General features: G+C 43.7%; 2 protein-coding genes across 8 annotated transcripts in view; one reads left to right on the top strand and one right to left on the bottom strand.

The window, feature by feature from the left end:
* Window positions 1–8,254, bottom strand: part of Mcmbp (minichromosome maintenance complex binding protein) — a 49,749-nt gene extending 41,495 nt beyond the window's left edge. For all 4 annotated transcript variants that reach the window (XM_029560742.1, XM_008827301.3, XM_008827302.3 and 1 more), the window contains exon 1: window positions 7,887–8,254. Coding sequence is in view for 3 of the 4 variants with exons in the window: in XM_008827301.3 (XP_008825523.1) it covers window positions 7,887–7,944 (58 nt within the window). In the remaining variant the exon portion in view is untranslated. The remainder of the gene's footprint in view (window positions 1–7,886) is intronic.
* A 2,612-nt stretch (window positions 8,255–10,866) lies between these two features.
* Sec23ip (SEC23 interacting protein) lies at window positions 10,867–66,791 on the top strand. 4 transcript variants are annotated; one of them, XM_008827296.3, is made up of 19 exons: window positions 10,867–11,122; window positions 18,283–18,812; window positions 19,784–19,994; window positions 22,203–22,396; window positions 29,074–29,163; window positions 32,487–32,607; window positions 35,681–35,770; window positions 36,804–36,945; window positions 38,241–38,449; window positions 38,975–39,087; window positions 40,755–40,907; window positions 42,922–43,017; window positions 48,722–48,916; window positions 51,237–51,392; window positions 52,132–52,234; window positions 56,869–57,054; window positions 57,712–57,874; window positions 58,636–58,737; window positions 65,343–66,791. In XM_008827296.3, the coding sequence occupies exons 1-18, from the start codon at window positions 10,966–10,968 to the stop codon at window positions 58,715–58,717; spliced, it is 2,991 nt and encodes a 996-aa protein (XP_008825518.1). In that variant the 5' UTR covers window positions 10,867–10,965; the 3' UTR covers window positions 58,718–58,737; window positions 65,343–66,791. The 4 variants fall into 4 exon arrangements, with proteins under 4 accessions (XP_008825518.1, XP_008825517.1, XP_017652176.1 ...); XM_008827295.3 differs by having other exon boundaries at window positions 18,280–18,812; window positions 57,715–57,874; XM_017796687.2 differs by having other exon boundaries at window positions 10,868–11,122; window positions 18,280–18,812; window positions 19,877–19,994.
* The last annotated feature ends 4,456 nt before the right edge of the window (window positions 66,792–71,247 follow it).

Below are 71,247 nucleotides of genomic sequence, written 5' to 3'. Positions count from 1 at the left end.
AGTGTTGTTACCCATTTCTCAAAACCTACTGATCAGCACTAGGCATGGTGTCACATGCCTTCATCTCACAACTCCAGAGGTAGAGGAAAGCGGATCTACTTGAGTTCCAGGCCAGTTTGATTACATAGGGAGTTCTAGGCCTGCTAGGGCCAAGGAGTGACACCTGTCTCAAAAACAAAAACAACCCATGTAGGTTTGTAGGTTTCTCTCTCTCTCTCTCTCTCTCTCTCTCTCTCTCTCCCCCTCCCTCCCTCCCTCCCTCCCCCCCCTTTGGTCTTTTTGAGACAGGGTCTCCCTGTAGCCCCAGCTGTCTGGAACTCACTATGTAGACCAGGGTGGCCTTGAGCTCACAGAGATCCACCTGCCTCTGCCTCCCAAGTGCTGGTAGGTCTCTTTTTTATTATTATTTTAAAAATATTTTAGTCTTTTTGAGTCAGGGTCTCCCTGTAGTCCCAGCTGACGTGACCAGGCCGGCCTTGAACTCACAAAGATCTGCTTGCCTCTGCCTCCCAAGTGCTGGGACTAAAGGATATTCATTATTTTTATTTTATGTGTATGCATGTATTGCCTGCGGATATGTAGATGTACCCATGTTGTGCAATGTCCAAGAAGGTCATAAAAGGGCATTGGACTCCCTGGAACTGGAGTTACGGACAGTTAACTGCCATGTGGGTGTTAGGAATCGAACCTGGGTCCTCTGCAGGAGCAGCCAGTGCTCTTAACTGAGCCAGCTCTCCAGCCCCAGTTTCTTAACTGTGACAAATACACAATTCTGGTAGGGGATGTTGGCATTTGGGGAGGGGATGGTATTATGTACAAAATCTCTATCTTTCACTCAATTTTCCAGGGAACTTAGAACAGTTCTAAATAATATAATAAAAGTTCTCAAAAACACATGTGAGCAAAAAAACCTACGATGGATAGAAAACAGACTTAAATGTAAAAGCAGGCATTGTTCAGAATGAACAGTATTCTGCCTCCCACTCCTTCCCTGAGACTGAATTTAGGGCCTCAAACATGATGGGCAACTGCTCTATCACTAAGCTATAGTCCCAGCCTCCAGCCACCACTCAATCTTTTATTTACTTATTTTAATTTTTTGAAATTAAAAATGTAGCCCAGACTGGCCTTGAACTCACAAACCTCCTGTCTCCATCTCTAGCTTCTAGGTTTCCAGGTGTGTATCATCACACTCACCTAACAGACTTTTGTGTAGGGAGGCGAGTGGACAACCTCAGGTGTGGGTCCTTGGGAACTGCCCACACTGTTTCTCATGACAGGGTCTCTTACCAACCTGGAGCTCACTAAGGAGGCCAGGCTGGCTGCCTATTGAGCATCAGGGATCTGTCCATCTCTGCCATGCCAGTACCGGGACTGGAAGCATGTACACTGCTCCTGACGTTTTTACGTGGTTCTGGGATTAAACGAGGTCCTTGGGCGTGCACAGCAGCATGACACGACACTACCCTCAGTGGTAGCTCATGAACTTTTAATGCCAGACACCATTATAGGCATTTTATATGTATTACCTCACTTAATCCTTATAACAGGGCTAATAAATGGATTGTCTTACTATTCCCATTTAACACATAGTAAAATGGAGGACAAAAAATGAATTAGCATGATAGACAGAAAGTGAAAGGGACCAAGTACCAGCCACTGAAGGAGTAGTGGGAGGCAGAAATAGAACAAGTGTTTGGCTCAATGGGAGGACATACTTTTACTTATTTAACAGATTAATATTTTTGTTTTCTCTTTTAATTTTTGAGACAGGGTCACCTATGTAGCCCTGGCCAGCTTGAAACTAAGATTTGCCTGCCTGCCTGCCTGTCTCTGCCTCCTGAGCACTGAAATTAAAGGTATATGCCACCATGCCTGGGCCCTGTGCTGGCTTTTCCCCCCGTGTTAGTTATTATTTATAATTTTAAAACATGCGCATTTTGGCATGCCTGCTCAAGTCACTCTTCTCTAAGAAGACCCCCGTGGTCAAAGTATGGGCCTCAACAGCCACGACTGTCCTACATAACTCTCACAGCCATCACAGCTGACCAATCAGGACTTGATACCGGAATCTATGCTGGGCCAGATTTTCTATCCCTGGACTTTGGGGTGAATGTAAAGATACTAGCTCATGTCGAATGTAACTGACATGTGCATTTGGGAGCCATGGAGTAGAAACCTGCAAAGCTGAATGGTGCCTTGCTAGGATTTCCTCCAGCTTCCTGGGTCCTGTTTCTATCAGGGAATACCCAAACCCCTCCCAGTGGCCTTTGGCCTCCAGTCTAACCATAAATTACTTTTCAGTGCCTAAAAGGGCAGGGTAGTAAAAGCAATCCAAGTGGTTCAGACAGCAAGGGCATGAACTGCCTGGATTCCATGGTGATAATAAAAAAAAAAAAACCAGGCCAACTTTTAGTGGATCTTATTACTGCTTTGAATTCTCTAAAATGCTAGTGATTAAAAACTCAAGTTTGCCCTCCTCCACATCTACAACATGCTTATGGGAGCCAGCCTGTTAGATATAACCAATGAACCTTAAATACAACCAAAACGACAGATCTGCAAACACTAAAAAAAGCAAAAGCAGCCAATTATAAGCATTCCTACTTCCAAAATTAAAAAGTTATTGGACTAGTGAGATGAGATGGCTCAGCTGGTAACAGCACCTGCCGCCAAGTCTGATGACCCACGTTCAATCCTCACATGGTAGAAAGAGAAAACACTCCCACAGCTGCCTCTCATCTTCACTTGTGTGTACCACACAATTTTTTTTAAAGCAGTGATGGGTAGGGTTGGTGACCCATGCCTGTACTCCTAGTTACTTAGAGATTGAAGGAGGATCACCTGAGCCCAGGAGTTGTAGACCAGCCTGAGCAGCAAAACAAGATCCAAAATCCAGTTTCAAAGTAAATAAATGAATAGTTAAGTAAAAACATTTCCTCCTTTAAATGGGAAAAAATGACTAGGCATGCATACAATCTTAGCACTTGGGAGACGGGGGCAGAAGATCCATGAATTTAAAGCCATCCTTGGCTATTTAGTAAGTTGGAGGCCAACCTGGGCTACATCAGACATTGCCCCTCTCCCCCCCAAACCACAAGAAAATAAAATGAAACGATGATTAAAAGAAAAAAATGTTTCTTTCTCTGATAGGGTCTCCACTCTTGATCCTCCTGTTCAGCCCCCAGAATGCTGGGATGTCGCTAATGAACCATCACAGTAAGGACCAAGCCATCAGCAACGTATGCGTAACAGAGCCCAATAAACACCCGCAGAAACACATTCCTAAATCTTAAGCCATGGACCCCAATATCATGTATAAAGAAATCAGTTTCTAACTAGAACTCCAATGAGGCATTCTATAAAGGCTCAGGGTATTTACATATGAATAACTAGAACATGGCAGATATAAATTCAAAGCAAAGACTGGCTCTCAATGAATTACGATTCACATGGTTATGATGGTCACCCACAGAATCTCAACTTTCTTATCTGAACCAAAAAAGATCAGGATTTACATGTGAACGTAACGCTGGCATGATGAGATTCTGAACCAACATGAGGCCCATCAGAACTGTCACAGTAACTACCCCAATTTGCACCATTAATCAGCCTTTCCACAGCCTCTGTTGAGTAACAGTCTACTGAACATTTTCAAAGTATCAGGCATAGAACAGTGACATGACAGGAACAGGTCCTGAGCTCCACAAAGAATCCAAGAAACAATTTCAACCATGTGCTGTTTCCAGCTAATTTTCAGAGAAGAATAATAATAAAATTTAAAAAAACAAATAGGGGCTGGAGAGATGGCTCAGGGGCTAAGAGCACTGACTGCTCTTGCGGAGGGCACAGGTTCGATTCCCAGCACCCACATGGCAGCTACGAACCGTCCTTAACTCCAGTTCCAGGGGAATATGATGCCCTCTTCTGACCTCCGAGGAATTGCATGACACGGGTGCACTCATACATGCAGGCTCATACACTCATACACATAAAATAAAAATAATAAATAAAATATATTTTGAACAAACAAAACCACTTTAAATGCTGGGCACAAAGGTGCATACCTGTAAATCCCAGGAATCGGGAGACTGAGGCAGGAAGATGGCTTTGAATTTAAGACAACCCTGGCCTACACATTGAGCTTGAGGTCAGTTTGGGCTATACAGTGAGACTCTGTCTCAAAAAAACTAAACACCTTGGTGAAATGTTTAGCAGTTAAGAACTTGTACTGCTCTGACAGAGGACCACAGTTTGGTTCCCAATACCCAAATTGGGCTGTTCACAACCACCTACACTCCAGCTCCAGGGGATCCAATGCCCTCTTCTGGCATCCATAGGTACCCACCCTCACATGCACATATGCATAATGAAATAAAAAAGCAACAAGCAAAACATCAAAAAAAAGAAGAAAAAAAATCAACAAAAACAAAACAACTCCAAAGGTGTGTGGCTAAATGCCAGATTTGCGGTGTCTGCCTATAACCCCAGCACTCGGAAGGCCGAGGCAGGAGGATTGCAGCAAGTCTGAGGCCAGCCTGAGCTATACAGTAAGCACCCAAGGGGTCATAAGATACCAAGATCAACAGAAATTTAGCGTGGTGGCACGCACTTGTGATCTCAGCACCTAGGAGAGTGCAGAAAGGAGAATTCAAGGCCAGTCTGGGACTACCTAGTAAAACCAAAACCCAAGGAAAAAACAAAACATCTCTAAGAGCAACTGGAAGTCACTGAAAGTCTTGGTTCTACTGTAGAGGGTACTTGAGAGAAAGAAAACTACAAACAAGGGAGGTGGCTGTCCTAGTCTTCCAAAAAGGGACCACATGATCCTGAGCTATGGCAGCAATCTTGATTTCTGTATAGATCAAGAGAACTTTAATAACTAAAGTTGTTAAGATATATTGACAAGCTGGGTGTTGACAACACATGCCTCTTAAATACCAGCATTTTAAGACCAGCCTGGGGCTAGTAAGTTCAAGGCCAGCCTGAAGTACACAGCAAGAAAAAGAGACTTAGTAAGTAGGAGGTTATCAAAAAAAGCTAGCACAAGCCTGGCATGGTGGCACACACCTTTAATCCCAGCACTCAGGAGGCAGAGGCAGGCGGATCTCTGTGAATTCAAGGCCAGCCTGGAGGACAGCTGGGGCTACAGGGAGACCCTGTCTCAAAAAGAACAACAACAACAAAAAAGCTAGCACCACATACTAATATTTGAGATCTGTGCTGTGCACAACTTCCCGCAGAATAGTCTAGGCTGCAAAGGGAGACACTATTTCAAGAAAACCCCAAGGCTAGATACAGCTCAGTGGTAGAGCCCTCTTACAGCAAGTCTGAGTTTCCTAGGTGGTGTTCCAGCACAGCATCAAACTCCTGTAAATGTATGTAAAGAAAATGAATCAAGGGCTAGAGATACAGCTCAGTGGTAGTGCTTGGCTAGCACACTGAAGGCCCTAGCTTCAATCCCAAAACAGCAAAATTGATAAAGTGGACAGCTATAAACTGAACGGTGGTTATTCTGAACATGAAAGATTAGAGGCCTTTTGTATTTTTTATGTTACTTAGCAGCACCCGCCCTCTCCCCTAGACACACACTAAAACAGACAAGCACTATTATCTTTTTTATCTGGAGAAAAAAACCCGAACTAGCGTTGATTCCCTGGTATAGCTTCAAAGTGAGTGTGCTTTCTGCTTTCTCTAGCTTCAATCCCCAGCACCTAAACCCAAATCAAACACAGACCAAAAACTGTCTACAAGCTTAAGTCATACAACATACCTGCAATGCTGTTACTATAAAGGTGTTCAAACAGCAAGAAGAAACTACAACAGAAATACAAACCTCAGAGCAGTTTCCATAGCTCCTCTACCCTACACCAACTAAATAGGAACAAGACATTCTGGGGGGGGCAACATTCATGTCCCCAAAACAATCCACAAGATGTATAAATTACTGCATAGCAGTACTTAAAAATTAAATTATACTTTTTCTGTCCCATGATGAGATGTGCTCCAAGGGAAAAAAGTTTGACACAAATATATTCAAATCTGTATCATATTTAGAACCACCTCATTGATACAGCAACCCCAGGGTGTTGGGATATTTTTTCAAATGAATGTTCTAGTGGAGCAAGGCAGTACATGCCTGTAATCCTAGCACTTCACAGGCTGAGGCAGGAGGTTCCAGGCCTAGAGACCTTATCTCAGAAAATGAGGACAAAAGGTCTAACATCAGTAACTGGAACTTAACCTTTTATACACCAACTTTTAACTTCAGATTTTTCCTATAATGCATCTGTGCACTTGTTAAGCCAAACCTGAATTAATTCTTTGCTTGACATTTTGGAGTCATTATTCTGAGCACCAATTATTGGGCCCAACACTTGGACCACCAATTTCCACGATTTAGAAAAGGAAAACAGGCCCGTTTCTTTTATCAGTTTTTTTTTTTTGGACAGGTCTCATTAAGTAACCCAGGCTAGTCCCAAAATAGCTGCAACCCTACCTCAGTCTTCCAGGGGCTAGATCACAGGCAAGCCACTGTACCTGTCTCCTAGACCCTTTCCAAACCGCTCTCTTGCTATATAGTGAACTTGCTTCCCTCCTACTCGCACTGTACCCAGACCCTTCGGCACACTGGGCATGCACTCTACCACTGAGCTATACTCCAAGCCCATGGTTTGTTTTTAAATATCTGTTTCTTTTTTATCAGGCTGTGGGTGTTCACTGGCTACAATCCGGATGCCTACCCAGGCCTTCAATTCCAAATTGCTGCCTGGGAAACATGACTAATTGGAATTCTAAGTAAAATAAATAGCTGCCGTCCGAGCATTGAAGAAGGCTCTACTACAAGAAATACATTTCATTTCTGGGAGCAGTGGCTGTGCCTGTAATCCCAGCATTGGGAGGCTGAGGTGAGAGGCTGCTGTGAGTTCAAGGCCAGCCTGGGTTTGAGTCCCATCAGCCTGACATAAGTCTGTGACCCTGACTGGGAAAACAAAAATAAATACAAAATACATTTCAAGGCACAGCTTTTGGAGTTAGTGAGGACACCGGCTTCTTAGTGATCTCTCCCTAGCATGCGACGTGTGATTATATGTGCGTGTATACAGACACACTTCACTAGGGATTGAACCCAGAGCCTTGCACATGCGAAGCACGGGCTCTACCATTGGCTTACACCTTCAGCCCCTCGCTAGGTTTTAAATAGGGTGAAGGAACTCTGCAACTCTTAACTCCACGACCGTCAGGTGCTGCGATCTAACAGTGGTTTCTAATCATCTGACCCCCATCATCACTAAGCGCAGCGACACCGGGGATGGGAGTGGGGATCAAGGTCCAGCTCATTAACTGCAGGCAGAAAGCTCAGCTAAAATGTCTTAATTGTACGTGCAACACCCAGCAGCTGCCATGCAGAAAACTCATGCAAGTAAGTTCAACATTTCCAGCTTGCGCAGGAGCAGGGAACGGAAGACGGAAAGTCAAGCCAGCAGAAAACAGGCTGAGAGTCGCTGCGATCGCAAGGAGGGGGTGTGTTGCGGCCGGGCCGAGAACTTGGACGCAGGAGCCCGCACTCCCTCCGCACACCGGAAGTTTAGAAATACCCCGCAGGCTCGCACCGACGGGGCGGCTCCCCTTTGCCGGGGATCGGGCACCTCCCGAGCTCCACCACCGGCGGAGAGCCAGGCCCTCAATCACGGTCGGCTCCCGGGCCGCACCCCGCCGCCGGCGGGCCTCGGGGCCGGGCAGGTGGCTGCACCTGCAGCCGAGGCTCCGCGAACCGCCGTCGGCGGGGTCTGCAGGCCGCGCGGGGTCCCTCGGGCTGCCATCTCTCGTGCGGCCGCACGCCGCCACCCCCCGTAGCCCGCCGGGCCTGCGCCCGCGCTGCTCACCGAAGAAGCCCTGCACGATCCCGAGCGGGTGGCTCAGCCAATCCTCCCCACACGGCATGTCGCCGAGGGCCGGGGCCCGCCGACCGAGCGCGCGCGGCGCCCGGCTTCTCCTCAGGGGCTCGGCCGGTCCTCGTTCGCGCCCTCCCACGCGCGCGGGGTGGCGACCTGCGGGCCTCCCCGCGCCTCAGGGAGCGGCGTCTGCGGCGCTGGGTGCCCTCGACCTACTGGCCACAGAGGGGAGCGGCACGGGGGGCGCAGCCTCCACTCCGCACAATGGCGGGAAACAGCCGCCACGGACCGCGCTGCCGGGGACCTGGGTGGAGCTCGAGCGGGAGCGGCGGCGGGAGCGCGCGGCGAGGCCCCAGAGGGAGGGGATGGGGCCGGCGTGCTGGGGGCGGGGCGAGACGGCCATCTTGGAGATGGGCAGAGGTAGGGCAGCAGACGCCGACTGGTGTATTTAGTTGACTCAGTCAGTACGCATCCTTGCGTCAGGACTAGAAAGCTCAGTCAGTTCTGAGCAAAGCGGCTGGGAAAACTGCACTTGCTGTCCTCCCACCCGCCCTCCGTGCCTTTTCTGTTTACGGTGATAGAACCTTCTATAAGGATTTTCCCCAAATCCTACATAAGATGTAAGAACACTCACCTGGGCTGGAGACAGGGCTCAACCAGTTATGAGCACTGGCTGTTCGTGCTGAGGACCCGGGTTCGATTCCCAGCACCCACATGGCAGCTAACAGCCGCCCTTAATTCCAGTTCCAGGGGAGCCAAGACCCTTTTCTGACCTCCGCGGCCATTGCATAACATGGGTGCACTTACATGCAGGCAATACACTCATACACATAAAAATTATTAATAATTTTTTAAGAAGAACTCTCAGCTGAATACGTTCTTCGTGAACGAGATATATGCATTTAAATCAAGGAGACGTTACACTTTTGCAAGCATTCTCCTGACGAGGAGACAGATTCCTAATGGAGAAGTAAACATCCACAAACTCAACCTGGGCCCAGCCCTGGGCCTCTGACTAGGATACCCTCAGGAGGAAGATTGAGAAGGGCAACGCCAAAACTTGCGTAGGAAACAGGAAATGTCTGTTTTCGTAAAGAAACTTTGTTTTCCCTGCACAAGGGATGAGCCTCAGAACGCTCCCCCACTCCATCCCCTGTATCAGCTGAACAAGTGGAATAGTGATTTGAATGGACTCTAGGAAGTGGGCAGCTGAAGAGCAACTGCTTAGTGGTAGAGCATATGCCTGGCATGCAGCAAACCTTGGGCTCTATTCCCACCAAGCTGTCTGTGATGGTGGGAACAAATGAACCAATTCAACAACTGGTATTTTGTGTGCGTATGAGTGTTTTACCTGTATGCATGAAAATCATCCACATGGTTGGAGTGCCTACAGAAGCCAGAAGAGGGTGTCTGAGCCCCTGGGACTGGAATTATGGCTGTTATCATGTGGGTGTTGGAAACCTAACCCTGTGTCCTCTACAAAAATAACAAGCTGAGCCATCTCCCCAGCCCCTGAGGGACTTGATCCTGACTTCTTACCATTTTTTTCTCTCTGAAATTATTTAGTTTTTTTTCTTCCTGATGTCTAAAATCCAAAATTCGTATGTTGAATAGCTCACAAAGTGATGGTTGGAATTCGGGCTTTTCCGAGGTGACCACATTTGGGGGTAGCTGGCAAGAAAAGGATTCCTGTATTTATAAAGAGGCTCGAAGAGTTGCTTTTCAGATCTCCGCTTTAATTTTTCTTTTTCCTAAAAGCCTTTTATATTACTTCAAACTGGCTAGGTTCTTTGTCAATGGTGTGATGCCTCAAGACTTTATACTCTTCTCTCATAAGGTTTCTATCTTCTTCCCCTGACGTCAGTGTTTTCCAAACACACTTTGGGAAAGCCTGCAGTATATCAGCATATAATTTAGCACACTTCACACTGTTGTTGTGTGTTAGGTGATTGTTTTCACTGACTGTAAATTTCAAAAAAGAAGGATTCTGTATCAGTTTCATACATCACTGTACCCCTGATGCACCACTTAGGATAACGACAGATTCTCCTTGGCCAACCTCTAGCTTCTAGCAGTTTGAGACCATGTTATTTAGAAATGATACACCTAGGGCCGGGTGTGGTGGCACACGCCTTTAATCCCAGCACTTGTGACGCAGAGGCAGGCGGATCTTTGTGAGTTAGAGGCCAGCCTGGTCTACATAGTGAGTTCCAGGACAGCTGGGGCTACAAAAAAAAGACAAAAGACAAAAAAAAAGATGCACCTAAAGGCCACCCTCCAACCCCCCCTCCCCCCAGTTAAAATGCCTGTCTGAGGAAGCTCAACACTGCCAGCAGGATTTACTGCTTCTTCCAGCCAAAGGATGGTAACAAGCACATACGTCCCTGAACCCTAGATTACAGACAGGAGTTACTTTAGAAAACCTGCAATTATAAACCTTTCCTCTGCCCTTTGAGGTGTAGATGTGATACTCTCCAGAACTGCCTTCCCAAAGACACTTTCAACGTATACATTCTTTCTCGGTTCCCGTGAGCGCCTTCACGAAACATGCCGTGCTGCTTGACGTGAAGATTTGTGCTTGCGGTGATGCACGCCTGCAGTCTCAGCACTGGAGGACTAAGGTCAGCCTGGGCTCCACAGCAAGATCCTGCTGCACAAGTAAACAAGGAAATAAAACTAATAAAAACAGATATCCCCTGGTACTTCAGGAAGCCTAGCGCGCCGTCCATGACTTTCAGGGTAAATATTTGCTGGGATTCAGAACTGCGCTGCCACAGCCCTGCGCTCGGGTTCCACCGTCCCGCCTGGTCGCAAGCTGAGCCTGCGCAGTCGCAGAGGGTGGCACGTGCTAGGCTCGGGTCTGAAGCTCAGTCCGCCATGTTGACTTGGGGCGGCGGCTGTTCCCGGAAGAGAGCCGTTCCCGGAAGAGAGCAGTTCCCGGACCAGCTGGCTGCCTTGCGGACCGCTGTGCGCAAGTGCGGAAGTACGCTGGCACCTAGGGCGAGCGGCTTCCGGCCCGTGATGTTGCACCGGGTTCCCAGAGCCACGTAACGAACGGTGGGCTGCAGCCATGGCCGAGAGGAAGAGCAACGGCGGCGCGGCCTCCGCCTCCTCGTCAGGCACCAACTTGCTCTTCTCCTCCTCAGCCACCGAGTTCAGCTTCAAAGTTCCGTTCATCCCGGTCACTCAGGCCGCCGCCGCGCCGGCCTCCCTGCTTCTGCCCGGAGGTAGTGCGCCTGGGGGCTGGGGGGAGGGGAGCGCGGAGGAAGGTGGGGTCGCAGGAGCCTGTACTCCTCTCGCTGTGCGAGTAACCAGCTTCCGTGTCAAGGCCAGCGGTGGCCAGCCTCGGTGTCAGGGCCAGCGGTGGCCAGCTTCGAGGGCGCGGGCAGGGCCAGCGGTGACCAGCTTCGAGGGCGCGGGCAGGGCCAGCAGTGACCAGCTTCAGGGGAGGGGTCAGGGCCAAGGGTGGCCAGCTTCGGTGTCAGGGCCAGCAGTGGCCAGCCTCGGTGTCAGGGCCAGCGGTGGCCAGCTTCGAGGGCGCGGGCAGGGCCAGCGGTGACCAGCTTCAGGCGAGGGGTCAGGGCCAGGGGTGGCTTCCAAAGGCCCAGGGACGCAGGGCTTGGAGGTGGGGCCCAGGTGCTGAGGCTTGCTCTTGGTGCTATGTCTCTCGGTTCCAAGTTGTTCATAGTGCTGGACTCCCGTGCACTGTCATTGCAAATCTTTCCTGGTGTGCGGGGTGATGGGGGGAATGTGGGTAGGTAAGACACGTCCTCCCTTGGATTCAATGAGGTGCTGGGGGTGATGCGGATAGATCAGGTGCCCTCCCTTGAATTCAATGAGCTGCTGCCTAGGGATGATAGATCAGACAGTGGCCCTGGATTCAGTGAAGTGCTGGGGGAAATGGGGATAGGTCAGACAGTGGCCCTCCCTTGGATTCAGTAAGGTGTCCTCCTGCCAGGAGACAGCGGTGACACAGCAGGCTGTGGCATCTCCAGAGGGCACAGCACCTCTCTTCTAGGATACAGTAGACAGACTCCAGGCTTTCCTCTAGAGTAGACAGTGCTTCCTTCTGTGTAGATGTGTGGTGTTCACATAGTATAGGGTAAAGATGGAACACATTTCTCATTTTTCAAGACATCACTTCCTCCTCCAAGAAGCCTTTTCTTGTTCTCATAGGCTCCCCCACACATTTCCCACTTTTGTTCATGTCTGTGTATTGTATAGGGAGATTGCTTTTATTTATTTTTTTTATTGTTTTCTGCATGTCTGTTTGTTAGATACATGTCTGCATGTATCTAAGTGCACTACATGTGTATAAACCCAATGATGGCCAGAAGAGGGTGTCAGATGCACTGGAACTGGAGTTAAGGATGGTAGTTAGCCTCCCTGTGCGTGCTCTTAACGTTGGAGCCATCTCTGCAGCCCCAGTGATTGCTGTTTTGATGATTGTGTGTCATAACCCACACCATAGTGTTTCAGAGCACAGACGGCATTCTAGTCCTGGCCCTGCCACTAACTTGCTGTGTGGCCTCAAGCATCACACTTTGCTAGTCTTTGCTTGGATTTCCAAATGTGTTCAGTCTCTTAGGATTATGAGATGTGAAATGATTTTTGTAGGGCTCTGAATATAGTGTTTGGCATGTAGTGTTGTGTAAATATTTGTGAACTAAATGCTTTTGCCTCTCCATTTGAACTGAGCATCTTAACATTTGCAGCTATGACTTGATTGCCTTTTTATTTACAGAATCTTGTTTAGTGTCTAGTAGGTAGCTCCTCTCTAAATGATGAATATTTTGATTGAATAATTTGTTCTGGAAGACTAAGGAAAGTTTCATGGAGAAGTGAATGCAGAGGTACTATAAGCACCTATCGGTGAAGGTTCCCTTCTTTCTGATGCTTGTCACTATCTGACATGTACCATACTTGTTTATCTTACCCCAGCAGAGTGTAAGCTCCATGAAAAGGGACTTACCTACTTAGTCACTAGTATAGCTCCCACTGCCTGCAGGGCAGTATCCATGATATCTAATAGGTCTTTGCTTAATAAATGGGAGGGTGTCCTCAGGAATTCCTGTGTCTCATTTAAGCCATGCTGTTGAAAGGTTGTGTTGCTTTATTTGGTGAAGAATTGGCATAGCTGGAGCAGAGGTGCTATGGGAGGTCATGCTTGGGGCTTTGAGATTGTCCTCTGCCCCAGAAGTGTTATTTGGTTTATGCCCATTGTGCTGGGCAGCTTCAGTTGTCAACTTGGCACAACTGGGTGGAGAGAGCCTCAGTTGAGGAATTGTCTCCATTGGACTGGCCGGTGGCCATGTCTGTGGGGCATTTTCTTGATTTTTTGAGTGATGTGGGAGGGCCGAGCCCACTGTGGGTGGTGCTATCCCTGGACAGGTGGTCCTGTGTTATATGAAAAAGTAGGCTGAGCATGGGCCAGGGGAGCAAGCCAGTAAGCAGTGTTCCTCCATGGTCTGTGCTTCAGCTCCTGTCTCCAGGTTCCAGCTCTGACTTTCCTAAGTGATGAATTGTGATCTGGAACGTGTAAGGTGTAAGATAAAATAAACCCTTACCTTACTGGGTTGATTTAATCAGTGTTTTAGCACAGTGATAGAAAGTAACTAGGACAGAAATTGGTACCAGGAGTGGGGTACCCTAATACACCCATCTTCCTTGCTGTATGGTATTTGGTTTGTGTGTGTTGCTGTCAGTACTAGACACTTGCATTGTGACATTCAAGATAAGATTACTTATCTTTAGATTTACTTACTTTTTTTTTTTAATGTGTATGTGTGTATTGCCTACATGTAGGTAAGTGCACCTGTGTCGTGCAGTGCCCACGGAGGACAAAAGAGGCTGTCGGATCTCCTGGAACTGGAGTTACGGACAGTTGTTAGCTGCCATGTGGGTGCTGGGATTTGAACTCGGGTCTTCTGTAAGAACAACCAGTGTTCTTAACCACTGAGCCATCTCTTCAGCCCCTTACTTGTTTTTTTTTACTCATATTTTTATTTTATGTGTATGAGTGTTTTGCCTGCCTGTATGTAAATGCACTATGTTCATGTCAGGTGCTTTTGGAGGGCAGAAGAGGGTGTCAGATCACTTGGAACTGGTATTAAGGATGGATGTTAGTATCCATGTGGGTGCTGGGAACCAAACCCAGGTCCTGCAAGAGAAGCCAGGACTTTTAACCGCTGAGCCATCTCTGTAGCTCCTCATTTCTTTTGTTTTTAATTTAAAAAATTTTACATGTAGCCCAGCGTGGTTGCATACTCCTTTAATCCCATTACTACTCAGGAGGCAGAGGCAGGTGGATCTCTGTGAGTTTAAGGCCAGCCTGGTGTATATATCGAGCTCCAGGTCAGCTGGGGCTACAGGGAGACCCTGTCTCAAAAAGACCAAAAAAAAAAAAAAAAAAATTCTTTTTCACATGTATGTGTTTTGCCTGCTTGTATGTAAGTGTACCACATGCATGCAATGTCTGTGGAGACCAGAAGATGGCATGGGATCTCCTGAAGCTGGAGTTATGGATGACCGTTGGGTCACCATTTGGGTGCTGGGAACCCAACTTAGGTCCTCTAGAAGAACATCCAGTGCTCTTAAACCACTGAGCCATCTCTCTAGCCCCTAATTTATTTTTGAGACAGAGTCTCACTTTGTAGCCCAGGGTAGCTTGGAACTTGTGGCAGTCCTCCTGCTTCAGCCTCCCAAGTGCTGTGATTACAGACATGAACCACTATTCCCAGCTTTATACCTATCCTTACAATTTTTTTTTTCTTGGATATAGACTTTTGTGTGTGAGAACATAAATAGGTTTTAGAACTAACCTTCCATAATGTAGTTTTCTACACTAAGAGATTTCATGATTAGAGATCTTTTTCAGAGCATTTTCAGGGAAAAGAGTCCTATCTCCTTGGAAGCAGCAGGTAATCACATAGGTGAAAGAGACACATAATCAATTTTAAACATTCAACAAATACGAATCGAGCTGCTTGTGTTTGTCAGGCCCTGTTCCAGATGTCAGGGCAGCACAGAACAGACAGCTCTGCCCTCATCGACTGAACGGTGTGTATGTATACACAGACAACCCCTCAGGGAAGTTATTGTAGCCCAGGTTTAGAACAGCTGGAAAGAGAGATGGGTAGGCTGCTGTGACCACTGTGGGTCTCAGCTGGTGAAGTCAGGAGATGATGTCCCTTAAGGCCTCAGAGCCTCACAGAATGTGCTCTGAGCTGAGTGTGAGGGATCCATAGAAATGAGGGTGTCTGGAGGTATGAGAAGACTTGCAGGCTTGGCAGGAGTTGGTGGTGGGTGGTATGGGACAGTATGCACCTCTTCCTTATCCTCTGTTTCCTGCCCTTCCACCCTCTACCCTCCCTCAAGTAGATCACTGAAGAGTGTATGCAGGGGGTGGCCAAGTGGTCTGTAGGTTCCATATACTATACTGAAAAGCTTGTGCTTCATCCTGTGTGGGGAGCCTTTGAAGGATTTTGTTATTGTTGTTGAGACAGGGCCTCAACCCTTGATGATCTGGAACTCATTATGTAGACCAGGCTAGCCTGGAACTCAGAGAGTTCTGTTTGCCTCCCAAGTGTTGGGATCAAAGACACACACCACCATACCTGGCCTCCTTTGAGGATTTTTTAAAAAAATTATTTAATAACCACATGATTAGAAGAAGCATTTTATTATAGCTTTAACATATTCAATAACAATTTCCAGAGCAAAGATGATCTCTTTCCAAAGTGGCTGTAAATTTTTAGGTTCACAGTTGAATTAATATAGTTATGCAATATTGAACGCAGTATAAATCCTGTAAGACAAGACATTGAAGTTAGAAATGTGTTTAGAAAGCCTTGAGTTTTCTTAGATTGTCCTGTAGATTTCTTAGATTGCTGACTGTCACAAGATTGGTCAGTCTGGGGCCCTTGTGTGTCAAGCAGGAGTGGATGGTGCTGTAGCTCAGGTGAGCCGTGTTGGATATAAAGAGCAGGCAGCAGACAGAGAGTTTTAGTTTTGTTTTCATCCTTATTTTGTAGTGCTGGAGATCCAGCGTAGAGCCTTGTGCATGCTTGGCAAGCACTGTACTGTTGAGGTACATTTCCAGCCCCTGGGAGAGAATTGTGTAGAGTGTAAAGTTACAGAGTCTCGTGACTCACTGGAGGCCAGGTTATCAGCTCTGTGTCAGTACAGAGGTCCACTCTTGTTCAGTTATAGATCCAAGTCCAAGTTCTGGCGTGTGGTGGATCCTGCACACACAGGTCCTTAATGACTGACTGAAGGCCTAATGAAGCCCCAGAGATGAGGGTTCTCATCAGACTCTGGATGGACGGTGAACTTGTATTGAGGTAGTGAGATCAGGTACAAGGACGTGGGGGTGGTTAATAATAAATCTAGTGTATGGCTTATCAAGCCTGAAGCACATGTGGCTGAGTGCTGGAAGTATTGGGAACATAGTAGAATATTGTGGAACACACAGGACAGTGGATTTGAGACAGTGATGAGAGTGTCCCAAATATAGTGCTCATTAGAGTTGTGGGTCAGACGTGGGTGTGCAGGAAATTAGAACATGAGTATGTTGAGGTCAATGTTTCATTTCTAATTGATGCTCGTCAGAAAAATGTTTCTTGGACCAAATCATTCTCAAGCTCTTAACAAGTGCAAGGTGCCATGGAGGACTTTTCATTGTCAGAGGTGAGCTGCGAGATACACGATAAAGCAAATCTCACAGGACTGTAGGGTGGTGGGCAGGGAGGGATATTTTCTTTCTAGTCTTAGAGAAACAAGTTATAAGCATCTCTTTCCTCCCTCCTCCTTTTTGAAAATTGTATATTTTGAACTGATTGTCCAATATGATTCTGAATTTGAACTTCTAGGCTCAAGTGACCTGCCTGCCTCAGCCTCCAGAGTAGCTGGAACTGTTGGCTGCCTTTGAATAGTGTGGTCTCAGTCAGAATCCAGAAAGACAGTCTTGGACATCATAATCTGTTTGCAGTTGTGTCTGTGGAGTCATACCCCAAACCTGTGTAGTCTTAGTGGAGTTGCTGTGAATGAAGTACCGTGGGAATGTCCCAGAATCTGAGGGCAGACTCTCCACAAGCCTGCTGGCTTTCAGCAGAGGAGGAGCCCAGAGCTTTGTCAGGTCTCCAAGGGCAGGGACCAGAATGTGCCTGTGTGTTGAGAGTGGGCCCGGTCTTCTGATGGACTCTGGGCCTCCAGCTGATAAGGGTGACCAAATGGTTAGGAGGAGAAAGTGGCACTGTCTGTAAAAGTTCAGTGAGGGAGAGTAGGGTGAATTGTTTTGAGGTTATTTAGTGGGAAAATGTTTCTTTTTAAATTACTTGATAGCAGAGTAGAAGAGGAATTGTTTAAGATAAAATGTGGTGAAGAGAGTTGGCCAGGGGGAGTGAGGGAAGCTTCCCATAGAAAATGGCTTTTCTAGTGACTTGTTCTTTTTATTTATTTTTCGTGAGTGTGGGTGTGGGTGTACGCGCACACATGTGGAGGTCAGAGGATAGTTTGTGGGAGTGGGTTCTCCTTCCATCCTGTGGGTTCTGCGGATTTAATTCAGGATGTCAGTATTGGCGTAGACAGCTTGACTTGCTGAGCCATCTTGCTGGCCCGTGACTTGGTGGTCTGTAATGAATGCTGCCTAATTTTTAGGGATTGCAATTAACGGGGAACCTCCATTGCCTTGGGAATTTAGATGCCACATATTCACTGGACAGTTACTGCTTTGTAAGTATGATCCCTGGCATACCCCTACTTGTCAGCAGTTAATATCGCACTTAGCTTCTCCTTATGACTGAATGCTTGAGTGTATAGTAACATTTGAATTATATCTTATCGGGAGGAAAAAAAGATCTCAGATATGCAAAAATACATACAGATTTAAGAAAAAATCATATATACAAACATTCATATTTACAAAATACATAATTAGTATTTATATTTATTTAGACAGTATTGAAAGGATTATACCAAATGTTTTCTCTCTTTATTTTGAGGCAGAATCTTGCTGCATCGGCCTGACTGGTCTGGAACTTGCTGTGTAGACCAAGCTGGCCTTTAATTTGTGTTGATCTTCTTGCCTCTGCCACTGGAGTGTTGGCATTACACACACATGGCCTTCCTGAAGTTAGTAGTGTTGTCAGTGACTGTTGCTGGAAAATGGACTGACGGATGAATCATAACTTTTCTGTTCTTTTGATGTTTTCTTATTCATGTTTTCTCATTTTTTATTTCAAAGAGAAAAATGTTTAAGGAAAATGTTTTCCTTTTTTGTTCTGTAACAGAAGTCACAGAACAGAGGTCTGATTTCTAGGTCTCCTGGAGCAACCTTCAGAATAGTAGTGTCTTTTTGAAACCAGTCTCTCCTGTTGTATTTCAGAAGACTCCACAGACGTTGGTGAGGAGGATAGCTTCCTTGGACAGACCTCTACTCAAGCATCTCCTCCGCAAACGTTTAGTTACTTCTCTCAGGTCTCCAGTGGTACTGACCCTTTTGGGAACATTGGACAGTTGCCCTCAACAACTGCAGCAACGGCGGTTGGACAGTTGGCATTCTCCAAGCCCCCAGATGCCCTTCCCTTTACAACCGGATCCCAAGATGTGTTGAATGCATTTCCGCCATCTGTTTCAAAGGCTAATTATGGTGCTGCACCTTCCTCACAGATGGGAATAAATACCTATTTGCCTTCTCAGCCGAGTAGTCTCCCTCCTTCTAATTTTGGGACCCCACCCCAAGGAGTTTCCCCACAAGGACACAATCCATATCGCCACACTCCTGTCAGCAGCAGGGCGAATCCCTATATTGCACCCCCACAACTGCAGCAGTGTCAGTCGCTGGCTCACCCCTCCTGTCCTCCACCTTCTGGACCCCTTGTGCAGCCATACCAGGTACCCCCAGGATCTTTGCCGCCGGTATGTGGACAGGTTTAATAATTCATTCTAACTTTCTCTCACAGTAGCCATTGTTTTACAAGACTGAATTTTAACATATACATGAGAACAAAATATTTTCACAAAATGTATGTGTGTGTGTGTGTGTGTGTGTGTGTGCACATGTGTATGCTACTGGGGATCAAAACTAGGGCCTTACATATACTAGATAAGCACTCTGCCACTGAGACAGGATCTTGCTAAATTGCTTGGTTTGGAATTGAAGCTGTAGGTATATGCCACAGAGGGTATCCTTTGTAAACTGCCTCCTGCAAAGTAAACATTCTTTGCAGTCAGGGATGTAAGCAAGCAAGACCCTGTCTCAAAAAAAAAGAACTAGGCATGGTAGCGTACACCTTTAATCCTAGCACCCAGGAGGCAGAGGCAGGATCTCTGTGAGGTCCAGACCATCCTGGCCTACATAGCAAGTTTTAGGCCAGCTGAGACTAAAAATAAAAAAAAAAAAAAAAAAAAAAAAAAAAAAAAAAGAAGCCACGTAAGGATGTGTGCACTGAGGCGGTGAGCTCTATGGACTGCTGGCTTCTCATCTTCATTACAGTCTTCAATTAGAATACTAGGTACAGGAACTGAAGTTGACTTCTTCACTAATGTTTGTGGAGTTGATCTAGACAGTCAAATTCTATTTGGGGTGGCATGTAGTAGATAAATATTTACATACTTGCCTTCTCAGAAATGGAATGACTGGGTCAAGGAGTATTTGAGTTGTAAAGATTAAATAAATTGAGGGAGACATGTTGGTAGATTGCTGTTTGTAAGGGTGTCAGTTTGCTATTAGTGTGTAGAAGTCTGATTCATTTTGCCACTGATCTGAGATTGTGTCATACCAGTTATTACACTAAATGATTGTCTAGAAACACAGTAGGATAATTTTCATCCAGTTTAATTTTGTAGCATTTAGTGTTTCCTTTGGATCTTAACTCTTGTCCCTTCAGCTTCCTACACCAGTACAGTCACCAGCACAGCAGCAGGTACCTGCCAGACCTGCAGGCCCCCTTGTACAGGGGCCTCCTCCTTTTGTACTTCAGAACCAGTATGAACCTGTTCAGCCCCACTGGTTTTACTGCAAGGAGGTGGAGTCTAAGCAGCTGTGGATGCCTTTCAGTGTGCTGGACTCTGTGAGTCTTGAAGAAGTCTATAATTCAGGTAAGGGCCCATTCTGATCATTCTGAGTTGAGGATGAGACAGGATGAAGAGTATTCATGCATGGCCTACTTTTTTAGCTGTCAGATCCCTAATCATGAGCGAGTTGGGCGTGGTGGTGCACAGAGCATGGTGGTGTAGACCTGGCCAGACTTCACCTTAAGATGGTGATGCAAATGTAAATCTTGAGTTACTGAGCAAGGTATTAAAAAATGGTTTAGTAATTTCTTTTGTTTAAAAAGTTGTTTTAAATCAGAGAAGCAAAGTCATTATATAATCCAAGTTTTAGTGTTCGTATTTTCCTTATTCATTTGTAGTTAAGGGACATAAATTGCATTTTCTGTGGAACTCTGATTTGTGGAATGCTCTGTGAAAAAAGTGTTCGGAGGTCAGATGAGTCTCGGAAGTAATTTCTCTAATAGCCACCCCTTGAGAGAGATGTTGCATAGATGTTTTATAAGGCTCTAAGAAGTCTAGCCACATACAAATAAGATTCTTTGTTTATTGTGGTATTATTTGATCATGGGACTTAAAAATCAATCCGTATTCTCTATCAGCATACTCCTGGAGTGTTGCTATCTGTTGATATTACTGCTTGGGCTGTGTGCCATTGTGCCTGGTTCAGTTAGTACTTTGACTGAAAGAATAAACTCATAGCCAGGTGTGATGGCCTTTAATTTCAGTACTTAGGCAGCAGAGGCAGGCAGATCTCTGTGAGTTCAAGGTCAACGTCGTCTACATAGACAGTTACAGGCCATCCAGGGCTGTATAGTGAGACACTATCTTAAAAGCCAAAAACTAAAACAATAAGAACAACAACAAAATAACTCGTTAGTTACTTCAGTTATTTCATGATTGTTTTGTTGTTGTCTATTTGTTTTTTTGTTTTTTTTTTGTTTTTTTTGAGACAGGGTCTCCCTGTAGTCCTAGCTGTCCTGAAACTCACTACATAGACCAGGCTGTCCTGGAACTCACAGAGATCCGCCTGCCTCTGCCTCCCAAGTGCTGGGACTACAGGTGTGCACCACCACGCCCGGCTACTATTTGTTTTTTATAATTAATTTTTTTTTTATGTGTGTGAGTGTATATTTCCAGCACATATATAAGTGCACCCGCCAATGTTGTGCAACGTCCATGGAGGTCAGAAGAAGGCATCAGATCCCCTGGAAGTGAGTTATAGATGTTTGTTAGCCACCATGTGGGTGCTGGGTATTGAACTCAGGTTCTCTGCAAGAGCAGCCAGTGCTCTTAACTGCTGGGCCATCTCTCCAACCCTGCTTTTTTTTTTGAGGTAGAATCTTATTATGTAATTTTTGGTGGCCCAGAATTCACTATGTGACCAGACTGGCCTCTAATTCCCAGAGATCCTCCTCTCCTCTCTCTGCTTGGATTAAAGGTATGTACCACCATGCCCAGTTCATGATCATGTGTTTTTGTTTTTTTTTTTAAATTTATTTTTATTTTATGTGAATATTTCCTGCATGTGTGTCAGTACACCCATGTTGTGCAGTGCCTGCGGAGGTCAGAAGAGGGTGCCAGATCTCCGGAACTGGAGTTAAGACAGCTGCCATGTGGATGCTGGGAACTGAACCCAGGTTCTCTGCAAAAGCAGCCAGTGCTCTTAACTGCTGAGCCATCTCTTCAACCCCCCGATTGTCTTTTTAAAGTTTGCTCTGTCTCATTGTTTTACTCAAGAAGAGCCATACCAGGCATATTAGCTCATCTCTGTAATCCAAACACTTGGGAAGCTGAAGCAGGAGGATTGCTGTGATGTTTGGGCCATCTTGGGCTACAGAGTGAGACCCTGTCTAAAAATAGATAAAGAGGGACTGGAGAGATGGCTCAGTGGTTAAGGGCACTGGCTGCTCTTCCAGAGCACCCAGGTTCAGTTCCTAGAACCCACATGATGGGTAACAACCATCATAACTCCAGTTCCAGGGGATCTGATGCCCTCTTGTTTCCATGGGCATTGCATGTACATGGCACACTTACATGTACCCAAAGTACATGTATGTACACTTACATACTCATACCCATAAAATAAATAAATAGAAGTGTGTTTCATAATTTTGAGCATCTGTTTTTGAATAAAATTGAGCTCTGTCCTTAAATATTAAATAGTAACATTATAAATACTATTGTTACCATTATCTGCTATTTTCAAATGTGCCTTGTAATGGTTGGAGAAAATGTTCCCTGTTTGTTCTTTAGTGCAGCCAGACCCTGAGAGTGTGGTTCTAGGCACGGATGGAGGGCGCTACGATGTTTACCTCTATGACCGAATAAGGAAGTCTGTGTACTGGGAAGAGGAGCCAGCTGAAGTAAGACGGTGTACTTGGTTTTACAAAGGGGACACAGATAGCCGATTCATTCCCTACACAGAGGAGTTCAGTGAGAAGCTAGAGGTATGAGTGCTTTATTCCTTTATGCTTTTCTTTTAGAAACCTAGGCCGTATATGCAAGAGAGCCCTATGTGATACCACTCACTGGAGTTGGCTTTATTTATGAGTCAGCCTGTCTTGATCTATTCACAAAAATGATTGCTTTTTTTTTTTTTTTTTTTTTTTTTTTTTTGTCTTTTTGAGACAGGGTTTCCCTGTAGCCCCTGCTGTCCTGGAACTCACTGTGTAGACCAGGCTGGCCTCGAACTGACAAAGATCCACCTGCCTCTGCCTCCCAAGTGCTGGGATTAAAGGCGTTCGCCACCACACCCAGCAAAGATGATTGCTTTTAAGTGGTGCCATTATTCATGAAGTGCTGGTTGTAGCCTCTATCTAAAGGTAGACTGTGTTTTCCAGGGGCATATTATACATCTAGTAAGGGGATTATCTCTAGCCTTCAAAAAAATTTAGGCAGAAGCCATATAATCTCAGCATCAGGAGGCAGAGTAGATATATTCTGAATTTGAGGCCTGTGTGGACTGTCTAGTGAGACCCTGTCTCAAAATACCAAAAACAGAACTTAGGCTTTGGGATTTGATGCAAATGCCAAATTAATACTAGTAAAGATTAAGATGACGTTAAGTTCCTTGTGAAAATAAATTTAGAACAATAGGGAGAAAGGTCATGAGACTTAATAACCATCTTAAAACTATGATTGCAGCTTCTTCTGTATAATTGTTACTTTCTTGTGATAACTCTAACCCTTACTACAAACTATTTAAAATAAGTTAAATGACTTCAGTTGCCTACTTGGGAAAAGAGAGAAGCTTTTTAAAAATGTAGTGGTTCTTTGTGTGTGAGGTATTAATATGTGTGGGTATTGTCCATGTGTGGTACATGTGTGCAGGTGGTGTCTCCCTCTGTTACTTGGCCTTATTGCCTTGGGACAGGGTCTTTCACTGAACTGGAAGCTTACTCTTTTGTCTAGGCTGCCTGGAACTTGCATTTTGCCTATGTAAATGGGGCTGGCCTTGATCTCACTGAAATCTGCCTGCCCCTGTCACCCACGTACTAGGGTTAAAGGCTTGTGCCCAGTTTGTTATGTGGATGTTGGGTGTTCAAACTTAGGTTCTCATGCTTGCAGAGCAAGTACCTTCACCCCATCAAGCCCTCTCTCAGCTCCTAATACAGTGATTCTTCCTCTTTTTTTTCTTTTGAGATTCATTTTATTTTTAATCCTGTGTATGTGGTATGTCTGTGTGTGGGTATGTGAATATGAGTGCAGGTATCTGGAGACCTGAAGAGGATGTCAGATCCCTTGGAGCTAGAGCTACAGACAGGTGTGCGACATCCAACATGAGTGCTGGGAACCAAACTCAGGTCCTCTTAAGAAGAGTGCTCACAGCGTTGTGGCACACACCTTTAATCCCAGCACTCAGGTGGCAGAGGCAGGAGGATCTCTGTGAGTTCAGGGCCAGCCTGGTCTACATAGCGAGTTCCAGGACAGCCAGGGCTACAGGGAGGCCCTGTCTCAAAAAAGACCCCCCCCCCCCAAAAAAAAAAGTATTTACTTTTAATCCCTGGTCTATCTCCAGCCCAAGGTAGTGAGTTTTTAAAAAGTTTATTTATTCTTATTTATGTATATGTGTGAGTGCCTGCTTGTCTGTATGTGCGTCACTTGTACACGGGTCCCCATGGAGGCCAGAAGAGGGCGTCAGATCCCCTGGAACTGGAGTTATGGATTGTTGTTAGCTGCCACATGGATGCTGGGACAGGAACCCCGGTCCTCTGCAAGAGCAGCTAGTGCTCTTAACAGCTGACTCATCTCTCGAGCCCGTGGTTCTTAAAGTTTGTAAATGACACCAAGCTGAGCATAGTCGTACTGTGATCCCTGTTCTTGGGAAGGATTACCGTGAATTTGAGGTCAGCCTGGGTTGCATAGTGAATTTGAGGCCAGCTTTGGCTACAGAGTGACACCCTGTCAAGAAACAAAACAAAAATGTACCATTAACGGGTCTCAAAGATGGTAGTCATGGTTGGAGTGTGGGCCAGGCCGCCTTTTCTCTTAGGAGCTGGCAGCTCAAGTAGCATTATTTATTACTAATTTTTGTTCTTGAGGAACATCTAATTAACAAAACTAAGAAAATATTTGAGCTTAGTCTTATTACCCTTTCAAATCAAAGCCTACCTTTAGGGTTTTTTTCTAGACCATTTTTAGTAGTATTGTAGTGACTGAAAGGCCTTTCTGTAGCCAGACCTATACTCACAAGTAAGGGCTGGCCTTAAGTTTGGCAGAGGTTACTTGGGGTTAAATACATTGGAAGGAGCTTGCTGAGGGCAGAGGTGTCAGTTTTTTTTGTTGTTGTTGTTGTTTTGTTTTTTAATTTCACCCACAGAAACACATTTTACATTGAGATTTAATGCATGTATTTTACACACACACACACACACACACGCACACGCACACGCACAGCTTACTTTTATTTATCAGAAGCAGTAGTGTTCTATTAAAGTGGCTGTCTGGGGACAAAGACTCTGCTGACTTCCATGGTTTGTATCCACCCAGCATGGCCAACGGGTGCTGCTGAATACAGGGAAAGGTAATCAGCTCTCAAAGCCTGGTAGGCAGCAGCTCCAGCTTACCACCAGTGAGGTCTTTCTCTGTGTTATTCATGCTGAGGTGTTTCTATTTCATTTAAAAGACTGATTTCCTACTCGATTACTGATCTTGATCTACAAGTTGAAAAATACTGATTTAGAGTAGAATGAGACCCAGTTAAGAGCAGGGGCTGGAGAGATGGTTCAGTGGTTAGGGAACACTTGCCGCTCTTGTAGAGGACCTGGGGTTCAGTTCCTGGTGCCTGTAACTCCAGTTCCAGGGGATCTGACACTCACTTCTGGCCTCCAGGGGCACTGCATACATGTGGTATACATACAGATAAGTAGGCATACACACACACAAAGTAAAAATGAAAATTTTGCTGGCCATGGTGGTGTTGCCCTTTAATTGTAGTACTCAGAAGGCAGAGGCAGGCAGATCTCTGTGTGTTCAAGGCCAGCCTGGTCAGCCTGCATAGCAAGTTCCAGGCCACTCAGTGCTACATAGACCCTGTCTTAAAAAACTAAACCAAACCAAACCAAACTATAATAGAACATATTGTAGGAAAACTGAGTAGGTAGAGAAAAAGTCCAATGAAAGATGCATATGAGGGCTGGAGCTGTAGTTCAGTGGTACAATGTTTGCTTAGTATGTGTCAGGGCCTAGGTTGATCTCCTGCACTTGAGGAAAAGAGACACATGAATGAGGCGCAGTGGTATGAGCCTGTAGGCCTTGGAATTCAAGATGAGCCTGGGCAGTGTACCAAGATCTTCCTGATCCCCCAGAAGACACATGGGATCTGTGGAGGGAGACTGAAGCAGAATCCATGAGCCTGGAAGTGGACCTTGTTCATTAATGCACAGTCTCAATATCAAAGTTGTCAGTTCTTCCCAAAGTACTTGGTGAACTTTGTGTTTATCAGGGATATTAGGGGACAGTTTTTGAAGTGTTCCTAAATTTTATATGGAAGATTAGTGCAGTAAAGATAGCTAAAACCATTTTGAAAAATGACATGATGTTTGGAATCTTACTGTGTAAGGCAAGACTCACCATAAATGTGGACTGAAAGAAAATGTGAACAAGTGAAAAAGTGTGTGTGTGTGTGTGTGTGTGTGTGTGTGTGTGTTGAGACAGGTCTCACTGTGTAGCCCTGGCTGACCTTGAACTCACGGCAGTCTACATGCCTCTGCCACTCAAGTGGAAGCACTAGGATTAAAGATGTATACCACAAACCTGGTAGAATTTTCTTTTAAAAATCGTTTTTGTGTATGGTCTTGTTCTCAATCATAAGTAAATGTTTAAGGCCAGGTGTGGTGATACAAGGCCTTAATCCCAACACTTAGGAGACAGAGACAGGCGAATCTGTGTGCGTTCAAGGACTGCCTGGTCTAGGTAGGAAGTTCTAGTACAGTAAGGGCTATATATTGAGAGAAAGGGAGACAAAAGCAGCCCAGAAGGGTGAACAAGCAGTGTTGACAGACAGGTGTGCAAGACACTAAAAGAAAGACTTGCATTTTGACACGGTTGTTAAACAATCAGGTTTTTTTTTTTTTTTTTTTTTGGCTTAAATCTCGCTATGTAGACCAGGCTGGCCTTGAACTCACAGAGATCCGCCTGCCTCTGCCTCTCAAGTGCTGGGATTAAAGGTGTGCGCCACCACGCCCAGCTTAACAATCAGTTATTATTTATTTTTTATCTATTCTTTAAGACATGGTCTCTGTAGTCTAGGCCTGGAGCTTGCTATGTAGGCCAGACTGCACTTGAACTTGTGACAGTCCTCCAGCCTCAGCCCCCTGAGTACTGAAATTACAGCATGTCTGACTTTTTGTCATCATCATCATCACTTATTTGTGGTGCTGGGATTGAACATAGGGTCTTGTGTGTGCTAGGCAAGTACTCTTTAACTTCTCTATGTCTCCCAGCCCCGTTTAATTAAAAACATCTTTTTACATGTATTTACTTATTGTGTATATGTGTATGAGGTCAGGAGGGAATGTATGCCATGGCATGGGTGTAGAGCTCAAGGACACTTGGGTTCTGGCAGTTGAACTCAGTGTGGTCAGGCTAGGACATAAATACCTTTACCCACCAAGCCATCTCAGTGGCCCTGTATCCTAGTTTGTTTCTCCATTGCTGTGACAAAACACTCTAACCAATACTAACTTGGGGTGGAAAGCATTTATTTAGCTTACATATCCTGGGTCACAGTTCATCCGGGAGCCCAAGGTAGGAACTCAGGGCAGGAACCTGGAGACAGGAGCTGGAGCACAGGCCATGGAGGAACACTGCTTACTGGCTTGCTCCCCTGACCCCTGCTCAGCCTGTTTTCTTATGTAACACAGGTGGGTGGCATCACCCACAATGGACTGGGCCCTCCCACATTACTCAACAATCAAGAACGTCCCCCATGGACATGGCCACAGGCCAGTCCAATGAAGGCAATTCCCCAGTTGAGGCTCCCTCAACCCAGGTGTGTCAAGTTGACATTAAAGCTATCCAGCACACCCTGTTTTATTTTTTCTCAAAGATTTTGCTGCTGGATATGGTGGTTTATGCTTGTACTCTCAGCACCTAGGAGGCTGAAGCAGTAGAATCCTGAGTTCAACGTAAGCCTTATTTACACAGTAAGTTAAAAGGCCAGCTAGAACTACATAGTAAGACCCTGAGTTTATCAAAGCCTCCCTAAACCAAACCAGAACAACAAAACGACTAACAGTTTATGCTTGTTGGTTAACAAAACAATTTTATATAATAAATATAATTAATAATTTCAATAATGATATGTATGTGTGGTATATGTGCACCGAAGGAAGGCAGTAGGTATGCACCTTATTCTTCTGAGACAGGGTCTCTCATTGACTTTGGAGCTGGGCTGGAGGCAGCAAGCTCCAGTGATCCTCCTGTTTCTGTCTCCCACAGTGCGGGGGTTACAGGTGCACAAACCTTATCCCTGCTTTTTATTTTAGAGATAGAGTCTAACTATGTATCCTTGGCTGCCCTGGAATTTGATATGTAGACCAGGCTGGTCTCAAACTCTCAGAGATCTGCCTGCCTCTTCCTCCCAGGTGCTGTGATTAAAGGTGTGAGCCACCACACCTGACTTCACACCCCAATTTTTACCTGGGCTCTATGAATTTGAACACAGATTCTCCTGGTTACATATCAAGTGGTCTTACCTACAGAACCTTGTCTCCAGCCCTAACAAAATAAGAATTGTACAATGTATACTGGTTTCCTCTTGCCTTCTTTTGAATCTCTTCCTAAAGAAGCTACAGACCTTTACAGAAAGCAAAATAGCATATCTGAAGAAAGTAAAAGAAAATAGGCACTGTTAGGACTTTGGGCTTACAAAGTTCTTGGTGGGAATGAACCACAGATTCTGCCACTGCTGCTTACCAGGTGTGTCTTGTGTAGCTCTGTACAGCACTTAAAATGACTGTTAGGAGTTCGATTGTGTCTCGTTCCGATCTACCCTAAAATACACTGAAGTGCTGATCCCAGTGTCTCAGAATGTGACCTTGTGTGCAGCTAGGGTTGTTGTAGATATAATTCATTAAGATGAAGTTAACTTGAGAAGGGTGGACCCCTAACCCCATATGGCTGGTGGTCTTACATTTGACGTAAAAGATAGGCATGTTAAGACAGAATGCCCTAGCTTGATGAAGGTGGAGGCTGGAGTTAGGCTTCAAGACCAAGCCAAGGAATACCAATTGCACGGAGCAAAGAACAACCAGGAGGAGGCGTTCTACATAGGTTTCCTAGGGTCATTGTCCTCAGTCTCCTTGATTTTGAAGTTACAGCCTCAAGAACCATGAGACAATAAATATAAGTCGCTCAGTTTGTTCAGCCCTAGGAATTACTGTCTAAATTAATATACTGTCTAAACCACCATTTTCTTCCCCAATATAACGGAGATATTAGTTAGGAGTGATCCAGTCAGTCCTGAAGTAAGGTAATTTTCGTAAGCAGATGAAAAGTATGATAACCAGCAAAGAGGAACTGCAGTTGTTGTGTCACCACCTCATCTTCATTTCCTGCCACACTTTGTCTTGATGTGATACAGATTTGTTACACTGGATTATGTGTTCTTCTGTTATTGTAGGCTGAATATAAAAAGGCCGTAACCACACATCAGTGGCACCGCAGATTAGAGTTTCCAAGTGGAGAGACCATCGTTATACACAATCCAAAGGTGAGGTGCTTTTTAAGATGTTCAAGTATGAGGCTCATTCTAAAGATTATTCTGCTGAATGTGGGTGATAAATGTGCATTTTCAGTGCCTTCTACAGTGGGGATACATTTGTAATACATACATTGCTTTTAAAAATAATTATTGATGGGGCTGGAGAGATGGCTCAGTGGTTAAGAGCACTGACTGCTCTTGCAGAGGACCTGGGTTCAATTCCCAGCACCCACATGGTGGCTGCAAACTGTCCTTATCTCCAGTTCCAGGGGAATCTGACACCCTCTTCTGACTTCTGCAATATTGCATGACATGGGTGCACTCACATAAATGCAGGCAGTATACTAATACACATAAAATAAAAACAATAATAAAAATTTTAAAAAATTATTGATTATGGAAACAAAAAGCAATTCAACTTTTTCTTGTGAAGAGTCTGTTTTGGTAACATGTTAGCTGAAGCTTAATATTACCTTAGATATAGTTTGATAAATCTTTTCACTTGATTGGATGAACACCAACTTTTTCTACAAAGGGCTATAGATAAATATTGAAGGCTTTGCAGCCAGCTACCAGCTCTCCCACTGTGTTGTGGGAGCCTCCAGAGAAGACGGTGCAAACCAGTGGGCGTGATGGGAAACTGCATTTCTAATAACAAGGGTTGGTTTGTTGTGCTGCCTTTGCTATGTTTGTTTTAACCTTTCAAGTAAAAATGTGCCCTTTCTCTTTTTATATTGTTTATATTTTCTCCTAAATAGTTGATTAATGGTTGGGCAGCTAACAACCATCTGTGACTCCAGTTCCAGGGGATCTCACAATTTCTTCTGGCCTCCATGAGCATTGCATGCATGAGGTATACTTACATACATGGAGGTAAAACACATACACATTAATACCAGTAAATAAAATACAAAAAAAATTCTTAAATGTATGTATGTTTGTTTGTTTGTTTGTTTATTTATTTATTTATTTATTTATTGGTCTTTTTGAGACAGGGTCTCCCTGTAGTCACAGCTGGCCTGGAATTCACTATGTAGACCAGCCTGGCCTTGAACTCACACAGATCCGCTCGCCTCTACCTCCCGAGTGCTGGGACTAAAGGCATGTACCACCATGCCCTGCAAAAGTTGGGACTTTTGTTGTTGTTAAGACAGGGTCTTTCTATAGCCTCTTGCTTTGGAGACTATGCTGGTCTTGATCTTGGATTAAAGACACTTGCCACTATGCCTGGCCCTCTTAAGGCCGTTTTAATTCCTTCATTTACCATAATTAATTTCTTTGCACTCCAGGTCCTTCTGAACGGTCATTTATGGCATCCAGGGTCAGTTCAGATAAAGTGAAGTAATTTCTGCAAAAGCATCTAGCAGTAGGCTTAGTTATGGTCAGAGCATAAGGTGGTTCTTCTTATTATTTATTTTTATAGCTAGACATAAAAAAGATCCCAAAGTAACTCAGATCTGTAATCCTTATTGATACTTTGCACTTCCTGTTGATGATAACACTTTTTTTTTGTCTTTTTGAGACAGGGTCTCCTGTAGACCCAGCTGGCCTGGAACTCGCTACATAGACCAGGCTGACCTCAAACTCACAGAGATCTGCTTGCCTCTGCCTCCCAAGTTCTAGGATTAAAAGCGTTTGCCACCATGCCCAGCACGATTATACTCTTAACCTTTTGTTTTTATAAAAATACATTTTGGGGCCTGGAGGTATGTCTGAGGGGTTAAGAACACTGACTACTCTTGCAGAGGACCCAGGTTCGATTCCCAGCGCCCACATGGCAGCTAACAACCATCTGTAACTCCATGTCCAGGGAATCCGATGTCATCTTCTACTTCCTCAGGCATTGTACAGCACAGGTACACTTACATACATGCAGACAGTACATTCAAACACATAAAGGTAATAAAATATTTTTAAAATGCATTTTGTATACCATCAGATATATTATGTATGCATTTATAAATTTTTTTTTCTTTTTTTTTGGTTTTTTTGAGACAGGGTCTCCCTGTAGCCTCAGCTGGCCTGGAGCCCCCTATGTAGACCAGGCTGGCCTTGAACTCACAGTGATCCACCTGTCTATGGTGTGCTCCACCATGCCTGGCTTCTTTTTTCTACATTTTTAAGCAATTTATTTTTATGTGTATGAATGTTTTGCCTGAATGTATGTAAGTCCGCTACATGTGTACCTAGTAGCCATGGAGGCCAGAAGAGGGTGTTGGATCCCCTGGAACTGGAGTTACTAATGGTTGTTAGCCACCCACCTCCTGACAACTAGGCACTGAGTCCTCTGCAAGAGCAGCCAGTGCTCTTAACCGGTGAGCAATCTCTTCAGCCCACAGATTTTTTTTTTAATTTAATTTTATTGATTATTATTTTTAAAAAATTTTATTGATTATTATTTTTAAAAAATTTTATGTGTATGTGTGTATTGCCTTCCTGTAGGTAAGTACACCTGTGTTGTGCAATGCCCACGGAGGTCAGAGAGGCTGTTGGCTCCCCTGGGACTGGAGTTACAGACAGTTGTTAGCTGCCATGTGGGTGCTGGGATTTGAACCTGGGTCTTCTGCAAGAACAACCAGTGTTCTTACCCGCTGAGCCATCTCTCCAGCCCTATTTGTTCTTTTTTTCTAGACAAGTTCTCCCTGGCTAGCCTGGAACTTGCTGTGTAGACCACTCTGACATCAAACTCACAGAGATGAACCTGCCTCTGCCTCCTGAGTGCTGGAATTAAAGGCCTGTGTCAGTTTATCTGGCTCTATGTTTAGTTTTGATGGTTAACATTAGTAGGCCCTTTACAAATCTGCTTGGAGAGCAGTAGTGCTGCTTGATTTATAACCATCTGTAATATGAGCATGGTTTTTATGTACGAAACTAGATTACTTTGAAACTAGGCATGGTGATGCATGCCTGTAATCCCAGCACATGGGAGGCAGAGGCAGGAGGATCCCTGCAAGTTCTAGACCAGCTTTGTCTGTATAACAAATGCTAGGCCAGTCAGGCATACGTAATGGTTTTCTTTCTTAAGAAAACCAACCAGAGGCTGGTGAGGTGACTCAGTGGGTGAAGGTACTTGCCATCAGACCTGATGACCTCAGTTTCATCCCCAGGACCCACATGGTAGAAGGACAGAATGGACTTCTGAAAGTTGTCCTTTGACCTCCATTCGTGGCGCCCATATACCCACCTACACACAAAAATTTTAAAATTGAAATTTAATAAAAAATTAAAAAGAAAACAAACCAAACAAAAAAACTCAAAACCTAAAAAAAATTGCTTAGCCTGTAGTGGAAAAGAATTTGCTCACGTGCCTGGCGTGATTTTGTGTCTTGAAGGTTATCGTACAGTTTCAGCCTTCCTCGGTGCCGGATGAGTGGGGTACCACACAGGACGGACAGACGAGGCCCAGGGTTGTGAAGCGTGGGATTGACGACAGCCTTGATGAAATTCCCAGTGGTGTGTATTGTGTGCTTAGACAGGAAGTCTGCTGGTGACATTCCCAATGATGTATGGACTGCTTAGACAGGAAGTCTGGGCTGCTGTGTGCTGTCACCATTCTTCAGACTGATGATGAAAGAAACAGTCACAAGGACTGTTGGTCACAGCACTCAGAAGTCAGCACTTTGCTGCCTGGTTCTCTTTTTTCCCTTTGGTGCTGGCCACATTGCTGTTTTTAAATTTATTACCATTATATGTGTGTGTGTGTGTGTGTGTGTGTGTGTGTGTGTGTGTGTGTGTGAGATTGTGTATTGGTCACATACATGCCTCGTGCCTTGGTGTGCATGTGGAGGTCAGTGGGAAACTTGTCGGAATTGCTTCTCTCTTCATTTTGTGGGTTCTGGGGCTTGAATTTAGGTCATCAGCATTGGCAGCAAGTGTCTACCCACTGGGCCATACATAGGCCCACAGTCCTGTTTCTTTAATTGTGTTACTTTTTTTTTGGTCTTTTTGAGACAGGGTTTCCCTGTAGCCCCAGCTGTCCTGGAACTCACAGACAGGCTGGCCTTGAACTCACAGAGATCCACCTGCCTCTGCCTCCTAAGTGCTGGGACTATAGGTAATTGTATTACTTTTTAAAAAAATATTTTTTAGTTACATCTTTTATGTGTTTGGATATATGTGTGTATGTGGGGGTTCCCTTGGAGGCCAGAGGCATTGAATTGCCCTGGAGCTGGATGGAGTTAGAGGCAATTGTGAGCCATCTGATGTGGGTGCTAGGAACCAGACTTGGATCCTCTGCAAGAGCAGTATGTGCTCTTAAATCACTGAGCCATCTTTTGAGCACCAACTTTTATTATTTTTGAGACTGGGTCTCAAGTAACCCAGGCTAGCCTTGAACTTACTATGTAACCAAGGATGGCCTTGACCTCCTGATCCTCCTTCCTTTTCCTCCCAGTTATTAGGATTACAGGCTCATCCCACAGCACTCCACTATTACATTACTCTTATGTCTTTATTTTGGAATTTTCCTTGAGATTCCAAACCTGTAGTATAGATTCTAAAATAAGTGTTGTAAGGATGAACGAAGTTTGGAACAAAGTTTTTGGGATTGTGACTTTAGGCCTCAGTTATCTGTACTGCCCTTGTGTGGCGGTTGGCAAACTTTTTCTGTGGAGAGCCAGATACAATAGGTTTTGTAGATGGTACAGGCTCTGCCCCAGCTATACCGCTTTGCTCTTGCAGTGTGAGATTAGTTGTGTTTGTGTTCCCATGAAACGTTTTTTTTTTTCAGTCTTTTCAAGACAGGGTCTCCCCGTAGCCCTAGCTGTCCTAGATTCACTATGGAGACCAAGCTGGCCTCAAACTCACAGAGATCCACCTGCCTCTGCCTCCCAAGTGCTGGGATTAAAGGCCTGCGCCACCACACCTGGCTTTTTAAATTTTTTTCCCCCGTGAAACTTTTTATAAAAAAGATAGGTAGAGGTCAGGGTTTGGCCTGTTTGGCAATCCTGTGCTCTAGTGTATTTGCTTTGCTCTTCCTATTATGCCCTTATAGTTTTTATTTTTTGAGAGGGTCTCACATAGTCCAGACTGGTCTCAGAAGAACTTAATATGCAATCAAGGCTGACCTTGAATTTCTGATCCTTCTGTTTTCCATTCTCGCATGTACTGAGATTATAGGTGTTCACTATCATACCTGGTGGTATTTTGAGACACAGCCTTATAGTGTAGCCCTGGAACTTACTATGTAGACTAGACTTGCCTTGAAATCACAGAGATCTTCCTGCTTTAGCCTCCTGAATGCTGAGATCACTGGGGTGAGCTACCACACTTGGCTTTTGTTGTTTTCTTCTTAGTGTCTTGCTGTACAGCCCAAGTTGGCCTTGAACTCACTACAGTCCTCCTGCCTCAGCTTCCAAAGTGCTGCGATCACAGATGCACATCACAACACCTGGCTTTCCTCTTTTATACCATTGAAAAACACATTTTATTGTGGTAGTTACATATGTTTTGTTTCAGTGTCTAGTAAAATTGTAAAATAAATAGGTATTGTGAAATCTGAATGCAGCAGGATAGAAAAATAATGATTTAACTTGAAGATATTTCTATTCTATTTTTAAATCAAAGAGGACTTTGTAGAAAGATCTTCAAGTTTTATATTGAAAGATTGCACCTGGGGCTTAGTGATCTGAGTAAATTTTTTATTTTTATTTTTGGTCCAGGGAATTAAACCCAGGGTTGTGTTCATGCTATGCATGGAACAACTGAGCTGCACCTCTACCCTTGTCCTGTGGCATTCTGTAAAGATCACAACATTACGGAGGCTCCATGACTTTTCTTTTCCTTTTTTTTTTTTTTCTCTTTTTGAGACAGGGTCTCCCAGGAGCCCCAGCTGGCCTCACTATGTAGACCAGGCTAGCCTCGAACTTACAGAGATCCACCTACCTCTGCCTCCCTAGTGCTGGGATTAAAGGCATGTGCCACCATGCCCGGCCTCTTTTTTGTTTGTTTGTTTGTTTGTTTGTTTGTTTTTTCCTTTTGAGACAGAGTCTCTGTAGCCCTAGCTGGCCTGGAACTCACTATGTAGACCAAGCTGGCCTTGAACTCACAGAGATCCACCTGCCTCAGCCTCCTGAGTGCTGGGATAAAAGGCGTGCACCACCACTGCTGGCTCTTTTCGGGTTGGTCTCACTATGTAGCCTTGGTTGGCCTGGAACTCACTAGGTAAACTAGGCTGGTCTCAAACTCACAGAGATGCCCTGCCTCTGCCCTCCAAGTGCTGGGATCAAAGGCATGTGCCACCATGTCTGACCTGGGCTATTTAGGTTTGTGAGCAATCAGTTCTCACATGCTGATAACCTTTGGAAACAGATGGAGACTGCTTCTTCTACCTCCATCTAGTTCACTGTTATATATTTGCCAGGATGAACAGATTATGCTAATTTGGTACAGGGCGTTGAGGCTTATTTATTTGGAAGTGTCATGAATTTCTTTGGCCAGTTTGTGATTAAAGGGATATTAAGAATTTTGTAATTAAGAAAACTGAAGTGAGTTCTCAGCTCATGTGCGTATATATTTTTTTAAATAGGGGAAATGCCTCAAGTTGACCATTTGGTGTTTGTGATACATGGCATTGGGCCTGTGTGTGACTTGCGCTTTAGAAGCATCATCGAATGTGGTAAGTGTACCTGTGCTTTGTTTCATAGAGTAATCTGAGAACTTACAGAAGAGCAGGAGTGTTCCTATGACAGTTCCCATGTACACTGGTTGCTGAGGGACTGGAAGAGACGGAGAGTGCTGTGGTCAGTAGGAAGTATTCATTTGTATTTGACAGAAAGTCCTGGATTCTGAAGAATTAGAAGGTATCTTGAAAATAACTTAGGCTTTTGACAGACAGCCTTCCAGCCAAGTGCTTCCAGGAGCTCTGAGCCTGTGCACCGAGCTGACTCACGGTGCCAGGTGTTAGTGGACCCGGATCTGCCCTTTCAGCTGGGAATTTTGAAGTTTTGTGGGTTTCACATTTTGCCTCTGTATTAATAGTTCATATTTATCGAATACTTGGTATTCCAAGTATTTTGCATATGTGGTATCGGTCAGCCCTCTCACATACACCTTGGAGTATATCACCATTACCCCCACTGGTAGGTGAGAAAAGGCTTGGAGTGAGTAAAACTTTATGCTGTCACAGTCAGTTGGTCTGGAACCAGGATCCTGTGGTAGGGAGTTTGATTCTAGTCTTCTGGTCTTAGCCCGGATACCATGCTGCTTGTTTGAGGTAGTTAAACTAATTTTTTTTCAAGCGCTTATATATTCCTCTGATGTAATGAGAATTTAAAAAGAACTTCCTAAAACTTGGATGTTTGTTCATTTACAACTTTGTTATTCTTTTTTTAAAAAATGTTATGTGTATGGATGCATGTGTCACATGCATTCAGGTGCCCACCGAAGTCAGAAGGCCCCTAGGATCCCCTGGAGCTAGAGTTACAGGTTATGTGCTGCCTGATATAGGTGCTGGAAATCTAACTTGGGTCCTATAGAAGAGCAATAAGCCTTCTTCACAACTGAGCCATTTCTCCAGTCTCCTCGTGTCATCATTTTTAAAGCATTTATCTATGGTATTAAAAATGCTGGCACATTTTAATTAATTTGATAATTAGCTGTCAAGCTAGGACAATTTAATCAATTTATCCTTCTTTTTTTTTTCCCCGAAGTGGATGATTTCAGGGTGGTTTCTCTCAAGTTGCTACAGACACATTTCAAGAAGTCTGTAGAGGAAGGGCGAGTCAGCAGAGTGGAGTTCCTCCCTGTTCACTGGCACAGTGCCTTGGGTGGAGATGCCACAGGCGTTGACAGGTTTGTAGATCGCCATAGCTTGTTTTTCAGTGTAGTTAGAGGCAAATTTAAGCTGCAATGTGAACTAGCTTATTATAAATTACTTCAACAAAAAGATTTTCATTTTAATTATATACATGGCTCTGACATGGTTAAACAATAGTTGTACCATTAATATGTGGCTTCTGCTTGTGTTTATCTGTGTATTTATTCCTACTGTAAATACTTAAAAAACTAGGAAATTTTAGATAGTTTCAGTTTATTTTTGTTGCTGGAGATTGAACCTAGATCCTCATGTGTGGAAAGCACACCTTCTACCACTGAGCTATATCCACAGCCCTTAAACTGGGTTTAAAATACTCTTCCAATCTATATGTGATTTAAGTGGGGGCTCTCCTGCACCTTCTAGGGTGTTTACCAACATCATTGTCTAGTTAACATTAGAATGAGCCTCTTTGACCATGTGGTAGTTGAAACATATCTTCAGAAATTGCCGAATGTTCCATGTGGGGCAAAATCATCTGATTGAGATTGAGATTTACTATTTCTTGGTGGTGAATGCTCTTGAAAGTAGAGTCTTTGTTGCATAAATGTGTTAAATTGCAGGCCATTCAACATCCTTGGTGTAAATGCCACTAACCGCTAACAGCATTCATCAGGAAGTGTGACAAAAATACCCCATTCCATTTTGAATGCTCCCACTTCAGAACTACAGATACAGATAGTATTTATGCTGGCACATGTGGGTAATGCTTGTCTCCATGTGAGTGAATGCTGCTGTGATGTGTTGGGGGCACGTGCTTTAATAGCATTAACCCTCCAGACAGCGTCCTGTGTTTTGTGAGAAGCACTTGCTTCCTCAGACGTCACGGGCTTTGCCTGGGTTGTTCTCAAGTCAGGAAAGGGTTTCCATTCATGTAGACCCTTTTATATTTTGTTGAACAGCTTCTGTCTCTTCCATAAACAATTTTTGTTAGGCATCTGGATTTTCAATTAATTAAAAGGAAAAATGGAAGACTAGGCTTTTCTCTTTAAAATGAAATTAAAGTATTCACACATGACATATAGTAGTCCTGTAGAGAATTCTGAAATTTAGAATGGAATTGTTGCACAAGTAACTGTTTTGCTTTATATTTGGTGTATTTGTAAATAATTCTGCCAACAAAATCAGCTCATAGTTAGCCTGTAATATTTATGAGTTGATTGGATTGTGTTATCTATACAATTTTACTCTTTCTGAAAGGAAAATCTAAACTTTAAAAAATGCATAGATTGAAGGTGAATACTAAATGCAACTTTTTTTCCTTTTTAAACAGGAATATTAAGAAAATCACTTTGCCAAGTATTGGTAGGTTTCGGCACTTCACTAATGAAACCTTGCTAGACGTCTTATTTTATAACAGCCCCACTTACTGTCAGACCATCGTGGAGAAAGTGGGCCTGGAGATAAACCGGCTGCATGCACTCTTTATGAGTCGGAACCCAAACTTCAAAGGAGGAGTCTCTGTTGCTGGTCACAGTTTAGGTAAGTTGTCACATCACACATTTCAGATATGCTTGTTAAGTCACTGCTATTTGTGTTTTTATCCTACTGCAAAACTTAGAGTTATAGATCATAGGTTTTGTGAACAGAATGAACGCTGTGAGTTTAGACTGTGTCTACTCTTGGTAGTCAGTGTGACACGGAAGCCTGTATGTTTGACTTTGTTTTGCTGCTGTTACATGAAACAATATTATCAGACCTTTTTTTTTAAAAAAAAACAAAATTATTGTATGTGTGTGTCTGTGTGTGTGAGTTCCTGTGTAGGCATCAGAGGACAGTTTTGTGGGGTTGGTTTTCTTCTTCCACCTTTATTTGAATTCTGAACTCAGATCCAACCCGGGTTGCTAGGCTGGCACAGCAAGTGCCTTCACCCACTGAGCCATCATGCTGGCCTTGATTATCAGATCTTAATGACTTCTGCTAGAGACTCTGAATAATAGCAGGAGAATTTAGTGTTGAAAAGCACCTGGTAACTATGCCATAAAGCAAAATGCAACCTTTTCCTAGGTTCTTTGATACTGTTTGACATCCTATCTAATCAGAAGGATCTGAGTATCTCTAAGTCTCCTGGGTCTCTGGCTGTTGCTAATGGAGTTGTGAAGCAGCCGAATTTTCAGCAGGTAAGCTGTACACAACCCTGTGCATATTTAGGTTTAGAGCTAGAGCCGAAATGTTCTCTAAAACCTGAATTGTTTTCTGTCCCATTTTTAAAATTGAATTTTTGTGATTTTCATACAATATAGATTGAAGGTATTTAGATCCTTCTATCCACACCCACTGCCCTCTGCCCAATTTAATATACTTTTATATATGTAACACAGCCTATAGAGTCTGATTTGTGTTCCCAAGTGTCCTTCAGTGTGGGTCCATCTGCTGGGTCCACCAAGAGTCCCATCCCTGTAAGGCACTGTCTTTTCCTCTCCCAGCAGCCATCAGTTGCCAAAACTTCCCTTGGGTTGGGTTGGGATTTCTTACCCACTTCCCTATGTCTATGCTGGGATTTTGTCCGATCTGAGCTTGCATAGGACTTGTGACTGCTGTCACAATTGCTCTGAGTTCATATGAGTAATTGACCAGCTGTCTGGAAGACCGTTTTCCTGTGGTCATCTACCACCCCTGGCGCAATCATTTCACCTTCTCTTCCACAATGATCCCTGAGCCTTGGGAGGCTGAGGTTTGAAACAGGTGTCGTAGTCTGGGATAAGCACTGTGCGGCATCTTGTTCTCTGCACACTGGTCAATGGTGGGTTTCTGTGTTGATCACTGCTGCATAAGGAAACTTCTCTGGTAAGAGGTGAGAGATGCATCTGTGTGTAGAGGTTGCACTGAAGATGTATCACTTAGGGTTAAGTATCTCACAGACTTATTCCCGGAATTCAACTAGTTCTGGAACTCTGTAATAATCTCCATCTCGGCTAGTCAGGTGTTCTCTGGTAGCCTCAGCAGGACAGGGCCACGGCCCAAGGAGAGAAGATGGGATCAGACTCTCTGTCACTTTGTCAAAATGCACTGAGGCCCAGAAGTACAGAGGAGCCATCAGCTGAATACCTGTTGCCCTGGCTGCTTTGGAGGTAGAGATGGGCGGGTCTTGAGTTCAAGGCAACATAGTGTGATACCAGCTGTAAAATACATTGTTTGAGGGTCTCACTCTTCCTGCTTTTGGATTATAAATGTAAATGTGAAGGTTTATGATCTTAAAAAAATGTAAATATTGCCGGGCATGGTGGCGCACGCCTTTAATCCCAGCACTGGGGAGGCAGAGGCAAGCAGATCTCTGAGTTCAAGGCCAGCTTGGTCTACATAGTTCTGGGACAGCTGGGGCTACAGGGAGACCCTGTCTCAAAAAGACAAAAAAAAAAAAGAAAAAAGTCAGTATTGTAGAAAGTGTGAGCATGAGTGATTTATTAAATTTATGTGTTTTAAATACTGAGGTGGTAGATGGCAAAATAGCTAAAGTTATGATTTAATCTATAAAGCAAAATTGTTTAAGATTTTTATGTAGGGGCTGGAGGGATGGTCAGTGGTTAAGAGCACTGGCTGCTCTTGCAGAAGATTTGGGTTTGGTTCCCAGCACCCACATGGTGGCTATCATCTGTAACTCCAGTTCCTGGGGATCCGACACCCTCTTCTGACCTCTGTGGGCATTGCATGACATGAGTGCACTTATGTACATGCAGGCAATATACTCATACACATAAAATAAATTAAAAACCAGAAAATTTTTTAAAAGAATTTTATGTAGATCAGGAGCTTTTTTCTGAGCTTTGTAATATTCTCTTTTTTTAAGATACCTGAAGAATCAAAGCAGATGTCAGATGAGTCATGTGACCTTGATGTTGAAAATGAAGAAGTCCTAACTTTGCACGAAACTCTGGAAGCTCTTAGCCTCTTTGAATATATGAGCACTTTTGAAAAAGAAAAGATTGATATGGAATCTCTGGTACTGATAATAATCTTATTCTTGTTTATAATTATTTTTCCTCTGTGTAACTTGGAAAATTAAGAATGATTTAGGCACTCTTAAAAATGAATTCCAAAGCTAGGGGTGGTGGCGCATGCCTTTGATCCCAGCACTCAGGAGGCAGAGGCAGACAGATCTCTGTGAATTCAAGGCCAGCCTGGTCTAGATAGTGAGTTCCAGGAAAGCTGGGGCTACGGGGAAACCCTGTCTCAAAAAGACCAAAAAAAAAAAAAAAAGGAATTCCACATTAGGCAAACTTTAAATGTTTAAAAAATATTGAGGTAAAAGGGGCTGAAGAGATGGCTCAGCAGTTAAGAGCACTGGCTGCTGTTGCAGAGGACGTAGGATTGGTTCCCAGCACCCACATGGCAGCTCACAACTGCTTGTAACTCCAGTTTTGGGGGATCCAGTGCCCTCTTCTGGCCTCCGAAAGCACACGGTACACATACGTACACTCAGAGCACATACACGTACATACATATTCATAAGCCAATAGATATTTTTTAAAAAATTTGAGAAGACTAACAAAAGACTTTTTTAAATGTCTGTGGCTTTTTGAAACATGACTGAACTCAAGCTGTAAAGGAAGAGGCATGTGGAGCGGTAGGCAGCACCAAAGGCCAGGGTAGGTGTGGGAGAACGCCAGAGCACATTACAGAGTCAAGGATTGCACAGAGCTAATGACAAGAAAGCAGGCAAAGGATACAGGAGCATGGTTTACAGGGAAGCCTCTTACCATGTGGAAACATATAAGAAAATGCAAATAAAAAATGATGTGATTTTTTTTTTTTTTTTTTTTTTTTTTGGTCTTTTTGAGACAGGGACTCCGTGTAGCCCCAACTGTCCCGTACCTCACTAGGTAGATGAGGCTGGCCTCGAACTCACAGAGATCTGCCTGCCTCTGCCTCCTGAGTGCTGGGATTAAAGGCATGTGCCACCACACCCGGCTTTGATGTGGTTTTTTTTTTAATCCATCAGTTTAACTATGTAGATTTGATAGCATTCTGTAAGGCTATCAAACTGGGGTGGGGAGTGGGCACTATTACATATTTGTTGGTAAGAGTATAGTTTGGCAAAATATAGAGCTTTCTATATCTACCACATGCCTTATCAATTTCATTGCCAAACATATTTTCTATAAAGAAATACATAAAAATGTCTACAGGGGTACTCATTGAGCACTGTTAATACAGTTCACCACTGGGGCCCTGGCAAAAGTGTGCATACAGTAGGACCCTGCAGCTGCTGTGAATGAGGCAGCATCATAGGTCTTGATCTCTTAGCTCCTCTGGTGCAAAGAGGGAGAGCAAAGCTGAGTGTTGTGTGTAGGCTGCACTGCGAGTCATAGCTGTTGTGTGCACAGAGGACATCTGCAGAAAGAGCAGATTGCTGCAGTTGTTGCTGTGAGACTTCGTGCTCAAGACCAGAATGGAGGGAGAGATTCATTGTATGTTTGGCAGTGCAGCTTCAGAATTAACCTTTCTTACTTTTGCTAGTGCTAAGGATTGAAGCCAGGGCTTCACACATGCTAGGCAAATACTCTACACCTCTGAACTATGTCCCTAGCCCCAGAGGTCTAGCATTTTCAAGTTTAAATTAATCTTATTATTTAAAAATAAACATCCAGGGGCTGGAGAGATGGCGTAGCAGTTAAGAATACTGGCTACTCCTGCAGAGGGCCTGGGTTCAATTCCCAGCACCCTCATTGGCAGCTAACAACCGCAAAGAACTCTACATCCAGGGGATCTGACACCCTCTTCTGACCTCTGCAGGCATTATGTGACTTATATACATGCAGGCAATACATTCATATACATAAAATAAAAATACTAGATTAAATATAAAAAAATTAAGAGCAAAACGTCTAGCTTTTAAAAAGTTGAATGGTTTTTGATTGCTTTAGTTGGTGTTTCTATACTTTTATATTTTACTTTGGGTTCATTTGTCTCTAGATTGATTAATTAATTAATGTGTTCTTTCTTTCCCTTTAAAGCTTATGTGTACAGTTGATGACCTGAAGGAGATGGGGATACCCCTTGGGCCCAGGAAGAAGATAGCCAATTTCGTGAAACTTAAAGCAGCCAAACTAGTAAGGCTCATCTCTGCCTTCAAGAAAAGTCAAAACTCATTGTGCAACCTGCTCCTTTTTTTTCTTTTTTCTTCTTTGAGACAGGGTCTCACTCTGTAGCCGAGGCTATGCTGGAACTCACTATGTAGCATGATCCTCCTGTTTCAGGCTCCCAAGTGCTGGGATTATAGTTGAGAAACTGTGCATGGTTCTAATTTTATTTTATAAATTTGCAATACCGTAGTGGTTTAGTCTTACTTTGGGTGCAGTAATGCAGCTGAGGGAAGCCCAGGCCCTGGAGTTAGTAGGGTCTGGGCTTCTATACAGATCAGAATAACTGGCCATTTTGATGTCCTAGAGCAGAAAGAGAAAGATCCCAGGACAAAGGGCTTTCGTTTTTTGTGTGTGTCTTTTTGAGACAGGCTCTCCTTGTAGCCCCAGCTGTCCTGGAACTCACTATGTAGACCAGGCTGACCTCGAACTCACAAAGATCCGCCTGCCTCTGCCTCCCAAGTGCCAGGATTAAAGGCATGCACCACCATGCTCGGCGGGCTTTCATTTTTAAAACTGATACTTGAGGATTTCCCACAGGAAAAACTTGCGATGTTCTAGGCAAATGGATGAATCAAGTGTCCTAATAAGTTGGACAGCTTATTAACTGCATATTCATGATCATTAACTTATTTTCTCTGATCCTTGATTTCCTTCATTTCTAAAATGGGAATTGAAGGCTGGCAAGATGGCTTACTGGGTAAAGGTGCTTGCTGCCAATTCTGACGACCTGAGTTCCATCCCTGGGACCCACATGGTAGGAGAAAAACCAACTCCTATAAGTTGTCTTCCAGCCTCCTCATGCATATACACACAGAGCACAGACATGCACAGATAGATAAATAAAAATTAATGAAAAAATTAAAATGGGGTGGCTTCATAGATGGCTCAGTTTTAAGAATGGGTACTGTTCTTACAGAGGACCTGAGTTCATTTCCCAGCACCTCTGTTGGGCAGCTCACAACTGCTTGTTACTCCAACTCCAGGGGACTCCCACATCTTCTGGTCTCCACGGGCACCTGCATGCAAGTGCACATGCACGTACATACATACATGTAGATAAAATAATTATTAAAAGAAATTAAAATGAGCCAGGTGTGGTGGCACACGCCTTTAATCCCAGCACTCTGAAGGCAGAGACAGGTGGATCTCTGTGAGTTCAAGGCCAACCTGGTCTACATAGTAAGTTTCAGGCCAACTGGAGGACCCTGCCTCAAAAAAAACAAAAAAAAAAAAAAAATGGGAGCTGAGCTGTAATGTCCTTACTCATAGGTTGAAATGGACATGAAATAGTATATGTGATCTGTTTATTAATCTCTCACAAGTTAGCATTAAATCTATTTAGTCTAAATTTTAGATTTTTTTTTTTTTTTTGAGATAGGGCCTCATGTATCTCAGGCTAGCCTCAAACTTACTATGTGGCTGAGGTTGACCTTGAACGTCTGCCTCCATGTCTCCAGTGCTGGGATTACAGGTGTGCTCTACCAGCTGCACCGTGCCTGGTTTATACAGTGCTGGGCATCAAACCAGGGCCTTGTACATGCTACGCAAGTACTCTACCACCTGAGCTACAGCCCCAGTCCCTAAACGGGTTTTTTTTTTTTTTTTTTTGTCTTTTTAAAAATATTTTACTTTTTATTTTATGTGTGTGAGTGTATTGCCTGCATGCATGTAAGTGCACCTGTGTCATGCAGTGCCCACAGAGGTCAGAAGAGGGCATTGGATTCCCCTGAAACTGGAGTTACAGTTGTTAGCCACCATGTGGGTGCTGGAAATTGAACCTGGGTCTTCTGCAAGAGCAGCCAGTACTCTTCAATGCTGAACCATCTCTCCAGCCTTTTATTTGTCTTTTTGAGACAGTTTCTCAGCAGCGTCAGCTGGCCTGGAACTCACTATGTGGACCAGGCTGGCCTCAGTCTCACAAAGATCTGCCTGCCTCTGCCTCCCGAGTACTGGGATTAAAGGTGTGTACCACCACACTTGGCCCTTAAACTTTAGTTTTTACTTACTTAGAAAACTAAAAAATTTTAAGCATATTTCATGAGCTACACTACAAAATTTCATGTATGATCTATAGTGAATGAGCTTTTAAAAAAATTAATTTTTTTATTTGTGTGTGTGTGCACTTTAGTATTTTGCCTCCATGTATGTAAGTGCACCTGTGTTGCACAATGCCTGCAGAGTTCACAAGAGGGTGTCACATCCCCTGAAACTAGAGTTGATGTGCAGTTATTAACCACCATGTGGGTGCTGGGAACTAAACCTGGGTCCTCTGTAAGAGTGTCAGTGCTCTTAACCACTGAGCCATCTCTCCAACCCCAGGCTATCTTTTTTCTTTGTTTCTTGATTTTTGAGACAGGGTCTCACTATGTAGACCTGGCTGGCCTGGAACTTGCTGTGTAGACCAGACTGGCCTCAAACTCAGATCTGCCTGCCTCTGCCTCCAGAGTACTGGGATTAAAGGCATAAAGCCATGCCTGGCTGTAATGAGTGAACTTTTGAATATATTGACTTTTTTGTACTTCCAAAAATTATTTTCTGGGAGCTGCTGGAGAGATCACTCAGTGGTTAGGAGCACCGCTGCTTTCAGAGGACTAGGTTCAATTCCCAACACTCACATAGCAACTAACAACTGTCCATAACTCCAGTTCCAGGGAATCTGGTGCCATCATCTCACTTCCATGGTGTTACATGTCATGGGTGCACTTACATACATGCAGGCAAAATACTCATACACACACACACAAAAAATATATATATAAATAAATAAATAAAAATGTATTTTCTGTGTTTGGCTATGGGCTTGGACCTTCTGGATGATACAGAGCACTAAAGAAGCTAACAAAAAGCGAAAAGGCCTTGAAAGTCTTAAGTTGAGACAGTTCTGTTCTTACCTGTGTTGTTTTCTTCTTTGGGTTGAACCATACTTTCACTTTAGGAACAGCAGATTCTGTGGTTCAGTGACTGAGGTACACTGCTGGAGAACCTGCTGCTGGCCAGGGCCAGCGAGGGCAGGACTAGTAGGCAGATGGCGCAGAGAAGGATGAAGCCGGAAGCCAGAGGCTTGTGCACAGTGTATGCACTAACTGGGAGAGATGGCAATGGTATGAATTTGAGGATGGACAGAAAGAAAGCAGCTCGCAGGACATTTGGGAAGAGCAGACTGTTGGAATAGGTACTGAGAAAGGCTGTGAGGCCAAGGTGGCTCATCTCTGCCCTGTGCCAGTCACTCCCTGATCCACTTCACAAGGAGCTTGTTGTCCCCCCTGAGTCCCTCAGAAGTCCTGCAGGCTGACCCCCAGATGTTGTTCTCCACACTTGAGTTTAGTTGACAGTCTGAAAAGTGATCTCAGATCCTACCCTGATAAACGAGGTGGCCGAGACAGGCATGTCAGGACTGTGCTGTACACACAGCGGTGAGACCAGGCCCACAGGCAGGACAGGATCCAGAAGTGGTGTTTGCAGGCTCTGCCTCCTGTCCTTAATTTTTTTCTGTACTAGGAGATAAAAAGTAGAGAAGTTCTTTGAAAAATTTCTAGAAGGAACCTGTTTTATAAGCAGCAATTTCTTTGATAAATGTCATGGCATTTTAAGAATATTTGGAAAAATGAGTAAAAAAATCTGTAGTGTAAGTTTTTAAATTCAAAAGTAATTGCCTTCAGATGAACATCGTCGGTCGCATTGCACTGATTGCTCTGTATTGCTCACAGGTAAAATGCTACCAGGTGAAGATAATACACAGTATATCCTATTGATTTACTGTCAGTGAAATAATGAAATCAAAATTAGCCAATCATTTTCTAGTAAGGATATCAAATATTGATGGCTTGTATGCTTTCGTCCCCCTCTGTAAACTATCCTAGTCATTTTCATTTGAAAAGGAATGGTTTTCAGTATTGTAAATGTTAGTCACCTAGGTATATGTTGATTCATTTAGTTATAAAATTGTAGCCAGTGACTTTGGGGGCCACAAAGCAACCCTTGGCAGTAAGTCAGTAGATGATCTCTGTAGAGCACTCTTAGCAATGTAGAGTATCAGGTTCTGGGAATAGCAAGAGGTAACACTGAGTGAGAAAGCAAACAGTAGTTAGAACAATGCTGTGAATGTTCTTCTTTTGGGATTTTAGGTTTAAATTTGTGCCATCTCCAAAGGGTTGAGGTCACCAAGCATTGATGGTGGACTCAGCTACAGGCCGACTGACTGAGGGTTTTCTTTTATTTAGTTACTGTCTTTGTTTTAACCAGTTGAACAACTTTCCTGATTCTTAAGATTTGGAATTAACTAGTAAATAAGAGCAGTTTAGCCAACTGTTTTGTGTAGCTGCTGTTAATAGTTGTTTAAACAGAAAGTGATACATAATCCTTCCTAGCCTAGAGAGTAAGGGCTCTGACCCTGAGGTAGACGGGTTCACCTTGGCACATGCTTGCTTTCTCCTGACATGGGTATACACTCAGGGTATACTTAAAAACCACTGGGAGCAGCTTTATCTCATTATTAATAATACTTTTAGCTGGACAAGGTAGTCCTTGCTTTTAATGCCAGCACTAGGCAGGAGAGGCAGGTAATCCCTGTGAGATTGAGGCCAGCCTAGTCTAAGTAGCAAGTCCTAGGCCTGCTGGGACTACAGAGAGACTGTCTAAAAAAAAACCAATTACCCCCCCCCAAAAAAAACCCCCGGTAATATATGTATTTGCTCCCCTAGCTTTTGTTGTTTGTTTATGGAAATGCGTGCGTAGATCATAAGTGTTCTGGATAGTAAAATTTGACCACTGTGTATGTGTGTTGTCACTACCTAAAATAAGAAACAGAACATGTCTCTTAGGCAGCTCCATCTTCTTCTCCCTTGCTAATTATTCTCTCTCTGTGACCACTGTTGATTTTTTTTTTTAATTTTATGTGTGTGAGTGTGTTGCCTGCATGTAAGTGTGTAAGTCCACCTGTGTTGTGCAGTGTCCATGGAGGACAAAAGAATGCATCAGATCCCATGAAACTGGAGTTATGGACAGTTGTTAGCTACCATGTGGGTGCTGGGATTTGAACCTGGGTTTTCTACAAGAGCAGCCAGTATTCTTAGCCGCTGAGCTATCTTTCCAGCCCCACCCCCCACTGTTGATTTTTATTGTCAGAGAATAGTTTTTCTACTCTAGACATTCTCATACTCAAACATGTAACAGAATGCACTTTTTTTTTTTTCCTTTGGTGTTTTTGAGACAGGGTCTCCCTGTAGCCCCAGCTGACCTGAACTCACTATGTAGACCAGGCTGGCCTTGAACTCACAGTGATCTGCCTGCCTCTGCCTCCCAAGTGCTGGGACTAAAGGCATGCGCCACCACGCCCAGAGTGGGCCAGAATGCACATTTTTTATCTGCCTTCTTATACTTAATAATTTTGAAATTCATGTAAAATAGCCAGTATTAGATTTAATTTTAGCTGTTTTGTTTGTTTCTCGTTTGTAATCTTTTTCTTTCCTAAGAAATTTCAAATTTATTATTGCTGTCATGGTATGTCTTCTTTGTAATTAGTCTGTGTCTCTAAAAAGTACATTTTCCCAGTAACTCCAGTGTTGTAGTTATGTGTAAATTACAAGCAATTCCTTAATAGCATAATGGGTAGTGATAGCAAGAACTGAGACTCTTCCTCACAATTGCCTTATACTCTTTGGCCACTTCATAGGAGCAGAAAAAAGCAGCATCAGAAAAGAAGGCGGTGATGGCTGCTCTGACGAAAGGCCAGGATGAGAGTGCTCAGAAGACCAAGGGGGTGGCTTCTCCCCCTGCAGCCAACGCGTCAAAGAGGAAGCTTCCAGTTGGTGCTTGTGTGTCTTCTGTACATGTTGACTATGAGTCCTTTGAAGTTGGCACAGGACAGGTATGCTCATGCATGGCTAGGGCTGCATATTACGTTGGCAGTGCACATCATCTTTTTTTTTTTTTTTTTGGTCTTTTTGAGACAGGGTCTCCTTGTAGCCCCAGCTGTCCTGGAACTCACTATGTAGACCAGGCTGGCCTCGAACTCACAGAGATCCTTCTGCCTCTGCCTCTGCCTCCCAAGTGCTGGGATTAAAGGCGTGTGCCACCATGCTCCACCGCATTGCACATCTTTACCATTCAGGTTGGCTTACATTTTGAAATGTTTATGTAATATACATTTGTAGCTGTCCAGAGAAAAGTGATTTTCTCTTATTGAAAATTTTGTGCTTCTTCAGTCATGTTGAGACGACAAGATTGCCATGTACCAAGCCTGCCCTCTGACTTTAATTATCTTTTAGTCTTCACCACTTAGGATTTTATAGCGTTCATCTCATAACAGAAAGGCTATAGTTAGAAAATTATGTTCAGAATCTGCACATCTCTATGTGAGAAATTGAGTGTTCACTCAGTTTATGCTTTCTGCTATTCACAGTTCTTGTTTTGGGGAAAAACTGTGTAAATGAACAAGGAGTTGGTAATGCTGCACTCGAGATACATACTTCAGTGTACTTGCATTTCAGTGGTTTGAGGTACTGAACCCTTCGGACAGTGTTGCGCAGTATCTATGCAGTTATACACATAGGGACCCGGCACCATAAGAAAATTCACAAAAGCACAGCGTGGAACTTGGTGTTGGATCTCTCCTCTTCATGTTCTGAGCCCAATTCCTTACTAAACATTGCTGCAATTTTTAGGGCTGGGGAGATAGCTTAGCGGGAACAGTCCTTGCTAGGCAAGCATGAGGGCCTGATTCAGATCTCTAGAACCTAGGTAAAGCTGGGCCTAGGTAAGCACATGTCTAGAGTTCCCATTCTCCCAAGGGGAGCTGGGAAGTGGAGACAGAATCCCTGGAAGCTCGAAGGCCAGCTGGCTCAGAATATGCAGAAGCAACCAATAAACAAGGTGGAGGTGAGACCAGACATCCAAGGACCCAAGGTTGTCCCCTGACCTCCGCTTGCATACTGTGGCATGTACATGCCTACACTCAAACACATACACGTACATACACAGATTGTATTTTTAAAATGTTTTTCATTATCACACTTAGGTATTAGTTTTGTGTTTGTATGTGAGTGCATGTACACACACCATGCCACCCATATGGAGGCCAGGACAACTCTAGGAGTCGGTTCTCTCCTACTGTTTGTGACCTGGGGTTCAACTCAGGTGTCTTCAGGCTTGGAGGCAAAGCACCTTTATCCACTGAGCCATCTCGCTGGACCAACATTGTATTGCTAAAGTGTCTTTCTTTTTCAAACATGAGCAAGATAGAACAAATACCAACAAATAAAGGCAGGCACTTCCTTTCCTCCCTGTGAAGGCTGACGGCATAGAGGGGCTCGGAGCTCTCAGACACTCACAGCATACCTCCCACTCTGTGAAACTGGGAAATATGAACTTAGTCCTTTAGGTCCAGTAAGGAACATTCAAGGAGTGCGTTTACTTGATTCTGGATACAGGTTAATTGATTTAACCCAGGTCGTGTGCTACATCCATGGTTGGTGGGCTGAGTCAGTAGACCTAGTCGTTGTAAGGTGGTTGGGCATTGCAAAGCCACGGTGTACATTGTTCATTGCTGGAAAACCTTGTAAGCACATAGCAGACCAGGCTGGCCTTGATCTCACAAGATCCACCTGCCTCTGCTTCCTGAGTGCTGGGACTAAAGGTGTGTGCTGCCACATCAACATTTCATAACCATGGCAGCAGCAAAAGAGGTTAAGAAACAGGTGTAGATACAGACTCAGGCAGGAGGACCAAGGGTTCCGCAATTTTAGTCGCATGCATAGCCACAGTTAATACAGTACTTCCATGCTACATTTATTATATTAGACAGTAAAGGTAGACCCAAGGGGGTCTAACAGACTGAATTTTTTTTTTTTTTTTTTTTTTTTTTTTTTTTGTCTTTTTGAGACAGGATCTCCCTGTAGCCCCAGCTGGCCTGGAACTCACTATTATAGACCATGCTGGCCTTGAACTCACAGAGATCCACCTGCCTCTGCCTCTTCAGTGCTGAGACACCACAGCACCACAGACTATGACTGTTTTAAAGAGAAAATTATTTAATCTTTCTATGCTCACAACAGCTGTCCCTCAGGGCCAGCATCTTTATTTAAATACTCATAAGCCAGGGCAGTTTGAAGAACATTTGAAAGTTCAGAGGGATTTTGTGTATGTGACTGTGGATAGATCATCTTTTATTGCTGTATGCTTCTTTCTAGGTTTCTGTTGCTTACAACTCACTAGACTTTGAACCAGAAATTTTCTTTGCCTTGGGATCTCCCATCGGCATGTTTCTCACTATTCGGGGTGTGGACAGGATCGCTGAGAACTACCGGCTTCCTACGTGCAAAGGGTTCTTCAATATTTATCACCCGGTGTGTGGCTTGAATTTACTTGCTTTCTACTTAAAGATGAAAGCTCTGCCCTCCTTATCCAGATAGATTCTCAGATTATTACTACTTGAGAATTAGTATCAGTCATGATTTTGCAAGGCTCAGCTGTCTGTCTTTTTTCAGTAAACTTTTCTACCAGAAAGCTTTTCCTCAAAGGAAAAAATGTGTTTATTGCTTTGCTTGCAAAATAATTCTACCTACAAATTGGAAAATCTTATAATTGGTGGGGGGCGGATCAGGAGGGGCGGAGATGAAGTAAATATAGTACTCATGCATGAATTTCTCAAATTTTTAATTACAAATTTTAGAAAAGAAAGAAAACCTTGTAATTGTTGGTTTCTGAGTAAGATTTTGGGGGGAAAAAGTCATATTCTCTGGTCTATCAGCCATTTTCTTTTTTCTTTTCTTTTAAAACTTAAAAAAAATAATTTATTATTTTTATTTTATGTGTATGCATGTTGCCTGCATGTAGGTAAGTGCACCCATGTCGTGCAATGCCCGCTGAGGTCAGAAGAGGCTTTTGGATCCCCTGGGACTGGAGTTATAGACAGTTCTTAGCTGCCATGTGGGTGTTGGGATTTGAACCCGGGTCTTTTGCAAGAACAACCAGTGTTCTTAACCGATGAGCCATCTCTCCAGCCCCCACAGTTAGCTATTTTCTTACCCAACTGTGACTTATAACTCAAAAACTTTCATGAATTTCCAATTTTCCTCTTTGCAGCTTGATCCGGTGGCATATAGATTAGAACCTATGATTGTTCCAGATTTGGACCTAAAAGCAGTTCTCATTCCACATCACAAAGGCAGGAAAAGACTTCATTTAGGTAAGAAACAAATGTTGTGTCATCTTTTTCCAGAGCCAGGTGTGGTAGCTCACACCTGTAATCCCAGCGCTTGAGAGAGGGACGCAGGAGGATTAGAAGTTTAAGGCCATGTACCACTACCAAGTGAGTATAGGCCAGTCTGGGCTACATGACACCCTGTCTCAGCAAAACACAACAAGCTAACAAAATTCAAAATGCTCTTTCTTGTGATACTGAAATGTATCATGATTTGTAAAAGTTTCAAAAAGTATTTATTACTGTGTATGACGTTTGTGTTTGAGTGTGGGCACATATGTACCACTGTGCACATGTGGAGATCAGCAGACAGCTTTGAGGATTCAGTTCTCTCCTATTGTGGGTCCCAGGTCAAGCTTAGGTCATCAGACTTGTGCAGCAAGTACTTTTGATACCCACTCAGCCATCTTTCTGGTCTGAATTTTGAGTTTTACCCCTAAATTGTTTTTGACAGAATTAACACTACTGAAGTGTCTGCTTTGTTCAGACTTCTTCCTAAGGATTCGGAGGTACTATAAAGAAGTTATGAAGGAGTTCTTGCTCTTTGATGGAATTGTACTTGTTGAGATAGGTATGGAGGCAAGTTGATGATACACTAGTAAGACTCCAGTTAGATTTTTGATGGTTTGTCATTTTTGGAATGAAGAAGACTAACATTTAAACTTTTTTTTTTTTTAATAGCAATACACAAATAATAAGTAAAAAATGAAAAAACCTTAACTCTTAAGAGTTAAAATGAGAAATTTGATAAATCACAAACTTTGAATTCACATATGATTGTTAAACAAGCATACACGTAATAAAGGGATAGGATTTCTTTCTTTCTAAATGAGAAGTTTAGTTTGTGGTCATACCAGAATCTTTTTAAAAAAGTCTCGTGTGTATGTGTGTGTGTGTGTGTGTGTGTGTGTGTATGTGTGTGCGCGTGCGTGCACATGTGTGTGTGTGTGCATTTTGTATGAATGGAGGTGTGTGCCACAGTGGAGGTCAGAAGACAATCAGGTGTCTGTCCTTGCCTTCAGCCTTGTTTGAGACATGGTCTCTTGTTTTTTTCTGCTGCATATGCCAAACAAGTGGTCCACAAGCTGCCAGGGATTATCCTGTCTCCACCTTCCATGTCCCTCATAGGGGCTCTGAGACTAGACTCATGCTACCCTGCCTGGCTTTGTGTGGGTTCAAAGTAAGGTCTTCAAGCTTGCATAGCAAGTGCTTTACCCGCTGAGCTATCACCCCAGCTCCTTTATCAGATTAAAAAAAAAAATTAGATGTTTTGTGTATGTGCACACTAGTGTGCTTTGGCATGTGTGTGGAGGTCAGAGGATAATTTCCTTCCTTCCTTCCTTCCTTCCTTCCTTCCTTCCTACCGTCCTTCCTTCCTTCCTTCCTTCCTTTTTTTATGTGTATGAGTGTATTGCCTGCCTGTGTGTAAGTGTACCTGTGTCATTCAGTATCCATGGAGGATAGAAGAGGGTGTCGGGTCCCCTGGAACTGGAGTTTGGACAGTTGTTAGCCATTATGTGGGTGTGGGATTTGAACCTGGGTCTCCTGCAAGAACAATCAGTGCTCTTAACCAATGAATCTCATCTCTCCAGCCCCCAAGAGGATAATTTTCAAGAGTCTTCTCTTCTACTTGTGGGTTGTTAGGCTCAAACTCAGCCTACCAGGCTTGGCAACAAGTGCCTTTTTACCCATTAATCTATCTCATCAACCCAGTAGCTTAAATTCTCCAAATCATCTCATTTTCACAAATTAGAAAAGCACTGACTTTTTAAGTCCGTAGGCCTATTTAAAAAGTTTCTAGTAGAAAGTGTATAAATATGCTAGCTGGTTGGCTGGGCGTGGTGGCGCATGCCTTTAGTCCCAGCACTCAGGAGGCAGAGGCAGGCGGATCTCTGTGAGTTCCAGGCCAGCCTGGTCTACATAGTGAGTTCCAGGACCGCTGGGGCTACAGGGAGACCCTGCCTCAAAAAGACAAAAGAAAAAAAAAATGTTAGCTGGGTGTTGTGACTTATACCTTTACTCCCAGCACTCAGGAGGCAGAGGCAGGTGGATCTCTGTGAGTTGAAGGTAAACCTGGTGTAATAGCAAGTTCCAGGCCACGTAGGGCTATATAATGAGATCCTGTCTCAAAAAAACAAAAGAAAAGTATTATGTATATGAATATGCTTATATTGTTTTGATATTTGAACTTCTTTTTGAGAAGAAATTTGTAGATTTGAGATGGATCAAGTTGTTAAAAAGAGCTGGTTTTGTCATTGTGCAGATCTCATTTTATTTATTTATTTATTTATTTATTATTTATTTATTTATTTGTGTTTTTGAGACAGGGTCTCCCTGTAGCCCCAGTTGTCCTGGAACTCACTATGTAGACCAGGCTGGCCTTGAACTCACAGAGATCTGCCTGCCTCTGCTACCCGAGAGTTTGAGACTAAAGGTGAGGGCCACCACACCCGGCTTTTGTGCAGATCTTGTTCGACTACCATACTGTGCAGTTCATTGTTGCAGCTCACCTATGATGTACAGAACACATTAACTAGTAGCAGGTGTCTTGTCCCTCTGGTTCTTACATTCTTTCCACCTTGTCTTCCTCAGTATTCCATGAGCCTTAGGTATAGAGGTTGAGTTGTAGTTGTGTTGCTTAGGACTAGGCAGCTCATAGACACTTATTGTCTGCATTTGACCAATTGGGGAACTTTGTAACAGTCTCCGTCATTTGCAAAAAGAAGCTTCTTTGATGAGTGATGAGAGGTACACTTGTCTGTCAATATAAAGGTACATATTTAGAATATAGTAAGAAATTATTTTGATCTGGGGAAGAGACAGAAGTAGGTTCTTCTCTATGGTCTGTGACCTCTCCAGTCATGTGTGCTTGGCTGTTTACAGTACTGTGCATGCATTCTCTCCCATTGAGCGGGCCTTAAGTCCAATTAGACAGCTGTTGATTACCCCCAAGATAAAAGTGACACTGCTGCGCCAATAGAGGTGATATGCGGGGCCAGTCTGTGATTTGCAGGCTTTTTAGCTGGGGAGGATCATTGATTCTTTTTCTCCTTTGGCAGCTTGCATAGTATCTTCTGATACCATGGGAGGCTTCCAGGTTAGTTCCAGCTCCATTGCTCCAAGTCCTGTGTGTCCGAAGTATGTAGTGACTTCAGCAATAGGGCCTTACCTTCAAGTTCTGGGAGGCAATCAAGGGCTGTGGCAATAGCCCGTGTTATTTGGGGAGTCTTTTGGACTATCCTGACTATTATTTACTTTTTTGTTGCTGTGCCAAGACACCATGACCAAGGCAACTTATAGAAGGAAGAGCTTATTTGAGCTTATGTTTCCAGAGGGGTAAGACTCCATAATGATGGGGTAGACATGGCAGCAGAGGTGGCCCGAGCAGAAAGCATAATGATCACATCTTTAAGCAGGCACAGACGAGCAGAAAGCATAATGATCACATCTTTAAGCAGGCACAGGAAGCAGAGAGGGACTGGAAATCTGGCAAGGCTTAAGAATTCTCAAAGCCCACCCCCAGTGACATGCTTCCTCCAGCAAGCCCACACCTCCTAAAACCTCCCAAAACAGTGCCACCAACTGATGACAAAATGCCCAGATACTTGGAGCCTGTGGGGGACATTGTCATTCAAACTACCACGTGATCAATAACTTGAAGGAAGGGTTCCTCTTCAAGATGAAGAGCTACAGCAATCAATGTATATGAGGGAGGGAGAATTAGTTTTCTCCAGGGACTAGCTCCTTAAAAGGTTATCTGATCCCAAATGTGCAGTCCTAAAAACAGGTACACAACAACATTACTAAATGGACTGTGTGGTGTGTGTGTGTGTGTGTATTTATAAATGTATGTCTGTTTATGTAACAATAATAAAGAAGAGGACAAGAAATTGAGAGGGAGTGGGGGGCATGGGAGGAGTTGGAGGAAAACTGGGAGGGCTAGAAATAATGCAAAGACAACACTTCTTGGAAATAAAGAGTTAAAAAAAAGAATAAAGATAATAAATGCTTTCTGAAAAAAGAAAAGGAAAAAAGAGCTGAGTATGGTAATGCATGGTTGTCATTAACCTCAGTACTCCCCAGTGCTCAGAAGTCTGAAGAGTAGGATCACTGTAAATTTGAAGACAGCATGGTCTACAAGTAAGACACCTTCTCAACAAATAAATAGACAAGAAAACAAAAAGCCAAGTATGGTAGTGCATACCTATAATTTTAGCACTCAGAGACTGAGGATTACTCATTCAAGGCTGGTCCTACCTAATGAGACACTGTCTATAAAAACAACAAAAAACCCCAGCCAGGCATGGTGGCCCACAACTTTAATCCCAGCAGAGGCAGGTGGATCTCTGTGAGATTGAGGCCAGCCAAGTCTACTTAGTGAGTTCCAGACCAGATAGGACTATGGGGAGACCCTGCCTCAAAAATACCAGCCAAACAACAAAAAATTCCTAGCCCAACCCACATTGTACCTTTTTGAGTGTCCTCGGTTCCGAGATGCTCCCTCCATTTTGTAAGGGAGGAAGAAGAGATCCTAATTTTTTCAGGACATTAACTTTTAATTTCTGTGACACAGAATTCTAGTAGCTAATTAACTTAGTATGTCATCTTAATCTCTTTAGAGTTGAAAGAAAGTCTCTCTCGTATGGGATCTGACTTGAAGCAGGGCTTTATTAGCTCTCTGAAAAGTGCTTGGCAGACGCTTAATGAGTTTGCACGGGCTCACACCTCTTCAACTCAGTTACAGGAAGAACTGGAGAAGGTGGCCAATCAAATCAAAGAGGAGGAAGAGAAGCAAGTCGTTGAAGGTAAATTGGACACTTGAGTCATTTTCCAGTACAAAAGATGCTGAAGAGCATAATATTTGTAAATTATTGGATAACACTTTCTTTCTAGATTTTTTTTGTCAAATAAGCTCCTCCTATAAAGAGACTGTCATGATAACTGTAGTGTCAGGGGCATACATTAAAATCGCCGTCATCTTTTGTTAATATGTTTTTAAGCTGATAGTTCCTGAGCTTTTTCTATGTGATTTAAAAAGTTTATTTAGATTCTTAAAGCCAGGATGGAATGCCATTTGAGAGCTCAGTTTGTATTCAGGCTTTGTAAAGACTCTTAAGAAATTACCATCCTGATACTGGTTTAACTGTGTACTTAAGAGACTCCATATGTACTGTCAGGTGGGTTGTGCTTTTTGACTTTCAGATTCTAATTCTGTTTCCTTTCTTTCTGCAATGCTGTCTCATCCCTTATCTTCACAACTTCTGTCAGCCGTTGGCTCTCCCTCCTCTCTCTGGGGAACCAGCCCCTCTTCCCCATTCTTTGGAGGAGTGGGGAGTGAGCCTGGTAGCTCCCCAGTTGCTACGTGTGTCAAGCGATATTCCCATTGAGCCCAGAGAGTCAGCTAAAATCAGAGGATAATGATTAAGTGATTGACTTTGATATTGAAATGGTTTAAATTCTAGCAGAAAAGATTGTTGAAAGTCCAGATTTTTCCAAGGATGAGGACTACTTAGGAAAGGTTGGAATGTTAAACGGAGGCCGCCGAATTGATTATGTTCTTCAAGAGAAGCCAATAGAGAGTTTTAATGAGTATCTTTTCGCTCTTCAGAGTCACTTGTGCTATTGGTAAGTATTCTTTATTTTTCTACCTGGGTGGCTTTTAACTGGATAGACAACATTTTAATTTTAGTGAGGTTCTTTTACTGATTAATTGTTTGTGATGGCTTAATATATTCAAAATAATTGAACTCATATGTTTAAAAGCATTTTTCCTCTTTAAGGTTTTGTTTTGTTTTAAGTTCAAAATGGAGATATTAAGGAAGGGAATTGGTTAGCACTCTACATTTCTGACTTAACAGTCTTTCTCCATCTACATAGAATTTGCGTTATCCACCAGGTGGCAGTATGTCATCTGCCTTTGACCAGAGACCATTGGCACCTGCATACTTTTTTTTTTTGTAAAGACAGGGTCTCCCTGTAGCCATGACTGGCCTGGAATTTGTTGTGTAAACCAGGCTGGCCTCACAGAGATCTACCCACCTGCCTCTGCCTCCCAAGTGCTTGGGATTAAAGGCGTGCAGCACCACACCCAGCATTTGTACACTGTTTTTGAAGGACATAATATGGTACATGGTGGATGTGGTAGAGACTTGGAAGAGCCATTCTTCCATAAGCCCCCATCACCAAGAAGAGCTGCGGCATGACTGTTTTGAGCTGTTTGATGTCTGTACAACTTCTAAAGACTTCTCTACTCCATGGCTTTGCCATCCTTTGCCCTTCTCAGATAGGGTTGAATAGAGCAGCATGTGTGACACTTAGCACCTTTGTACATAGGTGCTAACATTTACTAATTCTTTCTTAAGTAAGTATGATTTTCTTTTTGACAGGGAATCTGAAGATACTGCCCTCTTGTTACTTAAAGAAATTTATCGAACAATGAACATTAGTCCAGAGCAGCCCCAGCATTGATCAGACTTCCATTTTACTGTGTGAGTTAATTCTCATGTTTAGATTCTGAAGTCTTTTGTATGAAGTGATTCTTTGGTTTTTTTTTGTTTTTGTTCTTGTTTTTATTTTATGTGTATGAGTATATTGCCTGCGTGTATGTCTGTGCACCACATGCCATGCCCATGGAAGTCAGAAGAGGGTGTTGGATCCCCTGGAACTGGAGTTATGGACAGTTGTTAGCCACCATGTGGGTGCTGGGACTCAAACCCAGGTCCTCTGCAAAAGCAGCTAGTGCTCTTAACCGCTGAGCCATCTCTCAAGCCCCCTTTGTTAATTTTGTTTTTGCTGTTATTGTTTAAATTCAGAATAGAGATGATAAGGAAAGAAATGGTTTGCAACATGCATGCCTGAGTTATTTTAATCTTTCTAGACCCAGGAGTGGTAGTACATGTCTGACTTGGGAGTCTGAGGCGGGAGGAGGTTAAGTCTGAGACTAGCCTGGACAATGTAATGAGAGCCTTTCTAAATAAATAAAGTAAAAAAAATCTTATCCCCAAATCTATGTAGAATTAGGGTTTTCTTATTTTCAGTTTCTTTTAAAAATAGATTCCCAGCTTAGCAGTTAGGAGTTCCTTTGTCTGTAGGGCCCAGAATCCTGTTCATTCCTCAAGTAGAGATTTATTTCCTGTCTGTAACAGGAAGGGTCCTCTGTTGAATGATGCCCTCAGGTACTCGAACTGTTGCCATCTTCTAGTGTTTGTTCTCTTTCTTTTTGTTTTTTTAATATTATTTTTATTTTATGTGTATGCATGTATTGCCTGCATGTAGGTAAGTGCACCTATGTGGTGCAATGCCCGTGGAGAACAGAAGAGGCTGTTGGATCCCCTGAAACTGGAGTTACGGACAGTTGTTAACTGCCATGTGGGTGCTGGGATTTGAACCCGGGTGTTCTGCAAGAACAACCAGTGTTCTTAACCACTGAGACATCTCTTCAACCCCCATTGTTTGTTCTTACTGCTGACAGCTGTGTCCTGTACTTCCAAACACCATGTCTGCATTCATGGCATGAGTGTGTGGGAATCCCAACCCTTGAGTAGTTGAGGCAGAATGATTGTGAATTTAGGGGTATCCTGGCCTTGTCTCCAGAAACAAAAATGACAACAGCAGCAAAAAGCGAAAGGCATTCCATTGACTGAGGCCTGTGTTCTATGTCCCATACTCAGCCCCTGGTCTGTATGAAGATTGTAAAGGTGATACTTTAAATGTTTTTAATCTGATTAGAGGGAAGGAATAGAGAAGGGGGCTAGGTCTTTGATGAGTGGTCCAATCTGCAAGTCAGCCATGCGCTGTTCTTTTCACTGTCCTTAGATACAGGTTAACTTGTTTTCTTCATTAGATTATGCATTGCTTTAAAAATTAGGAACCAGGTGTGTAGTCTCAGCACTTGGGAGAGGCTGAGGCAGAAGGATCGCCGTGAGTTCAAGGTTACCCTAGGTCTGGAGGCTATGGCTCATTTGGTAGCATGCTTGTAGCGTACATGAAGCCCTGGCTCTGATCCCTGTCACCACACAAAAACCAAGTGTTGTGGCTCATGCCTGTCATCTCAGTGCCCAGGAGGTGGTGATCAGGATGATCGAGAAGCTCAAGGTTATCCACAGCTGCACAGCAGGCTGGAGGCCAGCTTGGGCTACAGGAGACCCTCTCTCAGAAAAACAAACAAGCAAACTTTCCCTCCCCTACCCCCAAAACAAACAAACCATAGTTAAGTTCCAGGTCGGCCTGGACTATAAAGTGAGATCCGGTCTCAAAAATCGAAATTAAAACTGAAGTACGCTATACTACACTAACCTAAAGCAAACCAAACCAAACCAAAAGATTTGAAAAGAAAATGGGTAGCATGGTTTTTATTTTATTTATTTATTTATTTGTTTGTTTGTTTGTTTATTTTTTGGTCTTTTTGAAACAGGGTCTCCCTGTAGCCCCAGGTGGCCTGGAATTCACTCTATATACCAAGCTGGTCTTGACCTCACAGAGATCCACCTGCCTCTACCTCCCAAGTTCTGGGACTACAGGCATGCACCACCACTCCCGGCTTTGGTTTTGTTTTTTGAGGCAGGTTCTTGCTATGTAGCCGTGGCTGGCCTGGAACTTACTATGTAGACCAGACTGGTCTCAAACTCAGCAGTCCACTTGCTTCTGATTCCCAGGTGCTGGGATTAAGGGAGTGTGCCACCACACATTGGTAATGCAATGTTTAAATATTTATTATCTTTTATTTTATGTTTATGAATATATTGCCTGCATGTATGTAAGTGCACCCATGCCCTGCAATACCCATGGAGGTCAGAAAAGGGTAATACAATTTTTAAAAGTAAGAGAATTTAAAGCCTCTGAAGGAGTGAAACATAAAGTCCCAGCTCTAAATTATCCAAATCTTAAGTATGTCCTAGTACATTTTGGTTTTCTGATAGTGAATGGTAAGGTTCCCTTCAACCTCCTTCTCATTTTAAAGATAACCACTTTTAGTTGATTCACTTACAGAATTTTCTCTGTGCATATCAAGCAAAGAAATCTCATTATTGTTTTGCAACTGGGCTGCTTCAGCCAGTGTTCTATATTAGCATACATGGGTGTGTGTAGTTCATCTAAGATAGTATACCATTTTATCAGTTTCTATCAACTTTCTTTCTTTCCTTCCTTCCTTCCTTCCTTCCTTCCTTCCTTCCTTCCTTCCTTCCTTCCTTTCTTTCTTTCTTCTTCTTTTTCTTCCTTCCTCCCTCTTTTTTTTTTTTTTTGGTCTTTTTAAGACAGGGTCTCCCTGTTGCCCCAGCTGGCCTGGCATACTCTGTGTAGACCAGGCTGGCCTCGATCTCACAGAGATCCACCTGCCCCTGTCTCCTGAGTGCTGGGATTAAATGCATGCACCACCACACCTGGCTAGTTTCTACCATATCTTATAATACTAAAACAGACTGAACGTAGCATCAAAAGTAACCAAAGCCCAGATTTGCAATTTTAAAATAGTCTATCAGTCAGATACACTTTGCTGTGTACTAGATACCAGTTTTGTGCTGGAGATGAGTGATAAGCCAGCCTGTATCCTCACCTTCAAGGGATTTTCCATATTGGGCAGGGATTGGCAGGAAAGTTGTACTCTAGGACATAAGTACATGCCTGATATTGGTAGATTTGGTGGGAAGACAATATGGGAAGTGACCAGGGTGACTGACTGGGAGTTGTTTTCAGGGGAGACCTGGCTTGATGGGTGAGGAAGATGAATGTGTGAGGTGCTGAGGAAGAGGAAGAGACTGCAGAGGTCCCAAGAGAGGAGCCACCCTTTTGTGATGGAGGGTCAGAAAAGAGTGTGGCTGGAGGATAACAGAGGAGAAGAGTGAGTCAGAGAGGCAGGAGATTCTGATTACAAGGCACCAGTTCTAAGTGTCACAAAAATATGGAAGCTTTTAAGAAAAGGGATGACGTGATTTGGTTTCTACCTCAGAAAGCTTACATGTGTGCTGGGTAGAGGGTAGGCTGTTTGTGGGGCAAGGAAAGAGGGAAGGCAGAGCCACTGGTGACTTGGACTAGGGCTGTAGCAGAAGGGTGGTGAGAGGGGATGGAATTTGGATCTGCTGTGGAAGAAGAGCTGTTCATGACACTGATAAGTCTCTGTGGGGTGTAAAGGAGCGTGATGCCTGTGGGTTTGGATGTGAGCAGCTGGGTACATCCCTAGCAAGGCTCATGGAGGAAGTGGTGGGAAATCAGTAGTTCTATTTATCGAGTTAATAGTTGATATTGGTCTGAAAGTCGGAAGAAAGCTCAGAGCTAAAGATAAATTGAAAAAGGCATCAGCATGTACTTGCCATCTGAAACCACAGATGGACGAGATCACCTTGAAGGAGTGTGGAGGAGGAGGAGGAGGAGCCCCTGAAGTGATAGAAAAATTCCAAGATTTGAGCTCTCAGGGAAGCTGAGGGAGGATTGCTGCCAGCTGTGTCCAACCGTGTCAGCTGCTGTGGAGTTCAGGTAAGAGGAGGACCAAGAATTGGCCATTGGCTTCCTGGAGACATGGAGCATCGCTGGTGACCAAAGGCAAACCAGAACTGAAAGTGGTGGAGGAGGAGGAGCTTACTGATGGGTGACAGAAGTAAGGTGGCAGGTAATGGTTGGGATAGGAAGATGTTTGCCAGTGGGCATGATCTGATCCACTATTGAAGGGAAACTGGTAATACTGGAGTGAAAGGGAGCAGCCGTGGAATGGAGGTTACCTGAAAAGATGGGGTGTGTAACCAGAGTGCACTGGAGTTGAGCCTTAGAACAGAGCAAGGCAAATCTGTGGGTGCAGGTGTGCGTTGGTGGCGGGCGAGGGATGTTCTCTAGGGGGTTCAGCTTTCTTGGGGTGTATAGGAAGGTCACCAGCTGAGAGTGAGGTGGAGGACTTCGGGGAGAGCTGAGGAAAGAAGAGCAGATGGATGCCTCGGAGTGGGAGAGGAGTTTGCCAGCTGAGAGTGATTGTGTTATATTACAGGCTCGAATGCCCATTTGGTATTTTGACCCTAAATTTGAAGTTGAGTCCGCTTGGTACTGACTTCTTTGGCCATGTTCTGCTACTTGGGCAAGGTCTAGGATTAGCAGGGATTTGGGCTTACCAGGGGTAGGGCAGGTGAGACAGGAAGAGAATGACAAGACAGGTATGGAAGATGAGGGGAGCTGGTGGCAGGATGGGGATGCAGTGTCTCTGGAGTCGGGTGCTCGAGGCAGTAACCTGCTGGGCAGCTTCGGCAAAAGGTGGAGTGTGTAGAGTGGGGACTGCTGAGTGCACTTCGTCCTGTGACAGGGTCCATGGGAGCTGCCATACTTTGCTGAACAAATGCCTTATAGGCTTGGAAGCAGTTTTTGAAAATAGTCAGAAAATAATAGTGCCTCATTCTAAGACCTTAGAAAACACAGAAAAGAATAAGAAGTAGCAGAAATCACCTGCAGTTGTATCATCCCAAAATTTTGGAAGTTGATCCCTTTAAGCTCTTTAGTTTTTTGGGTTTTTTTTTTTTTTTTTCATCTTTTTGAGGCAGGGTCTCCCTGTAGTCCCAGCCGACTTCGAACTCGCTATGTAGACCAGATTGGCCTTGAACTCTCAAAGATCCTCCTACCTCTGTCTCTGGAGTGCTGGGATTAAAGGTGTGTGCCACCATCCGTGGCTACCAATTATGATTTTTAAGGATATTAACTTTTACTTTGCCATTTCTTTTTCCAGTTTGTTACTTGCATTTATTTTTGCTTAGGTTAGATGGAATGCAGGGAGCATGTCTAAAAGTAATTACTGCTTAGAGAGTTGCTTTCACTAGCTTTCGGGTCTTCTGTGTTTTTCATTTGACTCTAGAAGTGTGTGGTCTTGAGGAAGACTACACGTTCCCTAAATAGTTCATCATTTTACCTGCATCCTGTGTTGATGGATGCTCCCTTTTTGTCACTGGCTTGATACCTTCATCATTGGTTCAGTATTTGTTTTCTGGGTGTGCTGAACTCTTCTATCAATTTATCATAGTTTAAGTTTCATAGTTTCATAGTTTCGAGTTTAAGTCATATATTTTCTGTACTTTAGCCTCTAAGTTTGGAGTGCATCCTAACATCAGATGTTAGCTGGACAAAAGTTGAGTTCTGTCTTCTGCCAGCCACCGAGGGCATGGCCCACCAGGTCTTCTTAAGCTTAATGTCTCTGCTTGTGCGTTGTTGACCATGCTGGTAGTATGGCCTCAGAACACAAAATTTGCAGGAAGTGGCTGGGATATTGGGAAGATTTTCCCCTCTTCCCATTTTTGATGGAGGTGTGCAGGCTTCCCCAGCCCATCTGCATGCTTCTCCTTTTGCATCTTCATCGAGGCTGGAGCCATGGGCTGTGCCTATTTCATTTCTTGTGTCTCCTCCTATGTGACTACCTTTCCTGGAATATTTTCCTGGTATGTAGAACACTGATATGTCCTACTGTTACAGTAGTTACAGTTTTCTACTTTTTAGTACAGGCTCCTCAGGATATCAGAGCCTTGACTTACTGTTTCAAATTAATTTTGAAGTGGTTTAAGTTCCCCTGACTTTCTCTTCCTGCACAGAACAAACAGAACCCGAGCAGCGGCTGCCCTAGGATGAGACACTCAGCAGGACCTTTGTCTCCACACGATCTGTTCATTGGGACAGTTTCATTTTGTCTTAGATCTGTCTATAAAATTGAGCCTAGCATTTACGTTCCCAATACTGTACAAATACTGTAAAATAGTTAATTTAAAATATTACGTTTAGGTCATTCAAACACAGACCAGTTTTCCAGAATATACTGCTGCGTTGATGACCTTCAGTCCTTTTTAGAATTAGTCTAAGAGCATGAAATGAACATGGGGGACAATCAGCATGTTGCCCACTGCCATATTTTCTTTGTTAGGTCTGCCATGCCTTGACCTCACTGAGTGTCCTCTGGTGCACTCTTGCCCATTTGGAAGGCAAGTCTGAGGACTTGTGCTTGCAGGCCATGCTCTTCGGAGGCAGCTTACCATGTGCTTTAGTAACGAAGGGCATGTGACTGCAGCAGTGTGGGTTTGTGTCATTACTGTGTGTGAAGTTGACTGAGGAGTGTTTCTCTGGACTCTTGCCTTCACAGGAAGTCCCAGCATGAATTCCATCGCTGAGAGAATCCTGAGGCGGTTCCCTGGTTGCTCCTGTGGTGGATGACAGAAAAGCGGTTCGTCGACAGTTGCTAACATAGAATCCTCAGGTGTAGGGATTCATTTTTAAAAATGCACAGAACAGAAAGATACTGAAAAGAAACCAGTACTGTGTTTGGACAGTGTAGGTGAGAAGACGCAATACCAGAATGATGATAGAATGAAGCAGCGGAAATCGTCAGTCTCTTGAGCTGTGCAGTCATCAGTTAGTGTGGTCCTAAAGAAGAGATGCTCACACCACGCAGATGGTTATTTCTGTTTCTTAAAAAACTATTGTCAGCTATTAAATTTATATTTTCTTTTTATTAATGTAATATTTTCTTTTTAAGTATGGACTCCTTGAGAAACTATGCTAACATGATTTTTAAGACACTTCTGCTGTACTTTAAATGTGAATTGCTCTGAGCTGCCCTGATACAGGATTTTCCTGTTTGTGAAGAGGAAGTAGCCAGGGTCTCCTGTGTTCTGAGCTGGATCTGCGGCTTTGCACGGCCTATTGCCACTGCCGAGAGTCTAGTTGTAGAAGGAGTGGAGCTCTTTACCTCCCAGAAATCCTGCGATGGCCTCTCATGGCATGTCTACCCCCACTGAGAGCCAGAGCAGATGGCAGACTTTCATCTTGTCGCCCGAGGTAGCTAGCGGTGCCACCTGCTCATGGCTGAAGTCTAGTTAGTGTGAGAACCAAAGTAGGAGTTTTTATTCTTTGATTTGTTTTCATTTCACTTATACCAAAGTGTTTGAAAGGGTGAAATGTACTGCCTTGTAAAGCTACCTGCTGAGAAGACTACTGTGTAACATTTCACTTTGTTTCACTATAAGCTCAAGTTGTCTAGATATTTTCCTAATACTAAAACAGAAATGCTGATTTTCTTTTGTTGCATAATAGAAACATTTTATGTTTGCATAGTTCTCACAGAACGTGAAATTTTTTGAAAACAGCATATGATGCACATTTTTTTGTATGTAATTGGTATGAATAAAGTAATATCATTGGTTTTTTTAAAGCAGGAATTGGGTATTTCTCACATCTTCCTTGAAAGTGTTCCTGAGCTCAGTGTTTGTTCCTGTTTCATTGAGTGGCCTCTGTGCAGTTAATACATAACTTTAGCATTTGCTATCATTCGGAGAATCAGAGCAGTTAAGGTGTTAGAGCTTCCCTGTGACTCCAGACAGCACATCTCCAGCCATCTCAGTGGCAGCCGAGGAGGTGGCTGACCTGGGCTGGGGTAGGCTTTTCTTGACAACATTTGGCCTTCATTTCCCTATATCAGAGCAATTATTTTTCACTTAATTTTCATATAACTTCCAATACTGACAAAATAAAGAAAAATAGGGGTTATTGATGTATATTTTAATAAAACGTACTTTGCTTTTTCAACTTGTAACAAGTTTGGTTTGTATAATTCTGCCTGTGTCTTCTGAGTCTTGTGCAGAGAAGAGACTTCGGAGCAGGAGACGCATGCCGGCCGGGTGTCCCCATGTTGCCATTTTTTTGTTAGTAGTTGAGGAGCATAAAGTATCATTTTTTTGGTGACACTGCCTGTAGACAGACTTTTCTGTCACTATTCTCTCTCTCTTTCTCGTCCTTCCTCCCTGTCTTGCCTCCTCCCTCCCTCCCTTTCCTTCTGTCCCTCTCTGCCTCCCTCCTTCTTTCTCCCTTCTCTCCCCTCTCTCTCTTCTCTTTTCCTTGCCTCCTCCCTCCCTCCCTTTCCTTCTGTCCCTCTCTGCCTCCCTCCTTTCTCCCTTCTCTCCCCTCTCTCTCTTCTCTTTTCTCTTTTTTTCCTCCAAAGACAGGGTAGCAATTCAGACTGGCCTTGAACTTGCTGTGTACCTGTGAATGACTTTGAGCCTTTGATTCTCCTGCTCTCACTTCCAAGTTCTGGGATTACAGGCGTGTGCCACCATGCCTGGTGTATGCGGTGCAAGGCCTCGTGCATATGGACAAGCACTCTGCCAGCTGAGCTAAGACCCTAGCGCTGTCTTTTAAATGTTGGTTATTATAATTGTGCTCTAAATCTCTGTCATCATTAAATGATTTTTTTTTGTTTTTACATTTTGTATATGTATGTATGTATACACGTGTATATTTTTGTTTGTGCACTACACTTGCATATGGAAGTCAGAGGACAACTTGTGGGAATCAGTTCTCTCCTTCCACCATGTGGATCATCGGGCTTGGTAGCATGCACCTTTACCTGCTGAGCCATTTTCTTCCTTCCCAGGTTGATTTTGGTCAATGTTTTATTACAACAACAGAAACCAAACTAGGACCTGGTTCATGGGGCAGCATCAGGTGAACAAGGCTGCTGCTGTTCTGTCACTCCCTGGAGTAGAGCTGGAGCAGGCACTTGTGTTGTGCGGTGCCTGCTGTGTTTCAGGCACACTACCTGCTCAAACCCCTTCTTGTGATGTGTACAGAAGCCCCAATGGGGCAGGCAGTGTCTTCTAGAGGGGGAGCAGAAGCCCTCAGGAGCTGGCTGGGTGCTCTTGTAAATGCAGGCAGAAGAGAGGGTGCTTATAACTCAGAAATCAGAATGAACAATGCTCTGTGTAATCATGCCTTTTCAAGTACTTGCAAATTGCCTGTCTCATTTCTACAAACACCTAAGCAGTCAAAGCCCATTTCTTTGCAAAAACCTTTTCAAAAGATAACTTTGAAAGAAAAGGTTAGGAGTTACGGATTATAATTTGTTTTTGTTTTTGCCTGAATGCTTTTATTATGGAGTTTAAAATACTGTGTTAATGAGTGCTTTTTTTTTTCGGTCTTTTTGAGACAGGGTCTCCCTGTAGCCCCAGCTGTCCTGGAATTCACTATGTAGACCAGGCTGGCCTTGAACTCACAGAGATCCTCCTGCCTCTGCCTCCTGAGTGCGTCACCACGCCCAGCACGAGTGCTTTTTTATATTATGGAGTTTAAAATACTGTGTTAACAAAGGCCCTCAAATATTGTTCTAAACAGGATGCAACTATTTCTACAAATACCCTTTGAACTGGAAGGGATGAAAAAAATACTAGATGTTCTATGTATAGAATATAGTATATAGTATATAGGAAATAATCATAGTAGCCAAGTTATGGAACTAGCCTAGGTGGCCATCAGCAGATGAATAGATTAAATATAATATGTATACACCATGGAGTTTTATTTAGCCATAAAAACATTTTTATTTGCAGGAAAATGGATAGAACTGGGCACCATTATGCTAAGTGAAATGCATCAGACTTGAGACAGATATTGCATGTTTTTGTCTGAAGTTTTAAAAGCTGGGGGAGGGGCATCAGGTGCAGAGATGGCCCACTGGTTAAGGGAGTGTACATCTCTTGCAGAGAACCTAAGTTCAGTTCCTAGCACCCACATCTGGCAGCTTACAACCACCAGGGGATCTGACATCCTCTTCTGGCTTCTCCAGGCAATTTCACTCACATGCACATAGACCTATGCAGACATACTCATAACTAAAGCTTAACTGGAGGCTGGAGAGATGGCTCAGTAGTTAAGAACACTGACTGCTCTTGCAGAGACCCAGGTTTGGTTCCCAACACCCACATGGTGGCTAACAACCATCCATAATTCCAGTCTCGGGCTCTGATGCCCTCTTCTGATCTCTGTGGGTCTTGTACAACACAGGTGACCTTAACATACATGTAGGTAATACACTCATACTCATACATATAAAATAATAAAATATTTTTAAAATGAGAAGTCTGCTAATTGCTGCCAAATACAAGTTTTGGCCAGATATGGTGCTACACACATTTAATCCCAACACTCAGGAGGCAGCAACAGATCTCTGGGACAGCAAGGATAACCTGGTCTGCATAGTGAGTTCCAGGCCAGCTGGGGCTACAAGGAGACCAATCTCAAAACAACAAAAAGGGTGTGTGGGGGGGTGGGTAGGGGCTGGAAAGATGGCTCAGTGGTTAAAAGTGTGCACTGCCCTCTCAAAGGACCTGAGTTCTAACCCAGCACCCACATCAGGCAGCTAACAACCACCTGTATTTCCAGCTCTAGGTGATCCAATGCCTCTTTGGCTTCTGTAGGATCCAGTCAGTACTTGTGCACATACACAGTCTCTCTCTCTCTCTCACACACACACACGTGGTTTAAAATCTTTAAGAAAGATGAGTTTTGAGTTGGTGTTCTAGTTTGCCTTCTGTTGTGATGGCTCAGTGGGTAAAGCACATAAACCTAAGGACCCAGATTCAATCCCTGGACCCCACACAAAGGTGGAAGAAGAGAAGTAACTCCACAAAACTGTCCTCTGACTACAAGTGTCCCATCTCACTCATGGACTCCCACAAATGCATCATATACACATGCAGTAAATAAAAATGAAGAAAACAAACACCATGACCAAAGGCAATGGTGGGGAGGAAAGGGCTCATCTGGCTTACAGGAAGCCAAGGCAGGAGCTTGAGGGAGAAGCCGTGGAGGACCCTGCTTACTGGCTTGTCCCAGCCTCACATTCAGCTCCCTTTCTTGTGCAGCCCAAGGCCCACCTGCCTAAGGATGGCACTGCCCACTGTGGGGTGGGCCTTCCTACATCAATTAGCAATCGAAAATGCCCCACAATCATGCCCACAGGCCAGTCTGATGGAGGAAACTCCTTAGTTGAGGTTCCCTTTTCCCAGGTATGTGAAGTTAATCATGATTAGCCATCTAATTTGGTGACAGGAGACTCAAAGTAAACCTCTTCTCAGAGGAAATGTGTTAGGATGAATAATTCTGAAACCTAGAGCTGACTGTGTTGCTGGCTATATGCAGAGGATCAAGTCCAGTCATCCACTGTATTGTGGAGACCAGTGTGTCATTGCTATCTTATAGGCTAAGAGAAGGACATGAAATCCCTTAGCATATCTGAAAGTTCCCTAAAGCGTCTTGAGTTGAAAGAGCACTCATGGGCAGTAAACTTGAAGTACGCTGTTATTTGCCAAAATCCAGAGGGAAATGAATATTTAAGACTTTATTTTATAGCTATTGCTGAGATTTGCATAGTGAAAATCCCAACCAGCTCAAAAGAGGTCATTTTCATTTATTTATTTTAAATATATTTTTATTAGCCAGGCATGGTGGCCCACACCTTAATCCTGGAACTCGGGGCAGATTTATGTGAGATTGAGGCCAGCCTGGTTTACATAGTGAGTTCCAGGCCAGCTGGGGCCACAGGGAAACCTTGACTCAAATTATTTTTATCCTTTGTAGTACTGGGATGAACACGCTAGGCAAGCACTTTACCACTTAGCCACCTAGCCACTTTCTATTTTTATTTCTAGAGTTAAGTCACCCACATACTTAGCTAAGGGAGGAGTTGCTTCCCAGGCAGGCTTTAGTAAATTAACATTAGAAAAGGACATGAACAGACAATTCAGTGAAAGATCTAGAACACTTGAAAGCAAAGGCGCGTCTACCTCATCTCGGTAATATAAAAAGAGGCGTCTTGGCGTTGGAGAGATGGCTTTGTGGTTACGAGCACTGGCTGCTCTTGCAGAGGACCTGGGTTTGGTTTCCAGCACCCACATGGCAACTAACAACCATCCATAACTCCAGTTCTAGGGGCTGTGATGCCCTCTTTTGGCATCTGTGTGCATTGCATAACATAGGTGTACTTACATGCAGGCAATGTACTCATACACATAAAAAGAAATTTAAAAAGGTGTATTCACACACTCTGGATCCAGGACACAGAACTGAACTGGAAGCTTCCTGATGTGGGCTAGCATTCACTGTGCCAGTAAGTGCTATGCTTGCTGTTGGGGGGCAAAGGTCACCTGTGCACCACAATACTGAACTACCTGCAAAGATATGCCAACTGGTGCAACAGTGGCATGAATATTCTGTGG

Source organism: Nannospalax galili, unplaced genomic scaffold (genome assembly GCF_000622305.1).
Source record: "Nannospalax galili isolate Female #2095 unplaced genomic scaffold, S.galili_v1.0 scaffold31, whole genome shotgun sequence".
Classification (NCBI taxonomy): domain Eukaryota; kingdom Metazoa; phylum Chordata; class Mammalia; order Rodentia; family Spalacidae; genus Nannospalax; species Nannospalax galili.
Note: the sequence above shows the minus strand (reverse complement) of the source record. Positions and strands in the feature narration are given on the sequence as shown.

Coding starts and splice junctions, on each gene's coding strand:
- Sec23ip (XM_008827294.3), top strand. CDS start 10,966: ATGGCCGAGAGGAAGAGCAACGGCGGCGCGGCCTCCGCCTCCTCGTCA. Junction 18,813..19,783: donor CCCCAGGATCTTTGCCGCCG/GTATGTGGACAG, acceptor TTGTCCCTTCAG/CTTCCTACACCAGTACAGTC. Junction 52,235..56,868: donor CAGGAAAAGACTTCATTTAG/GTAAGAAACAAA, acceptor TAATCTCTTTAG/AGTTGAAAGAAAGTCTCTCT.